Source organism: Amblyomma mixtum, chromosome 5, assembly GCF_055824585.1.
Source record: "Amblyomma mixtum isolate Tamu chromosome 5, ASM5582458v1, whole genome shotgun sequence".
Taxonomy (NCBI): Eukaryota; Metazoa; Arthropoda; class Arachnida; order Ixodida; family Ixodidae; genus Amblyomma; species Amblyomma mixtum.
Window position 1 is genome coordinate 171,640,352 of NC_143016.1, and position 72,089 is coordinate 171,712,440.

A 72,089-nucleotide genomic window follows, 5' to 3' on the forward strand; every position below is an offset into this window, starting at 1 on the left:
AGTGATACATGCATTCGAAGAGACAGAAGTAGTGCGTGCACGAGAAGAGGAAGAAGTTAGTTCGCTCTCGCTAGCGCGCTTGACCACTGAGGGACCGCCGCAGTTTTGTCGTCTCAGCTCCGGTGTTCTATTTCACGTTGCACGCTACAATATGAACACTTTCAAGGTTATGTCACTTGTAAACATAAATACCCCCGAATGCAGAAGATCTGACAGCCGTCGCAATAGCTCAGTTGGTAGAGCACCGGACGTGTAATTCGGAGGTCGTGGGTTCAGTTTCCACCGGCAGCATGTGGTTGTTTTCTTCTGATTTTCTAATCAGTTATCTCTAAGCCATAAGACATTCAGTAATATTCTCCACTGATCAAAACTACAACATAAATAAAAGTAAAAGAATCCCCTGTGTTTGGTTTATGTGGCTGTTGGCTTTTATCATATGTATAACGAGCCCCTCATTCCCCTTCCCTTGTCTGCTACACCACCTTGCCAGAAGTGTTACGAGGACTTCCAATGAGCTCTCAATGCAAATTATCGAATGACGAATTCCGTATTTACGCGCACTTTCCCTTAACCGCTATCCGAACAAGTTCTACCCGTGAACAATGGATTCAAACGTTGCAACCAAAGTGAAAACCGATGTGCACCTTGTTGGCGTTGTCTCAACTTCCAAATCGACTGCCAATTTTTTTTTCTTTACGAAGCGATGCTTTAGCAGAACCGTTCTAGACCGTTCGTAGGTCATGTCAGCAGCTGACGGTAAGATGTAATCTATCGCTCCACGCAAGTGCACCACGGCGCGGCGAATTAAAGAACCGAGGCATCCAAGCTAGTTTCATAACGAACGTTTGTTCAACAAAATATAAAAGGATTTCTCCCCCCTCGGATCTTGTCATAACGGCAAAAAAGGTGGCTTCACGCTCTGGTAATGATTTTTACCGTTAAGAACCTCTTTTTGAATCTTAGACAGTTAATTCTTCCCCTGTAGCGTGGCGCGTTGCGTCTGCGGTGACATTGAGAGACCATCTAGATTTTTCGGGATTAAAAACTCTGGCGAGCTTGTTACTAGAATACTTTCAAATGCATGCGAGGCAGGGAAGATTGGATATTGTGGAAATATTAGAAGTGCTATCGGCAGATATAGGAAGTGTGGTAGAAGTCTTAATTAATAGCTGAAATGTTGACATCTTCCGAAATAGTCCCTCCGCAGACAAGCTCCGGCAGGTTTGAAGCATTCTTCAAGAAGTTGTCCGTTCTGCAGCCTTGTTCAGCATTTCACTAATTCCAATTCAATGTAATAATGACACTTAATGTGTATAGTCAGTGGCCTCGCTTATTTCACTATGCGGAGTGCGCCCAGCCAGTCTCCTATTCCTTGCTGTCATATATTAATGCACTTTAAAGGAATGATTACATGAAATGCATCGGTCGCTTAGTGCAGCTGCACGCTTTACTGCGGTTCTCTCTGTAGCATTAAATTATTCCACGGTGTTAACCGGAATTATAAGCCAAATACATATTTTCCCTGGGAGTTGATGACAAAGACGGGTGGCTTGCGCACCTTTCACTGTCAATGCACGAAGCCGTAGTAGATTGCTCCCACACAAGGGCTGTGATCGTGTTATGAGATCTATGTAGGGTCCACGTCCTATCAAGCAAGAGTTCACTCTCATACCTGGCGGAATGTGATGCGACTTTGACAGCTAAGCGCAGTGACACGAGACTTCACAATCCGACAGCATTTACTTCACGCACCTTCCGGTCTGGCTTACACAGAACACGCCGTAGCCCCATGTGGGTAGGTGCCTGTAGTCATGCGCTGAATTTGACGCACTGGCAAGTTAATATGGATGACCATGTAGCCTATTCAAAGCATTACTAACATATCAGACGCTACCGCTATCGACCACTATTTGGGCTACACTTTTGCCTTCTTAAAGATATCCGTGGTGTTTATGCTCTGGCGCCAGTGTTTATCAATTTCGTTTACTTGTTATTGAAGATGGAGAACCGTTTCCTATTTGCCTGAATGTCCCAAGTTCTGTTGCGAAGGATGCGTTGCACCTGGAATTCCCTACTTTAAACTTGGGCATATTAAATAGAGTCACATCTTTAAAATTTTATGATTTGCCGTTCCATACATACATCGCCGCAGTTCGTCCTGCGATGTATGTTCTTGCCTCCAAATTTAGTTTCTATATACTATACAGGGCGTCCAAAGCACTATATTTTAAGCGATGGTATTCCTGGCATCAAAGTTCGAGTGGTAAATGAACTTTAGAACAGGCTTCTTTCATCGCTTCTAGTAGTTGCGAAATATCCAGCCGCCGGCAGGCATTTCCAGTACACATCAAGTATTGACTGCACTCACTGTGATTTTGAGCACTGGCCTGCGTATGCCCCAATTCGGTGTTCGTACCGACAGCTATCTTGGTTTCAGTTGGACCAATGTTATATAAACATATAAGACATTAATAAATAACTCTCGAATCTAGGCAGCTGTTACTGAAAATTAGACAAATATCGAGGGAAGGCCGTGTCAATTCCGAAAATATGACCGCTAATACAAGGGGTGGAGCCACTTATTTCACGACCAATGTAGCGTCGTCACTGATGTTTGCCTCGCAAGGAAATCAATTTTGAAGGAACTTTCGCAATAAACCACAAAACTGGAGCAAAACGTTTGAAGCGAAAAGCTTCACTACGCGGGTCAGAGCCGAGCTTCGCGAGAGCCGGACTGGTGAGTTATGCGCATGCGCGAAATCGAGGGACGTCACGCACCGCGCAGGTGGTCGCTCCTCGCCGCTGCCGCAGCCGTCGCCGCCGCCGACTGCGTCGCCTGACCTTGCGGCGCAGCCGCGCGCTACTGCGTATGTGCGTCGCCTCCTCGCTGCCGCTAAAACTGTGCGCTCCAACTCCTCGCCCACCTTTTTGTATCGTGCTGGGTCATGCCGGCATATGGCACGTGATGCGCACCGTGTTGCGCGTCAACCGAGAGCGGCCTATATAAGCGCTCACAATAAACCCAGCGGCAGCATTGCCGCTCCCGGATGATTCGTAGTCGATTGTCAGTCCCTTATCAGCCTGTCTGGGGCTGATACATGGTGTCAGAAGTGGCACACATGGTGGGAGCAGCTACGACGCTTCGTTCGTCCCGGCAAGCATGCAACTACTGAAGCCACCGGACCATCTTCGTCTCACGGGAAATGTTCAGAAGAACTGGGAGCTTTTCAAGCAAAAGTTCGAACTGTACGTACAAGCAACACAGTCAGCAACGCCACTGGCAGAAGCTGCTAAAACCGCCAGGCTCCTGACTGCTGCCGGTGACGACGCACTGGAAGTCTTCAACAACTTTACGTTCGCCGAAGGTGAAAACAAGCAAGACTACAAGACTGTGGTAAAAAAATTTGAAGAGTACTGCGGAGAACAGTAAAACGAAGTCTACGAAAGATACGTCTTCAGAACAAGGACTTAAGATGAAGGTGAACCAGTGGAGCAGTTCATACGAGACCTGCGCAAGCAAGCAAGGTACTGTGACTTCGGACTGCTTTCCGATTCAATGATTCGCGACCAAATCGTGTTTGGTACCTGCAGCAGTAAACTAAGGGAAAAAATGCTGAGAGAGAAGAATTTGACGCTCCAAAAAGCAGAACAAATATGCAAGGCCGCAGAAGTGGCGAGCAAACAAAACGAAGCATGGCAAAGTAACGAGTCAAAAGTGGACGCTGCCGAAAAAGGCTATCCACGTCGCAGCCAAGGGCTGAAAAATGCGTTCCAGTGCTCCAAGTGTAACAGAAGACACGAGCCAAGGAAATGTCCCGCCTTTGGCAAAATCTGCCGCGCTTGTGCAGGCAGAAATCATTTCGCGGTTTGCTACAGAAAGCATGAGGTTGCCGGAGTGCAACATGAAAATGGTGATTTCGAAATACTGGACGTCACCGTATGCGGAATCCAGAAAATGGACTGGATTGTTAATGCCCAAGTTGGAGAACAGCAGGTTGCATTCAAAGTGGACACTGGCTCCCAAGCCAATCTATTACCACTTTCTGTGTACAACAGATTCCGAACGAAGCCACGCCTGAGGCCAAGTAATTCCGTCTTGCGGTCCTATAGCGGGAATGCAATTATGCACTGCGGAGTGACAACTCAAGTAGTCACGATCAACGATCGTCGGTGCCTAGCAGATTTCTTCGTTGTGAAGCGGGGCCAGCCCATCTTAGGTCTGGGACTGGCTGAATACCTTACACTACTATCCCATGCTGTGGATTCCGTGACCGCAGACAAGGTTGCTCCAGCAGTACAGCAATTTCCCCACCTTTTCGAAGGCACTGGTTGCGCGAAGCGAGAATAACGGATGGTGCTTCGTGACGATGCAGTTCCGGTGATCCACGCAGCGCGTCGCGTCCCCTTGGCGTTACGGGAACCCCTGCGGAAAGAACTCTCGCGCATGGAAAAGGCAAACATTATCTGCAAAGTGGACGAGCCCACTCATTGGGTAAGTCCTCTTGTTATTGTGAGGAAAGAAGATGGTAGCCTCAGGGTGTGCATGGATCCAAGAAATGTAAACGCATGCTTGAAACGGGAGCACTACCAGATGCCACAACGCGAAGATATTGAGGCGGAGCTATCCGGCGCAAAATTTTTCAGTCGCCTCGACGCTAACGCGGGGTTCCACCAGATTCCTCTCGACGAGGCCACTTCAAAGATATGCACGTTCGCCATGCCGTTTGGTCGCTACCGCTTCCTTATTCTCCCATTTGGAATCGCGTCCGCACCCGAAGTCTTCCAGAAAACGCTTAGCGAGATTTTTGACCCTTTACCAGGGGTAAAGGTGTACATAGATGACATTTTGGTGTGGCGATCTTCTAAGCAGGAGCATGACGATCGCCTGAAAGCCGCTCTATCTGCAGCACAACAAGCAGGGCTAACATTTAACTTGGCCAAGTGCAACTTCGGAGTAGAGGAAATAGCTTTCTTGGGCGATGTGCTCAGTCAACCGGGAATTCGTCCAAACCCAGCATTGTTAGACGCTGTAAGCAAAATGCCCGTGCCAAACGATAAACTTGCAATTCAGCGCATGCTCGGCGTAATCAACTATTTCGGCATATATCTGCCAACACTAGCTGAGAAAACAAAGCTTCTTAGAAGCCTCATACGGAAGGACACAGTGTTTAATTGGACAGAAAAGCACGCACAAGAATGGGAAACAATCTGCAACGCACTGCGCACTGCCCCGCTGCTGGCGATATTCGACCCCGAGAAAGAAACGAAGATAACGTCAGATGCTTCTAAAGATGGCCTAGGCGCTGCTCTGCTTCAGCGACACACAAGTGGCTGGCGTCCTGTCGCCTACGCGTCGCGAGCGATGACCGAAGTAGAAAAACGCTATTCCCAGATCGAGAAAGAGGCCATGGGAATTGCATACGCCTGTCACAAGTTCCACCAGTTTGTGTACGGCAGGAAAATCGTAATAGATACCGACCACAAACTATTGATCGCCATTGAGTGCAAAGACATTGGCAGCATGCCCCCCAGGCTTCAACGGTTTTTTCTTCGCCTGTTAATATACGAGTATGCTCTACACTTTGTGCCAGGAAAAGACTTGACACTTGCTGACATGCTGTCAAGGACCACACCGGCAGAATGTGGAGACACTAGCGATTTCGGCGACATTCAAGTTCACGCAGTTGCTGTTCTGTCGTCCTTGGTAAGCGAAAGAACAAACGGCTTTTGGCACAGGAGACCTATAACGACCCGGAGCTGCGTGCAGCAGCAGAGAACCTGTCTTCAAACAAAGCCGTCGAAGGGACACTCAAACCATTTGCGTCGGAGCTTTCAGTGATTGACGGAATTCTGCTGAAGGGCAGCAAAGTAGTTATTCCAAAGAGGATGCGTCCAGAAACGCTCAGGCGCATTCACGAGGGCCATCTGGGTCTAAATAAGAGCAAAGCGAAGGCAAGGCGTTTAGTCTTCTGGCCCGGTTTGAACTCCGACATTGCAGACATTGTACGGAAATGTGCGGTTTGTAAAACCTATGCATACAAACAGCCGAACGAGCCTCTCATGGTACGACCCCCTCCGGATCACCCCTGGTACCGAGTCGGCGTAGATCTCTTCTACTATGCTGGATCCATGCATCTTGCAGTTTTTGACGCATATTCAAATTTTCGAGAGGTCGAAAAACTCGGAGACACGTCTGCAACTGCGGTCATCGACAAGTTGGCATCCATCTTTGCAAGATACGCAATCCCGGTGGAAGTCTGCATCGACAACGGCCCCCAGTTTTCAAGCCACCAATTCACCGCCTTCGCGAGACGGTACGATTTCAAACACATCACTTCGAGCCCCGAGTTTCCACGTTCCAACGGGCTTGCGGAAAAGGGTGTTCAGATCATCAAGCGGCTTCTTAAGAAGACCGGGAACGCACATGAAGATTTTTGGTTAGGTTTACTCGCATACCGCTCTGCTCCATTGCAGGATGGTCGGTCACCAGCGGAACTTCTGCAGGGCAGGCCCTTACGCACCAGACTACCAGACTTCAGGAAGGAGCCCAAACCACCCGTAAAGAAGCGCCAGCAGCAGTCGCAGGGGAGGCCGCTGCACCAACTGCAACCAGGACAGATTGTTCGCGTGAGAGGCCAGGCCTGGACACAAAAAGCGAAAGTATTGGAAAAAGTAGCACCTAGATCCTACAACATTGCAACAGAAGAGGGCAGAACGCTGCGACGTAACCGTCAGCATCTTCTGGCCACCCCGGAGGCATTCAGGCACTCCAGCTACAGCGACGACAGTGACAGTGACGTGGGAGACGCCGATGCCGAAGAGCCTCCGCATCGGTCTTCACCTCGTGCGACTACGCCGGCACCTAGAAGATCGTCAAGGACTACGGCTGAATCACGACGTTTAGCATACGGTTCCAACTTTCAACAAATCTCTTAGTGTCGCTTATCTCTGTAGCGTTTGTTGTGTCAATATTTTATTGCTTGTCGCATTGTTCTTTCTTTGCTGTTCTGTCAAAAAAAAAAAGATGGGAAGATGTATCGTGCTGGGTCATGCCGGCATATGGCACGTGATGCGCACCGTGTTGCGCGTCATCCGAGAGCGGCCTATATAAGCGCTCACAATAAACCCAGCGGCAGCATTGCCGCTCCCGGATGATTCGTAGTCGATTGTCAGTCCCTTATCAGCCTGTCTGGGGCTGATACACTTTTGACCTTTCGTTGCAGCCGCGTGTTGCCCGCGCCGCAGCCGGCAACCCTCCTCTCCGCATTCCTGCGGGCAGTTTTAACCGCGCCGATTGCCGTCTCCTCCTCCGCCTCTGTACAGACAGTGTGTGGACGGCCGAACGCCTCCACTGTAATCGTGGTGCTCCCAGTGCATTGTGCGCGAACTGCGAAAGCCATGACGCCCCACCAAGCATAACTGAAGCTTTTCGCTTGTATATCCAGGCTTAATCCACCACCGCCGCCCTGTATTTGTTAAAGTTGTTTCAACGCATGAATAACTGCCTTAACGTAGCTGTTGTGGCCTTGTTTCTCCTCCTGTGTTCTGTACGCCAGCGACCGCCATCAACAGCCGCAGTCCGCCTCGCACTACATTTGTTGTTAGGTGGGGCGCGTGCTGAAATGAGCACGCGTGGCCGCAGCGTGCACGCGGGCTTTGCTTCGAGCCTCGTGGAGCCTCCGCCGACATCTAATGGGGCAGGCGATCGTAAGACGCCACGCAATCCTCCAAATACCTCTCTGAAATACATCTGCGAACTGAGCAGCTCCTAACTCGCATGTTTCAATCATGGTACACCAGTCGTTCTTTCTGTGGTCATCAGCGTCAACGTCATGAAGCTCTAGAAATTCATAGTCTCCCTAGCATTTCACTATTTCACAGGACGTACTACCTAGATATACTGCCCGCAAACGCAGGGCCCTATAAGATTCACCAGGGTCTCCCTACACATTTTATCTGAGATACTAATGTAGTCGCATTGCGCACAGCTTTTACTGTGAATCAGTGATACTGCACCGCCCACGTCCACTAAACAGAAGCTACGCGAAGGAAAAAAAAACCAAGCGTAGTGGTTTGTCTTAAAATTCCCTTATTGTATGGCTATTGAATTTATGACACGTAATGCATTTAGCTGCCCCCATTTATTCTGGACACGCGGTCCCGCTTCAAAAACAAGCACTAAAACTGCAAATGGTTCCAGAGAAGCAGCAAGCGCTCGAAGTGGACTGTAGTCAGCGAGTGTGTTGCAGAACGGGGGAACTGCAGTTTACCACATCGAATCACTATAGAAGTGTTGGGCACCGCTGCCAAGTGGCACGCTTAAATCCAAATAGCCAGTGTTGGAAATAAAGGTTGATTATCTCTCGTTGTGGAAAACTTTTACGTAAAAAGCCAGATATTAAATACATCGGCTTCTCTGTAATCTGCCAAGGAAAGCAGATAGTCCTTTTGTTATAGGAAGATTTTTTTACATCAGTAAAGCAGTATTGATTTCTAGCTACAATGAGTGAGCCGCACATCGCTTTCAGTAGAGGATGCGGGCCATGCGCATCGAGCTATGCAAGGTGCCTATCTTGGCTGGCGACGGTTACCCCCCCCCCCCCCCCCCCTAATTTAAAAAGCGGTTCACGCCAGTTACTCGTCGTCATAAAAACCGCCACTGCATGCTGCAAAACACACCAGAAAAAAAATTAATTCTATCAAGGTTTACACGTGTTCAAAATGTTTCCAAGCCCAGTTTTTTTTTCATTTCAGAAACTGATTGAGGGATATTTTGTTGAGAGTTTGAAAAAAGACAATTGATTGTTTCGGTCTCTAGGTTATCTATCGTGGTTTCAGACCAGTTACGATAAGGATCCGCTGGTGGTAGTGGTGAAAACATTTTTTAGGAAGGGACAGGAGGCATGTTTCGAACCGCCCTTAAGGGGCCGAGTTAAGTTTTTTGTAAACGTCGGATGGCCAGTTTGGGTCGGTCGGATGTTCGTCGCAAGTGACGATAACGATGGCACCTTGGTCGATGATCGAATACACTGCGGTTAGCAGTACGAAGAGCCCTTCGCCTCTTCGTCTACTCGCCCGGCGACATGTTGCCGGTTGGGGCAGTAACTCCAACATCTTCACAAACAAAACTGATTTATTAAAGACAGGGCCAAAATACAAGCAGTAGCAAACAAAGGAGTTTTGAAAGAAAGGCTGTTTAAAAGCGGCAGAGATTAAGACTTCGTGCGCTCCTCCCAACTCTTTGTTTGAGGCTGGTTTTAAATCCTTCGATAATTGGGTGGAGATTCACTAAATCTGCTCTGCGCAACGCCACTATACATACAAGTGGGCGAAGCCCAGGGCTCATGAGAGCCCGACTCAGCGGACCAGGCACTTCCTGGAACATACAGGGTGCGCGGTTTCGCGTATGCATCTCGCTGCACCTGCAGCCCGTCGAGGCGTCCCCGCTTCGGCTTTACTGTCACTGCCGCCAGTAAACAGACTCTCATCGCTTCGCTGGACAGTCGGGTGGTTTGAGAGGTCGTCAACCCTAATCACCCCCCCCCCCTCCCGAACCTGAGAACTCATCCCTCCTCAACGGAAAAAGGTCGTCGGCCCTTTGCGACCCTAACAAGGTCGTTCGCGGTGTCACTCCCCATTTCCCACGGCCTTGGACACCCTACGAAGCGCTCGATGCGCTGTCATTATTCCTATCCCCTCTAGACTTCCCACGCACACGGCAGTTACCGGCGAAAGGGGGAAAGGAGCCACCGGTGCCATAGGCTTCTAGCTTAACACCTCCCCGCCGAGAATGTTGGGGGACGCTTGTGAACGCAACATGCCAATGCGCGCAAAAGCACAAGAGATCCGGTTCTCAACAGCATTAAAAAAAACGCAACAGCACAATCGTTAGCTTGCACATTTCATTAGAGGCAGACAAACAAATGGAACCCTCAGGTAAGCTCATTAGAAAAATCATAGGTACATGCAACAACACGGCAGTATATACGGAATGCCGAGAAAATATGCCTGCACAGTTTACATGAAGTTGCATATATATCACAACATGATCCCGACGAGGGCAACAATGACATTATAACACGATGGTCTTCGGTGATCTTAATGACATTATAGCATGGTGCTTTTTGTCAGACGCGAATGATATGTCATCACAAAGAAAACACTTCACACAAGACAAAATAAGCACACATGCATGGCTCTGTACATGCATTTTCAGAGTCTCTGAGCTGTGAACTGTTCACGTTCCCCCACTCTCACCCTCTGCCCCATCCTGTGCTGTAGCTTCAGCGTATTTTTATGCTTATCGCGACCTGATAGTGGCAGAGTGGGTTAAGGCTGTGGACACTGGGCATTTGTCACTGTCTGCCAGGATCGTACGCGCCGTCTGGTCGCGTACATTTGAACATTCCGTGTTTTTTGCGGCCACAATTCTCTCCTTCGTCCCATTTTCCGGTTGTGTCGCTCATCTTCTGCCTCTGTGAAACCGCCGACTGTTTGCGCATATGGGTCGCAAGCCTCCGCGAAAGGCTCTAAACGCCCTTTCCCAGAGGGCCCCCTGGAATGTGGAATGGTCAGCAGAACCAATTCCTCATCAGCGACCTCTATGATTGCGGTCCACCTGTTGGGCAGACCCGCAAGGAGATCGCAGCATGGAACCGCGGTTCACCCCTACCATCGGCAGTGTAACTTAGCTTCTCTGAGCACAAGGGGCGAATTCGACATCGGCACTGCTCAGAATCTGCTCATTTTTCACTCAGCTTATCGCGGCGTTACACGAGTTAGGGGTTTCGGCTCGGAACGGCCTCGCTTACCATGCTGTGCTGCTGACCTCTGTGACGCCGCTCTCAGTGCTGCGCAAGCTGTTTTAAAGCACATTCCACTTTCTCCAAACCCTAATTGGCATACTGGCGCTTCAGTTGGCAACGAAAGGTCGCACTCGGCACCTCGGCCGGCCGAGCATTTTTTGTCGTGGCGCTTATCAGTGCCATTAGAATCGCTAATGACATGCTCACCTGCCTGACAGCACTCGACCTGCACAGTCGATCATAGGTCGACTTTTTTGCAGGCACAGCCCTGGAGCTCATCTAAACCATGGGAATTAAGGACTGCTGGTCTGTGTGAACATTACTGGCGGACTCCACAACTTGCGGCTCCTCGACTCTAACGATAGCTGCACTATTTGCAGGAACCTGTGATGCCTCTTGTCTGTCTCAATAAAAACTGACTGAATTCCGCAGCTTTTATCCTCTTTATTCGCCACCACGGCTCCTGCAGTACACACGCAGCTCTCCGAGAGCGTTACTCCCCAGTTATCTTCCTCTCCTGCCGTAGGTTCTCTTTGGCTGTTGCTTATTGTGGTTTCAAGACTCGAATGTACGCCTTGCTTCTCTCCTTTTTTTTCTGGCTCGCTCGGCCGATGACATTTGCACTCGCTTCTAGCCATGCCGATATCCACAGCCACCCTCACTCCGACAACTGAATGTAGCCACTTGCCTTGGATTTTTCTGACGTTGCGGCAATTCATGGCACTTGCGGCGCAGCAGCGGCAGGTTGCGTCCTTAGGCGCAGACGTGTGGTCGGCACAGAGCTCGCAGCAGGCCCATCACGCCATCCCGGCCCAACCGCAGGTGCTGCCGAAGTCGCACGCTTCGGGCCAGTCGGCCAAGTTTCGCTCACTCCTCGGCGCTGTCGTGGGTTCTTGGCTCCGAGGGCTCTGACAAGGATATCGTCTCATTTGGACCTTGGTCCGTCGGGGCTTCCCACCAGGATGCTGCCGCGTCAGTCTCTCGCAAAGTACTGCCTCCAACCGCTCTGCATAAAGCCGCCCAGACGATCCTGATCACGGCACCGGTTAAGTGTTTCTTAAACTTCGGATGGCCAGTTTGGGATGGTCGGATGCTCGTCCCAAGCGAGGAATAACGATGGCACGATGGTCCATGATCGTATGCACGGCGGTTAGCAGCACGAAAAGCACTTCGCGTCTTCGTCCACTCGTCCGGCGGCGCGTTGCCGGTTGGGGCAGCAACGCCAACTTCTTGACAAACAAAACTAATTTATTAATGACGGGACCAAAATACAAGCATTAAGAGAAAAATCGGTTTAAAACGAAGCCGGTTGAAAAGCGGCCGAGGCTGAGACTCGGCGCGCTCCTCTCAACTCTTTGTTTGCAGCTGATTTTACACCCTTAGATAATTGAGCGGAGAATTACTAAATCTGCCCTCGCCCAATTTCTACCAGTAACAGTGCAGTGGCTCTATACATACAAGTGGGCGGAGCCCAAGGCTCGCCAGAGCCTTGCTCAGTGGACCCGGCACTTCCTGGAACATGAAGGGTGCGCGGTTTCGCATATGCATCTCTATACACCTGCAACCCGTCGAGTCGCCACCACATCGGCTTTACTGTCACTGCTGCCAGTAAACATAACCCCACCGCTTAGCTGGACATATCGGGTGGTTTGAGAAGTTGCCGACCTTCATGATTTTCCCACTTAAGAGCTCATCCCACCTAAACGAAAGAAGGTCGTTGGCCCTTGCGACTCTGACAAGGTCGTTCGCGGTCTCACTCGCCATTTCCCACGGCCTTGGAAAGCGTCCAAGTGCGCGGCGCGCTGTCATTATTCTTAACCCCTCTAGACTTCTCATTGACACGGCAGTTACCGGCGAAAGGTGGAAAAGAGCCACCGGCGCTGTAAGATTCTAGCTTAACAGATCGATCCTTATATGCACTAGGTGGAGGTCCCGAGTTTGGGACACCAGTTCCGGTGGCCGCCGCCCTTGTGCGCCCGTCTAAGGCTTGTTGGGCCTGTAAGTCGTGGCCGCCGAGCAGGGTCGCCTCCCAGTCCTCCCGGGTTGCGTTGGGGATGAGAGGAATAGCAGGGTTGGATCGGCAGGCCCACACGATGTGATAGGTGTCCGAAGACACCCCTCTAAAGTGCGGGCAGCTGCCGTTAAAGGAGCGGTCAAAATGTTTTAGTGCTGCCAGGCACAGCAATGTATTGATGAAAAGGCGGAGAAGGAGCCGCTCATCCGCCTTCTTGAAGCCTTGACATGGGCCAGGGTAAAGGCGATGACTATCTTCATAGTAGATTGTAGCACCTTAGAAGGTATAGACAGGATTAAAATCGGGTTCCTGATCGGGTGGGGAGGAGAAAACAGCCCGGTAAGAGAGCGCGCGGGCGGCTGTATCTGCTGCCTCGTTTCTTGCCTACCCATCTTTCGTCTTCATCAACCACGAAGAAACCCTCACAGCTTCCATGCAAGATGAAAACAATAACGCAATCCGTATCTTGATTCACCTCAGAGAAAACGAGTACAACAACAGATTACCAAATATTACAAAAGCAACCCGAAATATGTCCCTCAAGGCGTGCGAACCATCCAAACATGTCTCAGTGGGCTCGGCAGCACATCTACGATGGGCATCACTAACCTGCCTCGCTTCTTCGCTGTGCAGTGCCTTGGCATCTGGTGGCTTCAGTCCCTGGGCTCCTTCGGCGGGCAGGTCTCCGGTCCTGCCCTTGTGACCGGTGCGCTACCAACCGTCCCGCCTGGCCCGTGGTCGATGCCCCATTGCGTCGCTCGTTCCGAGCCTGCGGACTACAACTTCAACTTCACGCCCAAGCCATCAATGTACCCGGAGAAACTGCGTCTCTCGGAAGCCGATGCATCATTTGACGGCTGCGCATCCCAGTCTGCGCAACCCCACCTCCCTTCTCTGGATCAAAGGCCGTGGCTATCTTCTCATCTGGTCACAGGAACTTCAGTCATGCTATCGCCATCACGGACAGCCAATATATTCCCTTCGCACATCGGCGCACCCTTCAGTGGGCTCGGCAGCACATCTACGATGGGCATCACTAACCTGCCTCGCTTCTTCGCTGTGCAGGTAACGAATTGTTATTGCCTCTATGCTAAGCGTACTAGCAACCGTTGTTTATCCGTGCTGCCGGGCCCACGCAGCTCATGTCTCATTATGTACGACTGTGCCTGCATGCTATTGAAGTTACTGTTATTAGCTGGTGATGTAGAGACTAATCCTGGACCTCCTCATGATGATTTTGCGCAACTGCTAGAAGGGATACGTGAAATAAAGTCAGGGCAGGCAGCTATGCTTGAAGAATTGAAAACCATTCGCTCCACTTTAACCGAACATGAATTAACTTTTAATGAACTGAAAACGCGACTGACGAAAATTGAAACCGATTGCGCGTGCTTCTCTGATGTCAAAAATGAAGTAGAAAGCATCAGGGCCACGACTAAGGAGTGTAAGGATTTCGTCTTGACATTGTCTGCCCGGATTGACGAAGCGGAAAACAGGTCACGTCGATGTAATTTGATATTTTACGGTCTGGAAGACAAAGGCAAGGAATCATGGGATGTTTCCCAGAAACATGTCATCGACCTTTGTGCGGAGCAGCTGGAAGAATCTGTTGAACCACGAGATATTGAGCGCGCTCATCGGTTAGGCGGCTTTCAAAACGGCAAGACTAGGCCAATAATTGTTAAGTTTGCTCATTTCAAGGATAAGCAGCGCATAATCTCTGCAAGTGGCAAGCTGAAAAACAGTAGATTCAGTATTGCTGAGGATTTCTCGCCCCGAACACGACTTGCTCGTAAACGCCTCGTCGAATTCGGCCTCAGTCTAAATCTCAACACAAAATTTAAACTGCGATACGACAGGCTGCTCGTGGGAAACAAGATTTACGTGTTTGACCATGATTCCGACAAAGTTATTGAACTAACAAAATAGCAACCAGTCACAACAAAGCGCAAAACCAGCCATCATGACCCATATCCTCTATCATTTTTGTTAGCCAATATTCGAAGTGTCATCCCTAAACGAGATCGCTTATGCAGCCTAATTTCTTCGTCTTCTTCCATTATCGCTTTACTAACAGAAACGTGGCTTAGTTCAAACATTCGTGACTATGAGATTCTGCCTTCACTATCAGGTTTTGACGTTTTTCGCAAAGACAGAGATGACAGCATGCGCGGTGGTGGTGTCCTTATAGCCACGAAATCGGAACTGCGTTGTTCCCGCTTAGATATCTCATCCCCGCTTGAAATGATTTGGCTCATTTGCACTGAAATTTTTCCAAACGTCATCGTTGGTGTCTGCTACCGCCCGCCCAGTTATGATAGTTCCTTTGTATCTCTCTTCCATGACGCGCTGAGCACCATCACCACCACACACCAAAACACTCCTATCATGCTCTTTGGCGATTTCAACTTTCCGTCAATAAACTGGTCTGATACAGCGTCCATGCTAACCAAATGTACACTACCAAGCGAATTCCTAAACACGTGCCTTACGTTCGGTTTAACACAGTTAGTTACCACTCCTACGCGTGTAACAGATCACTCCGCCAACATTTTGGACCTTGTTCTAACGACTCATCCAGAGAATTTTTCCTCCAAAACTTGTATGCATGGCCTGAGTGATCATTTGGCAGTTCACACTACCTTCTCTTGCAGCATGAACAATCACAAAAGAATTAAAAAGACAATTACACTTTATGATAAAGGCAATTACGTAAGCATAAATCGCGACTTAACAACCTTCTTAGATAAGTTTACACCTGGGTTTCCTTCTCGCTCCATCGAATCAAACTGGATACTTCTCAAATCGGAATTTCAGCGTCTCTTAAAGCTATAAATACCAACCATAGAAATAACCGAGCGGGCTGGTTCCCCATGGTTTAACGTATCGTTAAAATGACTAAATAACAAGAAAAAACGCTTATTTCGAAAGGCTAAGCTCACTAACTCTCCCCTAGCATGGACGAAGTATTACAGCGCCGAAAAACACTACAACACGCAAACAGCGCAAGCAAAACGTACCTTCTTCTCCAACACTTTACCATCAATGCTACAAAATAACCCCAAGCGATTTTGGAAAACCATTATGCCTCATGAACCTTCTGTCATTACGCTCTGTGATAATTCCGGATTTCCGATTAATGATTCTGATGTGGCGAGTGTCCTTAACTCTGCGTTTTCTTCTGTGTTCACCAATTAACCTGCCGATAACCTTCCCGATATCCCATTTTTGGATCATCCAGTCATGGAAAACATGTCATTTGAACTTCAAGGCATTGCAAAAATTATTGACTCGCTAACCAATACTTCGTCCTCAGGTATCGACGCCATAAATTCAAAAGTTCTGAAGAATACTAAAGATATTAGCAGTGTGATCTTGTCGCTCATTTTTCAGCAATCGCTATCATCAGGATCTTTACCACGTGACTGGCGTATGGGCAAAATCATTCTAGTGTTCAAAAAAGGTAACCCTTCATCCCCGTTAAATTATCGCCCGCTTTCACTCACCTGCGTTTGCTGCAAAATCATGGAGCATATTTTGTACTCGCATGTTGCTGCCTTTTTAACTTCTGTAAATTTCTTCCATCCTAATCAACATGGATTCCTTAAAGGCCGCTCATGTGAGGCACAGCTTGCCCTTTTCCTACACAATTTACACTCGTACTTAGACCGTAATATTCATTGTGACGCTGTGTTCCTTGATTTCGAAAAGGCGTTCGATAAAGTTTCTCATGGTCGCTTAATACACAAACTCTCCAGTCTGAATCTGCACCCCTTCATCGTTAATTGGATTCGTGCCTTTTTAACTGACCGTCATCAGTTCGTCTATGCTAATAGTAACTCATCATCTCTTTCACCTGTGAAGTCTGGCGTCCCACAGGGAAGTGTACTAGGTCCCCTTCTTTTCCTAATATATATTAATGATCTTCCACTTAGTCTTTCTTCCAACGTCCGACTGTTTGCTGATGATTGTGTCATATATCGCCCCATAACAAATTCTTCAGATATCGTCGCTCTTCAAGAAGACCTTTCACAAGTGCAACATTGGTGTAACACGTGGCTCATGTCTCTTAATATTTCAAAGACCTCACTGATTTCTTTTCACCGTCGCCCCAACTTCATCGCGCCAGTGTACACTATTAATAACTGCCCAATTTCTTCGGTCAATCATTACAAATACTTAGGCGTCCTTATCTCTCGTGATCTAACTTGGACTCTCCATATCACCAACATAACTAACTCCGCAAACAGTGTCCTTGGGTATCTTCGGCGCAAGCTTGCTCTAGCACCAAGTTCTCTCAAATCGCTCGCTTACAAGACTTTCGTCAGACCTAAACTTGAATATGCTAACTCTGTCTGGGATCCCCATCAGACTAACCTAATAAATACCATTGAGTCTGTTCAGAATCGTGCCGCGAGGTTCATCTCATCTGACTACTCCTATCATACCAGCATCTCAGGTCTGAAATAACGATTGCAATTGCCTACGCTAGTTACCCGTCGGAACACAGCACGTCTCTGCTTATTTCACAAATTCTTCCACAACTTTACAGAAGCCAACCAATTAATTCCACGTGTCCATCGCATTTCCCGCCATAACCACCCGAACGCTGTTTACCCTGAACGTGCCCATACACCCACATTCCAGCAATCATTTTTTTAAACACTGCCCGTGACTGGAATAACCTCCCTGCTGAAGTGGCCACCATCATGATTCACCGACTTTTCAAACCCACCATCGAGGAAGCCCATTCATCAATGTAATTTTTGTCCATTTTCTTATTAATGTATAATTTTTTTGTGCCGTGTTATCCCCACCCCTCATGTAATGTCCCGAAAGGGACCTTTGAGGAATAATAAATAAATATATAAATAAATAAATAAAACTGGCAATTCGCCATTACCATCACTATACTCGCCTGAAATCACTATACTCGCCTGAAAGACGACGGCTAAAGAAATGATCATCTCTATCACAGCTTTCCGCAGAAAAACAGGGAATGCTCTATGGGATTACCACTGCCCCAATATGACTCGAAGACGCTAACGTGCTCTTGCATTTCTTACCCCTCATGCGATTATAGAGGTCTCATTAGGAAGACCATGAAATTTCATTAAGTGCCCAACATCTTATAATTTCAGCATCAATATACAAGGTGTCGCAGCTAACTTGAACCAAGGTGTATAAAAAAACTAAGCGTTCTTCAGAACATAAATCGCGTGTATGTTGTTAGGGTTTATCTAAAGTTAAAATAACATTTTTTCGCTCCCTGTATTTGATTAATTTGTAGAGACAAATAAATTAACTTTTTAAATATAGTATGAAACGTTCAGGCGTCAATAGGAAAATTGTGGAGCTCCACAAATATTTTCCAAGACAGGAACTTCCAACGAGATCGACTTAGCGTGGACGTTTTTATTCGGAAAAAACGAAAGCCCGCGGAGTTTAAAAAATACCACGTGAAAGGACTCTCCGTGCGCCCCAATGCGCCGCGATTACATGCCCAAGACTGGGCTTCGCGTTGTGCTTGGTTCTAAGATAAGCGCCAGTGGGTTCGGGGGCAGTTGAAAGAAAGTGCGGCTTCCGTTTTTCATCGTGATTCACACGACGTAATGAAGCTTGTTATATACATCTTTGCTTGTTGGAATCTTGCTCCCAAATTCGAACGCATGAGATTGTCATAGTTGTTGCCGCATTCATTCTGCTAACGTGACAGCGCAGTTATCTCTGCAGAAACGGGAGCCGCGCTTTCTTATAAACTGCCGTCCGTGCCCACTGGCGCTTATCTTAGAACCAAGCTCAATGCAAAGCTCTGTCTTGCGCAGCACGAAAGGCGCGAAGCGAATGAGGCTTTTTAGAAAGCACAGGTGAGGCGCTGTAATCGCGGCGAATTCGGGCAAGCGGAGAGTGCTTTCACGTGGTACTTTTTAAACTCCGCGTGCTTTCGTTCTTCCCGAATAAAAACGGCCACGCTAAGTCTACTTCGCTGTGATGCCTGGGTTGGACAATATTTTAGGACCTCCACAACTTTCCTCTTGACGCCTGAACATTTCAAGCTATTTTGAAAAAGTTAATTTACTTATTTCGACTAATTAATCAAATAAGAGGACCGAAAAATGGTACTCTAACTTTATATAAACCCTAAAAACACCCAGGTGATTTCAGTTCTGAAGAACGCATAGTTCTTTTTATAAACCTTGGCTTATGTCAGCTGGGACAACCTGTATAACTAACGACGAGAGTGAAAGTAAGCGCATCAAGCCTCATTAATAACTATATTTGTCCATAGCAGGGCAGAAACACTTATTCAAGTTTTCCCACTGCATCGAGCTAAAACAGTGAATTTGGACGCATTTTTCTGTTTGATACAAAAGTATAGTCAATGAAATAATGAATTCCAAAAAGCAGCTAGCTTGAATTCAAGGTGGCAAATATTTGTTGATAAGTATTTATGAAATGTTGATAATACTAATCAGGCTTTTTGGTGCACAACGAATTATTTAGTAAACGTTCCACTCGTTGATGTTTGATACATGTAGCTAAGCACTTATCTCATGAGGTACTTTCATTACCTCGCAAGAAATGTGTGTGTGCTTAAATACGCCCTTAATTTTTCTGATGACCATGGCAGAATGAAACTGACCTTCTTGCTCAAATATTCGCAATCGAAAAAAAATATTCCCGTCTAATACGTGCGACACCTAGATTACACCGCTGCAGGGGTGCATGCGTGATTTATCTCGTTTTGGTATCATGTGTGCACAGTCGGTAGAGCTAAGCAAACCTTTATACACTCGTCTGGTCACTCCAGTACCAAAGACTCACATGCAAAAAACGGGGACCTAGCTGTTTCGTCACACCTGCTTAAAGCCCACTCCTGTTCTCGGCGCGACCGTTTGTTTTTATTTTCACTTTCTTTCCGGTGGTGTAAGTAACGCGCACCTTTATGAGGGGCTATAAGGAACGAGAACCCTAGCTTTGGCGCAAGCGCCGATAATTTAATTCAGGCGACATATTGAGAGAGAGTAGGCCGGATTTGCACCACCACGCGGCTGCTCGAGATAGCGCCATTGTAATGCGGCTGAGCTTAACAGCCGCCTGGATTTGACGTGAACCCCGCCGCGCGCCCTATCTAGGCGGCCATGCTGAGGTTTGCCTGTGGCGGTTTTTCTGAGAAAAAAAAGGACTAAGAAACTCTGCTTAGGTCCAGTTTGAAATAATTCAGCGCACCTGGCGACTGGAGGTGAACTGATGCTTGTAACTGAATTATTCCATCCCACGCTCAAACCGTGGTAAGGCTGTGGCCGTGGTCGAAATGTCTGTTTGACCGGGACAGGGATGCGCTCTATTTTCCATAGTGGTGGTTCGAATCACGCTCGGGGATGAAGTTTGTTTCTGCTGGATACCGCTGTCATGACAGCGATACGACGTCCCGATTCTCTTCCCTCCGGCCTCTATGGGAGGAAGGTTCTGTGGAGGCCAGTGTTGAGGTCGCCCAGGAGGCGACCACGGCCACGTTTATTTGAGGCTGCCTTAGAAGTAGCGACAGAGCAGCGGCGGCAGCGTCTGGCCAGGCCGAAGTCCAGAGCGTTCTCTTCTGCGCGAGCCGCGTTCTCCTGCACGTGCCCACCGCTTCGTCGTCTTCCCCTTGCCGAAGCGGTGGCGCTACAGAGGCCCCCACCCAGCACGAACGTCCGGTTTGTGCGAAAGGAACAGAAAACACGAGAGGAGAGGGTGGAACAAAAGAAAAATATAAACTGGGAACGAAAGACCGGTGAGGTCAGGTCGGTAGTCCGGGAAGGCAGTCAGGCTGGAGAACAAAGCTCAGGCGGTCGAGCCTGGCTGCTTCGCAATGGGCGAGGGAGGCAGAAAGCGGAAGGCGAGGACAGGGGCAGCAGACATGAAAAGTCACCCAGTAAGCGTCGACGAGATGGTCGTAAAGCAGTCTTCAGAGAAACTAGTACTGGTGGCAGTGGGCTCGAGGATGGCCTGAACATCAACCAACGTACAGATGTCCGAGCGTGTGAAGTGCGTCGCCCCAGCCGGCGGAGTAGTAGGTGCCGCCTGATACAGCAGCAGTGGTAGAAGCGGAGGCGATGGCGCAGTCGCTCGTGGCGGCGCAGCAACGGCATGGCAGGCGAAGGCGGAGTGAGCAACGGGCGGCTGCCATCTGATTGGAAAGCCAGGGCTGCTTGGGTAGTGGCAGCGGTGGATGCAGGAGTAGGGCGCAAATCCGGCACGTGAGCGTCGGAAGAAACGGGATGCGCTGGTGCTGCTACGACAGGCGGTGCTGGAGGGGGCCCGCTGAGGCGCGTCCATGTCGCATGCATGCCACCTCCGGTGACTGTCTCGTTTGGCGCAGAGGCAGAGTCACGTGCGAAGCCGCCAGATGACCAGGGAGCCGTGGGAAGCAGTGCGGGTTGCGCATTAGCAGCGACAGGGTCCTGGTGTGGCGTGCATGCGTGCCCCGCGACAGGAAGGACAGATGGGCTCACCGGAGAGAGGCATGAGGGGACAGGCGAACATGTGACGAGGAGCGGGGCTGCGGCGCAGGTCGGGTTACTTTCCGAAGAGGTGGGGCACGTGGCGAGAGAGACCTCTTCTGGTGGTGGTCCCAAGGCAGGCACCACAGCTGGCAAGCAGGGCTGAGCAGGAGCCGTCGGACGTGTGCTCGCACGTGGATCGTCGTCTAGAGCCGAAGCTTGTTGTACCGTGTGGGATGCAGGGCGGAGAAGGTTTGCGCCGAAAAACTTGAAGAAGGCGTCCTTCAAGTCATCGTAAGGGTGTTCACCCGGCGGTGAAATGTCAAGCTGGGTAAAGAGATCGGCGGGCAACTCCCTTTTCACGAGGAGGTACCGCCAGATCTGTGATCGGACGCCGTTCACGTATAGCTGAGCGTCCACTTGCAGAAACCAAACTACAGGGCTGTGCGGGCGGAACGGCCACAGCTGCAGACGTGAAGGGTCGAGAAGCTCGGGTGGCTGCCACTCGTCTTGAGCCAGGTCCTTGTCGAGAGGGCAGGAGTTCGAGGGTGCGGTCGTAGTTGAAGCAACCGGGCCGGAGACGCTGGACTGGGGCGGAAGAGTACTGGCCAGTGACGGTTGCGGCGTGCTGTTTCTCGAGGATGCAGCCGAAGACGAGTGCGATGCTGGTGCGGGCGCAGGCGCTGGCGGTGGCGAAAGCGAGTCCGCCTCGTCATGGAGCAGCAGCGGGTAGTATGATGCGCCGTAGTAGACGAGGACGGCAGCGCGCAACTCGTCGTAGGGCCGGCATCCCGAGGCAGGGCAGGCAAGTCGGCAGAGGAGGTCAGGCGGGAGAATGTCGCAAAGGACTGCGTGTTTAAACGGCTGGATGGTAATGCCGTTCAAGTACATCGCAGCCTCCAGTTGGGCGAACCACCCGCCGACGCCTGCAGGCCGGAACGCTGGAAGCGGGGGGTTGAAATCCAGGTCTTGCCAGCCTGCCATGCTGGGACGCCGCTGGGATAGAAGGCGCGGTTCTCCGGGTCACCACGATGTGGAGGCCAGTGTTGAGGTCGCCCAGGAGGCGACCACGGCCACGTTTATTTGAGGCTGCCTTAGAAGTAGCGACAGAGCAGCGGCGGCAGCGTCTGGCCAGGCCGAAGTCCAGAGCGTTCTCTTCTGCGCGAGCCGCGTTCTCCTGCACGTGCCCACCGCTTCGTCGTCTTCCCCTTGCCGAAGCGGTGGCGCTACAGTTCCTACCCTTGGTCAAACCGCGCTGAAGGAGCTTCAAAGCGTGTGGCGGCGAAGTGTGTCGGCGGGGGCACTCAGCCGCAACGCCGTGATGGCAGAATCGGCAGTCGGGATATATTTCTGCTGTTTGGAAGTCACACGTCTCATTTTTCCCACAAGTCCATTGCGTATTCATCAAGTAAATAACCTGCCGTCTTTGTCAAAAGTAACCAGGCTGCATGGTATGCTTCTAGCTTGTAAAGTGGAGCCCTTGTGGCTTTCCTAAAGATCGAAAGTTTTTGGAAAGTAAGAAGACCCCCAGTCCTCACCTTTAACGACCAATTAAGCTTCAGAGAAGCTGTAAGGGCTCCACTGTACGATCTAGAAGCAAACCGTGCAGCCTGGTTACTTTTCACAAAGGCTGTACCTGTGCTTATGTTTTGTGGGCTGTTTGAATGCGAAAGGGTTTCCGCACTGTCAGTGGCGGTTTTCGCTACAGCGCCGACACATTTCCACGCTGAAAGAACGCCGATAATGTCCCCAAATAGTAATCAATGCATCTCGCGTACCACCTTCTCCTCACATGGACATCAAGAGGGCATGTGACAACACCGCCCACACAGCCATCCTTAACGACCTTATTCCTACCAATTGCAGCATCCGCATTTATCAGTACATCATCTCCTTCCTTTTCAACCACACCGCCACAATAGGCATCGGCCCCATGCGGTCCCCGTCCTTCTACACTCCTAATATGGACACTCCGAAAGGATCTTCCCACTCCACCCTTCTTTTTAATATTAATATTAATTGGCCTACCGACTAACTGCAGCAGAGTACATCGGCTACACCTTACCTTGTATGCAGGCGATATTACCTTATGGTCTACTCGTGGCTCCCTCGGGGCTAAGCAAAGGCTCTTCAATAAACCATTCTAACCGTCCAAGATTTCGTCACCAGATGCGGCATGCAATGCGCCCCGGTAAAAAAATCAAGTCATTTGAATACACGGAACCCGCAACAACTCACGTAGCACTATCTGTCTCCGAATATATGACCGGCATATGAAGGAAATCCTGCGTATCCCAGTCCTCAGCCTCTAGATTCAACGCGACGCAAACCTACACACATTCTCCAGATCCTCCGCACCCCCGTTGCCCTCATCACCACACTTGATATCCGTCATAGCGGGGCACAGAAAGAGCGGGCGCGAAGAGGACACTCTTCGACTCGTCAAAGGTCTGGCTATCAGCCGCATTCAGTACAGCCTTCCCTACCTCCACCTCACTAGGACCAAGCAATACAAGGCTGAAGTCCTGATTCGTACTCCTTTCCAAACCACCCTAGGACTCCCCATATACACGGCAACGTCTCGATTAGTGACTCCGGGCATCCATAACACCTTCGGTGAAATACGAGATCTGGTGCTCTCCTGCACACGCACGCGCTTACACACTACCTCCGCGTGACGGGCCAGTGGCCATTAAATAATCTTTTGTTCATCGTTCATCACACCGCATTGCTCGGATGGCCGCCAAGTAACATTTGGTGGAGCTTGCAGGATGCCACCGAACTCACGTCCTCCTGGTCATGGTTCTTCAGAGCCCTGTGTCTGCATCCTTCTTTTCGCTTCGTCCGGCTGTGCTTTAGCCTGTCAGACCCGAACCGACCTCGCTGTTGCTTCCCCATCCCGTCCCCTACCTCGACCACCCGACTCGACGAACTGGAACCGACGCCATCACCAACCTGGCTTACCGAGCCTCCCTATCCGAGACGCCGCTCATATGTAGACGCCATCCCTCTGTCCATGACGTTCGGCGCGTTCAAGGGCCTAGGCCGTCAGCTCCTGGCAACCAGCGGCTCCGAAGCTGCTTGGACCTGTACTCATTCGCTCGTCTCTTTCGTCGTGGCGGAGAGCCGTACACCACCTGTTGTATTGTCATCTCAAGCCTATCATCTCACGCGCATCTTCGTCATTGTCTTCCAATCACGATCGGGGCTATCGCACAGGGGTAGAAGTCATCAATCTCTTGTGCATCGTTCATCGCACGTCATTTGTCGGCTGGACGGCACATAACAATATTGAGGCGAAAGCCTTTTATGGCTCTAGATTGGCGTGGACAGGTTGTGTCACGCTTTCACCAATCCATAGCCAATCCACAAGTCAATCTATAGGCAATCGACAATGAAATCCATATTCCAAGCCAAAGCATAACCCACAATCAATATACACAGTCGCATAGCCTTTTAGTACTGAGTCACAACACCACTGCATGCAATCGAAATCTGCAAGAGCTCTCAGCGCTTCTCTCAACACTATCAACATGACCACTTCAAGCTTGAGTCCCATGTCACTACAGCTATCATCACATAAGCAGCTGCATCTTGCACAGTTCCAGGTTAAAAAAACACTTTCCCGTCCCCGTCATTCCTATCCCACTTAGCACACGCACAGATCATCTTTTAGGTTTTGTTAAGCAACCTCCGATGCAGCATTACTAGGCGCCGCCTGAGACGTGACTACATGAAGAGCTCGCCAACCAAAGCCCCACATGACACCGCGCACACTGTAAAAAAAAATGCTCCTCAGTACAGAAAAACCCGCTGGTAATGCGTTGCCGGAGGGTTTTCCGCAACATGAATACAGCGACTCCGTCCGACGGTTGTCACATTCTTGGTAACGGAAAGTTACGCTATGCTATGAACGAGAATGAAATCGTTTCTTTGCAACGAATGCTTCTGTTGTGTTCTTATTAAAGGTCCCGTAATGTGTATGCATACTTTCTCCGTTCACTTGGAAGTCATCTGATCTAGAACGGAAATAATCTGCATTGTAATTATGTACTATCGAGAGCAAAAATAATAGACCCCTGCCAGCGCGTGCCGATCCGCGCCAAACTGCATGCGAGCACCGCCTGACGAAGCGCTCCTAGTGCCGAGACCAGCGCAGTGGCGTGCGCCCATCTCGAGGGGCGCTACGCATTGCGTGCCACTGCGCTCGTCTCAGCATCTGGAGTGCTTCGTCAAGCGGCGCTTGCATGTAGTTTGCCACAGATCGGCACGCGCTGGCAGGGGTCTGTTATTTTTGCTCTCGATAATACTTTCAGTAGTACATGCACATGCATCTGTGTATAGCTTCTGCCCAGAACATTCACTGCAGATATAGCAGTCCAGAGGCCGAGGAAATAAGTATTATGTACAAGACTTTCATGCATTTTATGTATTGCACACGTACAAAGAATGCGACTTAGAATGAAAGAGTGGCAAGTGTTTGGTTGAGTACAAGTACATACGTTTTATTTTCATGACAAATTGCACACATTGTACCTCTAAAAATTGCTTTCGGATCCATCTGAAAAGATAAAAAAATCCTCATTTAGTAGCCACACAACACCTATTATAAATTTCACAAATACATTTGAACCATCCGCTATTGAGCAATCGGCTTTCGTAGAAGCTTGTAAAAGCCATTTACTGAGAACCAAACCAACATGATTCATTGCCTAAAATTTATTTCTCATAACAGTAAACAGCAAAAACCACAGGGCCAGGAAGAAGCAGACAAAATGCGCTTACTTGGACACCACTGTGTGCATGAAAGTCTTTACAGTTGTCTACAATTTTGTGCAAATATAAAGTAGCTAAGGATGGGTGCCAAATACATTTCAATGCAGATGCCTTTCATTACATAGTACTCAATGCACAACTTAGTGAGCAAGGAACATTGGTAACATCTGAAAAAGGCCAGACACTTGCCCACAAGCATGATGATGATTGATTTTTGATGGCGCGAGGGAATCTGAGGACAAAGAGCACCATGGTACAAGGTATTTTCTTCATCTCAAGGTGGGGCAACGAACCATTTGGCAGGCATTTCACCCTAAAGAAGACGAGCACCAGGTGAGGAGAAAGCTTGTACCCATTGGATTGGTGGTTACCCAGCACTTGCCCACAAGCAATCAGGAAGCATACTTCCCCGAAACCTTATGCTTTCAGTCATAGTTTCCATTATCTCAGCATCTGCACGAAAATGTACTAATCTCTGATGTCAGTGAAAATGCAGCCACAGGTGCTGGTTGCAGCTCACTAAGGTATTCAAATATCTCTGCAGTGCGCCTCACGAGGAACAGATGCTTAAGTTTCCACAAAGGGCTCCTTGCAGAAATTTAACCGAAGGCCGCTGCCATGTTAACCTTTTCAAAATGATGGCCCAGAAAGACAAAGTGTAGTCATGTGTCTGATGTAGAAAAAGGATGAAGGCATGAATCTTTCAGCTTCTTCAACAGCTGTGATGTGTTTGTAACTGGTATCGCTTGGTTTGGTTATTAGGGTTTAACGTCCCAAAGCAACTCAGGCTATGAGGGACGCCGTGTTGAAGGGCTCCGGAAATTTTGACCACCTGGGGTTTTTTAACGTGCACTGACATCGCACAGCACACGGGCCTCTAGAATTTCTCCTCCATCGAAACTTGGCTGCCGCGGCCGGGATCGAACCCACGTCTTTCGGGTCAGCAGCCGGGCGCCGTAACCACTGAGCCACCGCGGCAGGGCTGTTGCTGGTATTGCTTCGCACAGCTTCAGTCTTCCCTTTGACATTTCGTGAAATCATTCCATATCTGTGAAAGATCTCGCTCGCAAACATTTTGGTTCTAATGAAGGAGCAAAAAAGACCCATGTCCTAGGCCTTTTTTTGTGACACTAAAGGAAGGCTCGCTTTTAGGGTCATTATTACGAACAGGTCCATGTGGCAACAAACTTTGAAACAATTTCTGCAAGGGCTGAGTGTTCTGAAGCCTAAGAATTTCTCATGAGGCGCCCTGTAGATTGAGTGCTCTGAAGCCTAAGAATCTCTCATGAGGTGCCCTGTAGATGCATCAGAACACCTCAGTAAGCTGTTACTGGGTCCTGTAAGTGCTATGTCATTTGACATTAAGGGTATGTACTTTTCCTCGACACATGCAGTGATGATGTATATGTCGAGTGAAAGCATAAAAGACTTCGAAGAGTTGCGCTTCCAGATTGCTTGCGGAGGAAAGCACAAGAGTCTGGCCATGCTCAGCTGTTACCTTTGCTTCTTTTTTGTTGAGTTCTGCAGTGAGTACTACGTAATGACAGAAGGTATCTGCATCGACTCATGTTTAACATCTGTCTGTGCGACCTCCATCTTGCACGACACGACAGGCAACTCCATAATGCCCTTCATGCACCGAGTGTCAGTGTGTTCTGTCAGCTTCCTGGTCCTGTATTTTCTGTTCTTAAAGTTATTACTGCCTTCATTCTCCACTCCATGAAGCCTGAATGTGCTACACTGGGTTGCTCCACGCGTCATGCAGTAACCTGGCCATTTTTTTCATACATCAGAGGCACTCAGGTCGCAAGCCATGCTTACTATATTCAGCAGATAAGTGTACATGTGAGACATATCATTTATAACCAATTTTGACAGTGGTATTTCGTGCAAGAATATCTAAATGCTACTCAATTTTTGCTCAATTTTTCAGATACACACTCTTATTCAGATTAAAAACATAATTTGACTACTGTGCTCTCGTGATGCCACGTCTTGAGTTTGCATCAGTAGCTTAGAATAGTGCCTCTGTTACCTCTGGCGATGAAATCGAAAATGTTCAGCAGAAGATTGTATGCATCCTTTGTGATAGATATATTGAGCGCTGTCGTTTCTAAGACCACGACTTTCTTCTAGCAGACCTTGGTATGTCTACTCTTTATGACATGGATTTTCTACATAAAGTTGTGCTCGGCTCTATTGACTGTGAGCCGTTATTGATGTCACTGCGATTTCGTGTGCCTCAGGGAAAAACCACCAAATGCTATGATAGATTTTATCCTGACATGCATGCCATTTCACCAATGACTCGTTTGCAAATAACACAATTCAACTTTTTATGACACAGAAATATTTGCCTAATTTGCTGTTTTCATTGTTTATTCATTATGCTTGTTTTTCTTTACTATTATTATCATCGTATTTGTGACCATTTTTCTGTATTATGTCTGTTCACGTCATGGTGTTTGTATTGACTTAGTGTGCACTAGTTTAGGCCAATTGGCTGTTCAGGCACATTTAAAATAAAATATCTACCTATCTATTTAAGCAGAAGCACAGCACCAAGGTACTCACCAACTGTTTGAAGCACTGTGCGCAAGTTCTCGTGCCGACATGAATACAGGTACTTTGGAATGCACATTGTCCAAGTCTTCATCATGCCATGCCGCTCCGACTCTCTGGTAGCAAAATTTTCCACTAAAAAAAAGAGCAATTTTGTTTATGTTAGACTAGTAATATTAAATTTTACTATATACTAGGTACTTCTCATCATTCTACCCTAGACTAAACCATACACCAGTGATCATCATGTTTTAATTTTGTTGTATATGATCACAAAATGTGGTATAATTAACATGTTAGAAATTTTGGTCAAAATAAATCTGACAAAGTATTGTTTAAAAAAATCTGGGCACAAGGAAGAAGAAAGCTAGCCAGATAGCCTGTACGAATGTTTTCAGTTTCATGCAAGCATCAGTACCCTTGCACACAAAATGTACAATTTAGTGGGTTTACCCTTCCAGAATGGAATTTCATGCTGCAACCATCTAGCAATGCGAAAAAAATTTTTAACTTCCATTCCAGACAAAGGAAAGAAAATTCCTCTGGTTTTTCTTCACAAGCCTCTGCAAGTATACAATTCAGTGAATCTACTCTGCAAGTACGTGAACCTACCAGCACGAGACAATGACAAGAAAGGAGACAAAGCAGGCGCTGACTAGCAATTGAAGTTTATTGAAGTAAACAGGGAGTACATAGAAAAGCCAAACAACACCACAAACCACACAGTTACAGATATGCTATACCACAACATGAGTAAAAGATCGCTCTTAACTTTCCTCTCATCTAGATAGTCCAACTCGTTGCATATGAACACGATGGACAGCACACTCACAGATTTGTCACCGAGTCATAAGATGTGTCTAGCCTCGATAATTTTCCGGTTAATCTGCTCCGAATGTATCGCCAAAATGAGTGTTGCCAAAAGGAATGACTAGCAGCCTTCACATTCCTTGCGATGTACAGATAAGTTAGAACCCCTACCAATATCCAAATATCTCTTGTGCTCCCGTAGTCTTACATTCACACACCTTCGAGTTTGACCAACATAAACCCAACCCCAAGATAACAGTATCCGATACACCACATACATTTTACAAGGCACATATGCTTTTCCCGGACCAAATTCATAAAATTATTCTTAACAATTTTACAGTTTGTAGACAACTTATTAGGGGCCAAAAGCACCATTTCTGCGTCATACATTCTGACCACATTTTTCAAATTGTGCGACAATCTACGTATGTACAGTAACACAGTCGATCTTTTGGTATCTCGATGGCTGGCCCTGGCCGTATCCTGCCAATCCCTGTGAAGGGGTTTTAGCTTTAACATGCTAAAGAGAAGAATGGCGCAGCATCAAGTAATAAGGACAGCAGGACAACAAGCACACGCACAAGTGCCAACCTTGGAGTGTATACAGAATCCAAGAGCACGTGCTTGACAATCAGCACTGGCAGTCAAGGAAATGAGAAAACACTGATTTGAACATTCAAGATTGAATGAGCCCGACCCTTGACTGCCAACGCTGAATGTCAAGCACATGCTCTTGGATTCTGTATCTGCTCCAAGGTTGGCACTAATGCGTGTGTGCTCTCCTGCTGTCCTCGTTACATGATGCTATGCCATTCTTACCTTTAGCATGTCTGACCAACTTGATCAATCTTATAAGCTCAGCTTTAACAATTTATCACACACTCCTGCAATAGCATGGTTGGGGAATAATGCTTTCGTAAGCCTTAAAATCTGCTCATGGAGACCACTTGTCATGCTGTGAAAGCATCACTTCATCAATACCGAGCCTAGCCTAGATGACGCAATGCTATCTTTCACTAGCTTAGAATAGTTCGGCCAATAGTCAAGTAGCTGCTTGACACTCCTGGGTGAATATCGGCAGCATACATGGCATGTGCAGAACATCAAGGTGAAGCCCAGAAACCGCACCTCTTTTTGATGGGACATTTCCTCTAAGGAAATGCTAAGTTAAAGAAAGGCCTTGCTCCTTAAACAACTTGACAATATGCACAGGTCCCACACTATCGCAACCTTTTGTAAAAGACCAGAAAATCAGACGCAGTGAAAGATTTTCCCCCAGCCCATGCAAGTTCTTGGCAATCACTCCATCCACCCTGCTTAAGAGAATATTACTTAGCACAGAGGCATTCAATCGATACATATACTAGACTTTTGAACATATGCCGCACAGCCATACTCCAGAAACATGCTCTTCAAATAAAAGGAAGTAAGTCCAAAAAAAGACTACTACGCACCTGTTCCTAAACACAAGCTCATCATTGTGCTCCGATATACACATTCACAAGCTTTTCATAAGGTCCTCATACGGGATGGAATAAAATAGTTCTACATCGACACTAACCACCAGACAATCTGCTGGATTGCCATTCTTCAGATACTCAACCACGCTGCGAATTGAGTACAAGAAACCGATCTTCAAGATGCGAAGTAGACAAATGCTTTTGCAAATAACCAGACAAAATTTTGCAAGAACCCTTTTCTGAAATTCATCTGAAGAGCATGCTAGTGAATAGCATTTATTTTAAGAGCATGGCTGTAGAGTACTGCAGTGTGGTATGTGTTCAAAAATCTGGTATATGTAGTGGTTCGAAGATGGGCCTTGTGCTAAGAGATATTTTAAGTAGGGTGTATAGAATGATTGTCAAGGACTTGCATGGACTGGGGGAAAAAATCTTTTGCTATGTTGATGATTTTCTGGTCTTTTACAAATGTTCTGATAATTTGGGATGTGAACATATTCTCAATCTGTTTAAGGAGCAAGGCCTTTGTCTTAGGTTTACCTTGAAGCAAATGTCGCCACAAAAGGAGCTGCGGTTTCTGGACCTTACCTTGATAAGTTGATCTGCACACACCATGTGTGCTGGTGATATTCACCCAGGAGTGTTAAGCTGCTACTTGGACACAGGTTGGCTATTACAAGCTAGTGAAAGATAGCATTGGTCTGTCAAGCCTGGGCTCAGAATTGATGAAGTCATGCTTTCTTAGCATGACGACTAGATTCCAAGAGTACATTTTAGGTTAATGAACGCAGGATTTCCTAACCATGTTATTTGCAAGAGCATACAATAAATTGTTAAGGAAGCCGAAAGCTTTTCACGGCGACCGGCGCAATCAGGCCGGGGCCAGCCAACGAGATGCCAAAAGACCGGTTGTGTTACCGTACATACATAGATTGTCGCACAAATTGAAAAATGCGGCCAGAAGGTATGATGGAAAAGCGATTTTCTTGGCCCCTAATAAGTTGTTTAAAATATGTAAAATTGTTAAGAATAATTCTGTGAATGTGGCTAGAGAAAAGTACACATGTGGAGTGAAATGTATATGTACCTTGTAAAATGAACATGGTATCAGACCCTGTATCTTGTGGTCGGGTCTATATAGGTCAAACTGGAAGGTGTATCAATGAAAGATTACAGGAGCACAAGAGGGTAGGGGTTCTAACTTTTCTGTATATTGCAAGGGATGTGAAGGCTGCTACCCTTTCCTTTTGGCAGCACACATTTTGGCAGTAAATTCAGAGAAAATTAAATGGTAGATTATTGAGGCTAGACACACCTTACGACTCGGTGACTAATGTGCAAGTGTGTTGTCTATCGCACTAACACGCAATGAATTGGACTATCTCGATCAGGGGAATGTTCAGGGGCATTGACTCATGTTGTCATGTATGCTTATTTGTAATTGTGTGGTTTGTGGTGTTGCTTGGCTTCTTCATGTATTCCCTATTCACTTCAATAAACTATGGCCGCGACTCAGCGACTGTCTTGTCTCTTGTCTAGTCTTTCGCACTGGTAGATTCACCATGATGTCTCACCTGTGCAGAAATCCAACACGACATTTTCCTCTTCACACTTGAGGTTCAGTGCATAATAAGGCCAACGCCAGTCATCCGCAAGAAAAGTTCATGGCTCCATTAACACCGCCTCCTGCTTACAAGACACAGTGCGGCATTCATTGTAGATTCTACCTGCAACACAGAACGCAAAGTTTTAGTTTGAGTGGACTAAACTAGGAAAGCAGCACAAAATATCGACAGCCAAACGGCCGAGCTGAAAGAAATAGAGGGTAGCGTAATAGTGAATATACTGATATAGTTTTGTGTAACATCATCTATTCATATAAAATGTACACTTTTTTTTCTTATGCTGACGCCTGGGTACACTATTTTGTGCACTTAATGCATGGGCCCGAACTAGCAGCTTGCTAAGGGCCCAGATGCTTTTATCACCCTGTTTGTATAACCTTCATCCAAAGTGAATAAACTGATACTGATATTGCATGCAAGATATATGCATGATATATTGTGATATTCAACACTGCTACCATTGGCTTAGCCAACTATTTATGCATAACAAAAAATGCAGTATCACATAAATACTGATACAGTACTATTAGCGTTAATATTAGCAGTGCAGGTTCAATGAAAAAAAAGGGGGCCTAGTGCTAGCTGCCATTCCCACAGCAGGCTTATGACCAATCGCCAGTTTAAAGGAAAAAGGAATGACTGAAAAGGGAGAGAGCCAGTAGGAAGGAAGACGGGCATAAAAGGACTTAGGATACAATAGGCAGGCAAAGTTATTTAGACAGCAACCACAAAAGAAACATTAACACCCAAGTAAAGATGTACAAGACCAACCATACCATTGTGCACAGTGGATAACTTGTTAACCTCATTTAGCCCAAAATATATTTTCATATATACTTGTCCTATAAAGTGATTACATTCATTAATAGCATAATTAACCTCATTTAGCCCAAAATATATTTTCATATATACTTGTCCTATAAAGTGATTACATTCATTAATAGCATAACTGACCGACTGAAACCAAAACAGGGGTGAAGGGCGGTGAATGAGCCCTAGGCGTGATGCTTTTGCCTTCCTAGTGGGACACAGAAGGATCATTCAGTTGAACATCGGGTCTTTGAGATTAATATGTAGTTTAATATTAGCAGAAAAATAGAACAACAAAGCAAGCAATGTAGCTGATCATTGTTCCATGCACATGAGAAAAAAAAGCATTATGAATAACCAAGTATGCAATGTTTGTAGCTGCACATTTCTTCACACACGTGTCTAAAACATATGCGCATGATTTGCCACAAGAGAGTGTCTCGTTTAGATAGGGTACCTGCTATGGCAGTAGTGCACAATCAGGCTGGAATGAAATGCAAACAGCGCCTATGAACAAGACAAAATATTTCACCTGTGTGATTTCAGCTTGAGTACGCAGCTAGCCTGATTCCTGTTTCTGGTTAAGAGATCTACCTAATACACATATATGAACCCTTTCTAAATGTATACCTCGCTGCAAAGTAGAAAAGTACTGCACATGTATGTTCGCATTTCGTTCCGGCCTAACTGTAAATGCATAATGTGTGTCTAATGCTCATCATTATCAATCAAGGCTGTCACTTCCAACACCAAGCAGATACATGAAACCTGCAAAAACTCCTTGAAGGCAAGAGTCTGAAGACAAGCTTCTAGACCCACTCTGAAGGATGTAGATTTGGTGTTTAGTGTGGCATATAATTACTTCTGCATTAATAGCGAGCATGTAAGGCCAATACAAGGGTGCTTCTGAATTTGGTCGCCTAAAATTTGCTTGGGAGAACGCAAAATAATGCTAAAGAGCAATCTATAGACACAATATTGCATGCTGAATAAACAACAAGAAAAAAAGAAGGCAATGCTCTGGAAGCACCTTCAGTCATTCAAGACAAAAATGATGAGGCATGCTGATGCTGCTACTTGAACAATAGAAAAAAGCGACTACTGCTTACTTACAATAAACGCTTTCTCTGAGCAAGCAATGAAAGAGAACTGTAACTCATGAAACCTCACGTCATTCTTTTTACAAAAAAAAGAATTTAAAAGGTTGCAATGCAAGAATCCCTGCCATAATAGTATTCTCCTCACACTTGGGTTACACAAGCCAAGGCTTTTAACAGCATGGGTTTTTGCATGTGTTCATTCTGAAGCATTACCCGGTTGAAGCGACACAAAATATTTACTTCCCCATGAACCTGTGCGTGTAGCATAATCACAGAAAATATTTTTTACACTGGACAGAAATACAACAGCATAGTGGCGTAACTGACACACAACAGGCTTCGGGGACAGTGCAAGACAATGATCTGAAATCCTACACAACAGACCTGCGACATTACAATGGCTAAATCCTTGATAGTAGTATTTAACAGCCATCTAAATGCTCATGCGCAACCGGTGGGAGCACTATACTGCGAAGCAACAGTAAACCTTTGCACTAGTCTAAACAAAAGTGCGCCTCATTGCGACTTCCACTAAACTTTTTTGCTCCCAGTGCAACAAAGCAAGTACACAGGGGGCTCGAATGGCAACGATACGATGTGTTAGGCTATCATGTCATCATCTTAACATAAACAATGCATGTGGTCTCTGTTCCGGACTGCCAATCAGCCTCGAGAAGACAAAGATGCTTATAAAAAAAGAACAAAGCAACAAGCTCTCAAACCTCACAGTGAACATAGAAGTAGCAGAACCATGTAACCTAGCCAATAGTTCGAAGCTAAAGCCGCAGAAGAAAATATGTTAAGGCCAGGACTGAGCAAACAGAAAATCATGGAGGGAACCTAAAAGCAGCAACAAGCAATGAGAGTGGAGTTGCCTTGATGTTCATTGTCAATACCTACTGCTCAAAGTAAAGGAAACCAGGGTATAAGAAATACAGGATTTCATATTATGCTTTGAGCAAATGCAGTGAGAATGAAACAGGGTAGTGATTTGTCTTACAACATTTTCACTCTTTACTTTGCACCTGAGGAAAATAAATTTGTGTGCAGTTCACCTACTGCTTGGCACTGTCCTAGAAGGAATGAATCCAGGTCTCGAAAAGTCTACAGAGAGAATACTGATGCTGCATGTGCATTTCTCTCTAGACTCCCTCGTTTATTCCTTCCCTTAGGTTCAGGAGTCCACCGAGAGAAGTGAGACAGTTACTGCCCCATTTTCTTTCCTCAAAAACCAATTTTCATTTCATTTCTCTGAACTGTCCTGAAATGTGTATAAGTTACCAATTTTTTTAGTGCCCAATTACATACTGTAATTTTTGCAAGAAATATGAGGTTGATGAACAGAAAAAAAAAAATGTCTGGAATGGTACCTTTGGTAACTTGACACCTGGACAAACAGCTGACCCACTGGGCGTCCCCAGGGGCTCTGCTGCGAGGCGTCCCTTGCAACAGTAGCCGGTAGTCCAGATCCAAAAGAACCATGCGAATGATTACCGAAAAGTTTAAGGACAGCAGATGCACGAACACAAAACAGCTTTTCAGCACTGTTGCAGTGGGATGAACGGTTCCAAATCTCTAGACTATACCTGGTAATAAATAAATTACCAGAAGACCATCTCGAGCGCAGAATGATCTCAAATAGAGTTCAGTAAAGCAGAAAGTTGGGCTAGTTGGTATCGATCCATCTAAAAACGGAGCACAGAAAAACACGCAGAACACAGGGAGAGCGGACAGGACAAGCACATTCAACACGCACTACCAACATGGACAGCTTGTGCTTAATTGAATCGAAAAGTTTACGCTGACCGACCAATGTTACTCCAAATAGAGACAGAAAGCGCATGCACGTTGTGCTGATGTTACCGTGAACATAACATGCGACGAGACACAGGGTTACAATACAAACAAAAAACCGCTTTCAAAATTTGAGAACAAATTGCTCACCTTCTCACAAGTTCACCAAACCGGAGACGATGCCGTGTGGCTGCCGCCAGTCACTCGTGATGCCCAGAAACAGTAAAAATGCAATGCAGCTGACTTTCCTTGAGCAATTTTCAGTCGATTAAACTTCTAACTGTTCGCACCGACCACCGTTCACCTCACCAAGCATGTGTGCACGGAGGAAGTAAAATTCATGCGGGCAAGTCAGCCGCGCAAAACTCCGAGCACGATGCCATTTGCAGAGCTATGGTGTCTAGCAGAGCTGCACGGGAAATTCATAGCCCCATTCGCGTATTTGCGTCCGCAAAAGCGCACCACCTTGAAAACATATCAAATGTATTTAATTTTACCATAGCTTTTTTAGCTGACAACTTGAATGGTTTTACATATTAAAATTTTCTTTTCGTTTCATGAGCGTTGTTACCACAAGAGCGCAGGGCATGCAGCTTGGCCATGACGAGTCGAAGCGCTAGCAAAGCCCGCAGTCGGAACCATGCGCGGAATTGCGAATATGTGTGGTGTTGAGTGAATAGGTGCTTTAGAACGGTATTTGTTCTTCCGTGTTCGCTGCGTGCGTCCTGCGCGCTGTATTGTCGTTACGGTGTGTGTATGTGTGCGGCCCGGTGTTGAGTGAACAGGTGCTTTAGAACGGTTTTTGTTCTTCCGTGTTCGCTGCGTGCGTCCTGCGCGCTGTATTGTCGTTACGGTGTGTGTATGTGTGCGGCCCGTACGCCGCATTGGAGTGTACGACCGCTTGCTGTCCCATGCGGCATCGATGCATAGTAAAATGACCGTGCAGAATGTGCGTCACAATGACAGTGGCCCTGCACTAAAGAGGAGACGAAGCCGGCGGAAAAGCTGCTCACCCTCGTGGGACTGCAAGAATCTGGCGAGGAACGGTCGACACGCGTTTCGGTGGATGATTTCGTTTATCAAGCTAAAAAATTCAGCACTGGCCAATAGCACTGATGAGCTGCTGCTGCGTCATGATAAACACCTGTCTAATGTTTATTACAAGCTTGTTGGATGTGAACGTGGCCATGAGTGGTATTCGTCGAGCAGCGGCCCTCAGGAGGTGGAACCAGTCGATACCTGAAGACGATTACTGTTTGCCCGCGCCCTGGCGCCTCGCTTCCAACCGCATGCGTTGGCGTTATTTATATCTGATTTTCACACGTAGTGGAACTGTCGCAAACATTACAGCCGCATCTTTCAAACGTGCCGTGTGAAGAGGACCATTTTTCATATTTTTTTGAGGGAGGGGGTGGGGGGAATGAGCGGCTGCTCAAATGTCATTCATTATTTTGAGCTTATTTTCCATATATGTGCCAGGTTGTCCCATTCTTGCCTCTTGGTTGCATGTAAGCAGTGCATTTATTGGGCATAAATTTCTTTGCTGTTGTATTTGCACAGGGTTAATGATTCTCATTGTATTGTGGTGACACTTCATTGTATACACTCCTTGCAGAATGTCTAAGGGGGTAATAAATTACTGAGCAGAGAGTATGCCCTGTGATAAATGCGAGGAACATTACTGATTTACTTCACACTTGGCATGTTCTGTTGTCGTTAGTGGTTATGTATGCCTTGCCTGCTGCTTTCCAGTGTAGGGGCGAGAGGCATGTCAAGCTCCACTTAGCAGCTTTTTTCCGTCCACTCTTTACTGGTAAACATGGTAAAATAAACTGAACATAATGCATGCTTGCTGAGACTTAGCTTAGACTACAATTCATTTATTTACTCTCAGGGCCTATCAGCGCCAGATAGAGGAGTGGGTGGCTAACAAAAATACATGTGTAATAGGCAGATTAGTTAAGGTGATTATACACAGCATACTTGAAGGCGTCGGATGCAGTGATGGACATGACGAAGGCAGAGAAGACGTGACAGTTGGAAACGTAGAAAAGTAGAGATCTGCGTGAGCTTACACATGACTTAAGGTGAACACTAGCAAAAAATTAAGAAGGTGCAGAAGACTGAGGCCAGAGTTAAAGCTAGTTTAACAAAGAAAAGAACCTCTCAGCAAGCCAAAATGAGCACATGCAAGCAGTTACGTAAACATGGAACATAAAACTTTTTGGATGGAAGAAAAGCCAAGGCACATTGCTCATTGTGACGTTGCTTAAAAAGTGGGTGTCTAGTTGTTCACCTTCATATCTGGTCCTTCCACACCTAGCAACTGAAATGCCATCAATGAGGAGCATCTCCAATCACTCTAATTGCATGGGAGGTACACATCTCCAGATGTCAGAGGCTTGGTGTCTCATTTTAGTCTAGATAGTTTGGTAGATATAAACACTGCCACATCTAAGAGGCATGTGGTAGCCTTGTAGGGGGTGTATTTTGTAAGTCTTGCAGCATGTTGTGCAATGCTGGCATGTTTCATTATTTACATTGCAGTAATATGTTAGCACAGGCGAGAAAGTTTGTAACTGAGCAGAAAAAAACAATATTCATGCCATGTCTTAGCCGCATTCTTAGTACCATATAAAACATAGTGCGTGTAAGGAACTCCTCATTTTTTTATAATTTTTCTTTCTGAGCACTGGTTTTTTTGCAAGTTAGCAGGGTTCGACAGTCTTCTGTGGCTGTCGACTGGCCCGCATGTTTGTCAAAGCTACAGAGTTCATGATGGGTCGTGTCAGTGCAAGCTAAATAAAGGTGGATAGGAAATTCATGCTTCCAGAGTACATTCCAGAAAAAACAGCTATTATTTCCTACTCGGGATGAGGGAGCAGCACCGACGGTGCACATCCTCCTTGTCACTACAGCAATTATGGCTGCTCACTGCTTTTTTGCAGCGTTTCATTTATCCGCAGGAAGACCAGGCATGAATGGCCGGCTATAGGTACCTAATAAATTGAACATTGCAATTAGCAATATTTTGTTGTGCCTGTGCTTTTGTTATCCGTGAAGGAGTTAGCGTTTTTGATTGATGGTTGTGTAGCAAAGATGTGACTGCTACATTGCACTGCATTCACAAATTTGTTTGCCCATGCTTTTGGCTTTCTCAGTGGTTCGTTTCCTTATCAAACGGCAGACGGAAATTCGGCTTTCACCTTGTGCACTTTCATCATGTTTGTAATGTATTTTCAGCTGGTGTTCAGTTTCAATTTAGAGAAGTTGTCTAACCATTGTCTGTGTCTAAATTTTTTTTTATCTCTTGACCTCATTAAGCTGCATTTCTAAATTATTTATTAATTGCATTTATTAATTGTTACCCGGTCATGTGGTTAGCAACATGGTGAAAATATTTTTTTATGAAGTCAACGTTCTCCTTTTAAAGTTATAGCAAAGTAAGTCCTTTGTTATTTAATGTTGCTTACAATTTGTAGCAATCCCTCAAGTTGAAACAACATTATGCGTCACTTGGGTCTCATTTGATTATCACCCCCCCTCGGATCTTCACCTTTGCACATGGGGTTAATCTCATTTTCGCCATGCTAGTTTGTGGACATTGTTGAACAAGAGTAAACCACACAGATCGGAAATGGGACGTCATGTGGTGCCTGGTCCGGGGGCCAACAGTTACGGCGAGTAATACGTTTCAGAAAATGCATAATACGGCCAGCCACCTTCACGAATGTGTTACGGATGGACCCTCCATTTCAGATGCAACAGAGCAAGCGTTCGTTCTGTTATGGAGAGTTTGTACGTAACATTCACGGAATTTTTTTGCAGTGCAGCCCAGGAGGTACACTGCACAGTACAAGACCACCGGCTCCTTCTGACCCCAGTCGGGGCTCGCGCGTGCATTACCCGCCAGCCGTCGGTGACGGACGGCGAGCCCTGCTTCCGCAACGGCCAGAACGAGGCGACGATGGTGGTACCTGCGGAAACATGCGTCCCAGGATTCATATCGATATGGCGGCAGCAGAACGAGGTAGTTTGACATGCTTTCACATCAAACTGCAATGTATTGCACGAATGCACCGGCTTTTTTCTTCCACAAATTTTCGCCCCTCCTTGCTAAGAATGAATAACGTCTATAGCAATCGCGCAATCTGGAAACAAAATATGTTTTCTCTGAGCTGCAGACAAGTCTTGTTTCTTGATGCTGCACAAAAAGCTATCCCTCTGGGCCTAAACAAAGCAGGAAAAAATTATCGCCTAGTGGAGACGACCATCCAGCAGTTTGGCCGACCGTGTAAAGTCTTCGAAAAAAAACTGTTCGCTTGGTTGAATTGCGCCCGCAAAGATATGAAAAACACGCCTACGGTTATAGCATCAAACATTCTCGACGGCCGTCAAAGTACAGTATCTCTACGGCTCTCGGCCACGCTGATTTTGGAGCTAGAATGATGCTTCGAAATAAGACGCAAAAGTCACGACGAGAATCTCAAACAAAGTAGAAGCCCTTGGGCGTGGCTTTGATCATTCCAGACAAATCTGGCCGCTTCTTGCATCAAAAACAAAATGGAAAAGCGTCCTGCCCATCGGCTTTGAGCAAAAACAAATATTAAAACCTTTAGTGACCATACCCCACTCTCTAACAAGCATCGACACGATGCTTTGTAATGAAAGTAAAAGTGTACAAAAATAAACTCTGTGAATACAAGAGCTGAACATACGTAAACGCCCTCAAAATAACTTTATATGCACGACATCTAGCACTTCTTGTGGCCAGCGTCACTGGTATCCTGTCACCCCATCAGGAACAACTTCGTGGTCTAGTTTCCTACCCTGCGAATGATGTTCTATAGGACAAAATCGCGGAGTAAAAGTTTCTCGCTCAGACCATGGCAGTGGACGGGTGTCAAAACCAAAACCCTGGCCGGTCACCTGGCTTGCATGCTGCGTGGCATCGACGCAGATTGTAGCTTCGTGTGCCGGTGTGCTGTGCTGGGGGCAGACGGTTACGTCGAGGTTGTCCTCGTCGGTGACGACCGGCAACATTGCTTGGAGTGTTGCCGTGCCCTTTCCTTCTCCATAAAACAATCGGTGGCGCCCAGAGGCTCTCCGACAGATGGATCACGTCGTAGCGCAACATTTCGTCCGCTTGATCCCCGATGGCTTGGCATTCTGGCGGCGACACGCGGTAGGGGCTTCGGCGGAAAGGTCAGGAGTGTTTGTCGGGTACAATGCGATGTTTCTTAATTGGCGCTTGTGGGACCATTGACGACGACAAAAAGCGTTCGCTGTAACATTGATTAAGACTTCGTGCCTGGTCTTGTCTGTTAAGGGGCAGGGTTGGGGTGGTGTCAAAGGCGGGCCAGTTCTCTTGGTTGGGGCAATCTCCGGGAGATCTGTCGGACATGGCGAAGGCGTCTGGTACGTTGGATAGATCGTCTAATAAAGCAAATTTTCGTGCCTGATGAGGTGTCGGTATTTTTCGGCTGTTTGTCAACACCACTTCAGCTTGTGCATCTTAGAAACAGACGATGCCTCTAGCGATAGCCATATTGTTCTATGACCAACTGCATATTTATATCGAGGACGCCCTCAGTTTTCTCTGCAATCCCGGGAAGTGACGTTTTGCCCGCCTGGAATGTTCACTTCTCAATGAGTAGACTAAATGCGAAGCGATGCTTTGTTGTTTTCTTCGAAGTCAGGGCTTCGTCCATCGAAACGAGATAGACTTTATTGAAAGACGATGGCTGCTTGATGATCAGTCCAAAGCTACATGCCTAAGACCACGTCACGGGAACTGTGCTAGAAGAATATATGAAGGCGGCAGGGTGCGTACGTTCTCCGATTGTTATAGTGACTCTCCCTGAGAAATTGGCTGCGGTCTTTGGTGGGTTTCGGACCACCTCGGCGAAAAGGTTTTGTTTGATGTCCCGCATGACGGGGCACACCTTCTTCTCCTCGGTCATTGTCACAGAAGTGGCGGCAGCCTGTAAATTACTTTTGTTTGTATATAACTGATGCGTTCGCGTTTCTTTGTATGTGGCTCGGGAAGAGCAAGAATGCATGCACGCTTTTTTCAGTTATGTAGACAACCCCTCGCATTGCGAAAGCGGAGGCTGCTCAAACTCGTCCTCTATACTGCCGGTCTAGAGCTGACCATTAGCGGGAAAGAAGTTGCGGCCTACGTGACTGGCTTTTTGGTTGTGTTTTACTTTTTTGCGTTTCCAAGGTCACCGAATCGAGAGTCGAAGCCTGGGGCTTCTTTTTAGTTGTGCGTTAATTTTTTCCTCCTCCAAGATGGCGGCCATGCAGAGTCAAAGTGTAGGTGCCTACGTGCTCTCGTTGCGCTTATTGGTGTTTTGTTTTTTCGACGCCGACGCTGTGGCGCCGCGAGTGCTCGCTCGCTAGCGCCCGAGGGCTTTAAAAGGGGGCCGTATGGAAACGAACTTCAGTCCGCTCGTCGGTGGAAACGCTGCCGCCGCGAACTCCCGGGTCTCCGAGCCGCCGCACCGCATCCTCAAAACCGCAAGCTGCCCTGGACGGACGTCGCCTTCGGGGGCCGCACTGACTGCGTGTTTGGGATGGACTGCAGCCGCGCTTCCCGGTTTACTGTATGTTTGTTCACCTGCTGATTTTTGATCGACTTTATCTAATTGGCCTCTCACTTGTGTTCTGACCTGTGTAGAAATATTCAATGTATAACTTAATTCAGTGTGTTTACTGCTATGTGCTTTCCGCAATTGTTTTGTAGAATGTAAATTATGTATCTGTGAAAACTTCCGCATTGTTCAATCGAAGCTATAAACGTTGTTTTGTTGTTGTTACCTCTAAACACGACTCGGTCTCAGTCACTGCGTTTGCTTACCGGCTACGCCGGGCATCAAACGGCCCCCCCCCCCTTATTGTCCGGACTCGGTGATGATGTCGACTACTCGCCGAACCCGTGACAGTCATGTTAAGAGTCTTTTCGAGAGAATACATGCTACAGCTCTCCACCGTAAGAAACGGGGCCCTCATTTGCCAGTTAGATGCGCGTCTGGAGCAGCGAATGAAATTTTTCCGGGCAGACGATCTTCGTGAATGATTTCAGGACTCCGTTCTTAAATGAGTTCCAATATTTCGCGGAAGCCTCCTGATACTCGTATCAGGTACTTGCTTGGCCACTTAGAAAGAAAGAACGCTTAGCGTAGTTTTTCTTGGTCGTCCTATCGGTTGAAGGCCGCCACATGCTTTTACTGCCCAGACCATTCTTGGCGTCTTCCTGGGGCAGTCCAGAGAACACAAGAGAATCACGTGGCTTTTGAAGAACCATCGCCGATGACGCAACGTCACCCTCCATTTTCTGAGCATCGCAGGTTCGCGGTGCACCATATCCAGCAGATGCCACGTATTGGAAAAGGTGGTCAAATTTTTTGCACACAATGGAAGGTTCTAAATCTAAAGCCTTTATTTGGCTGATTTTGCCCAAAAATAGCCGAAAAAATCGGCGAAAGCAATAGAATCAAACATACTGGACGGTCGTCGAAGAGCGAAATCTCCACTGCTCTCTGCCGCGCTGAATTTAAAGCAGGAAAATAACCTTCCAGAGAACACTAAAAAATTACGCCAGTCACGAACAATGTAAAGCGCTTGCGCACGCCTGTGATCCTTCGAGTTAAGTATGGTGCCCTCTATTGCCCAATGTGAAAAGACGCATGCCAGTGGCTTTGAGGAAAAACCAACGAAATTCTTCAAAGAATATACTTGGCGGCAATATTTTACTCGTGAATTCAGCTGTAAACAAAATTTGGCGCCCCGGTTGCTCCCGATGAGATAAATCGCTATACTTTTATCTGTAAGCCGACACTGCTCTTTAGAATTCTTCAGCCTTACGCAGGGCCGCACTCTCTAAGGAGATATATCCACCCCTACCTTAGTCGCTGAACACTATTTATGTAAGCTCGCCAATGATGTGCTACAGAAATGGTCATCTCTGTTATAAGTTCGATACCGAATCTTTCCGAGAAGTGTGTGGAGAAGAGTATTAAAGCCTGTAAGAGTTTTTTTTTTTACTTTGGGCTTTGTGACCTTCGTATAGTAGTCGAAATACGACGTCTAAGATTAGGTTTTTTAATTTTACTGGCGGCACATCGCTTTGAGACGCGCATTTGAAGAGTGGAAGAACGACTTCACAAAAAATTTTAGTACCGCTAACAGGACACTGAATGTGAATGCTGACTAAAATCCAAGCAGCGGCTTCTGTCACGCAGCCCGGCAACTGCACTCCTTCAAGAGAATTCTTCACCGTCCCTATTGGTTTGTCATTTTAACGCCCACTGCAGTTTCTGCTGAAAAGAACCATGCAGTGCCCAAACAGCGTGGATACAGGGCTCTGTGAGACTGCGAGTGGTCTTAAGATACGTGGATAGGAATCGTCGCTGGCTTCGCGTGGTGTGAAACATGGCCTCAGGCAAGCTGTCGTGCACAGCAACTTCATCAGCTCAAGCTATGAAAGCAGAAAGTCAGTAATAAGCCTTCATAACTATGAGACAGTTATGACACCGATGGGCCGGTCTTCACAGGCGAGAAGTGAGCTGGCGAATTCATTCTGTTAACACAGCAGTTTCCAAAGGTTCTCACAGAAACAAAAATATGTGCTGCCTGCGATGAGAGCTCTAAAACGTCTTTAGGCTATTGTGTGAGCCGTTTTTGGAAGCCTAGTCTAGAATCCCTATTTTCGTAGTATAGTTTTACATAGCTCGACTTCTGTGTGGGGGTGCCAGTGTGGCACGATATGCATATAATAACAAAATAAACTGTCGTTTAATTCTGAAAAGGTCGTAAAGGCGAGTAAAGCGTTTTTTGTATTCATTATTCTTGATTCGACGAGAAAAGTGCGGGATTCATATGTTATAAACAAGACGCAACATCCTATGCGTTGAGCCTAGAATGAGACCCAAGGCAAGAAAGGAGAATTTAAAAAAAAATTGTATATTTCGCGAATATCTGCCCAACGTAATTTTTTGTTTAGGTTATTATTTGTTCTTATTGTATCTATAAAAATACATGAAAAATGTTAAAAAGCTACAGTGTAATATATTCTTAACGCAAAGCAATGAACTTCACCGCCAAGAAAACTATGCTTACCTATGCGGGTTGAGTGTGTGCATTGCAGTTGCTTGCAACATCGTCAAGTAGTGTTCACCCTGGACGTGGCCCCACTGTGAAGCGACTGCCACTTCATCGTCAGTGCAGACTGAGAGGGCGACGTGCGTTCCTTCATTTGTTTTCTGGTAGCACTGGGAGATGTCAATCTGCAGAATGTAACCCTCTCCGCACAATTTCTCCCACATACGGATCAATACCAGAACCCTTAGAACATCTAGCCGCATACAGTTTGAATAGAAGTTACGCCATTCTTTGCTAAGACACGGACATACTGTGCCACTTTTAATCTGCTGCTCCATTTCTGAGAAAGAGTTAATGCTTTTCAGTGTTCTTATTGTGCTGCGTACTGAGGTGATACTAGACTGGACATAATTTCCCAGCACCATCATGCCAAGGACCCAGGCAGCCGGAGCTAGACCGCGAAAAGAGGAACTGCAATTCAATGATGTAGGTAGGCTACTTTTAAGAAACGTACAGGTGAAAAACAGAAAAAAGCCCAAACTGCTGGGGCTTTGCAGATTGCTGAATAGAAGGCGCCAGCGGATGTTCAAGTACAACGCAAGGAAGAACCCCACTAATATCAGGGATACAGCGAAATAAAGGAGCGCAGTCCAAGAGTCCATGAAGGTGAACCTGTCAGCCCTACGAAGGGACGTGTAAAAGCAAAGCGGAGCAGGAGCATAGTGTGCATATAAAAATAATTCCCCTGTCTGCAGGGCACCGGCTCCAACTGGAGCAACAGTGAAGTCAAAGAGCTTGCTGCTTACATCACGCCAGTCTCCGCCTTTAGTCGCATCAATGGTGTTGTTCAGCGTCCTGTAAGCGTCTACCAATGCCAAAGCTTCTGGCTTTGTCTTGATGTCTCCGTCCGCACCACCAGTAATAGACGCGATTGCTCTGTACTTCTGCCCTTTTTAGAATGTTCCCTCCGATTTCTTGCGGACAAAGATTTGCGACGGGAGGGCCGTTTTTCGAATCCCACATCGCCGAAATCGGTCCTCAGGAACGTTGACGTCATCGTCACCCACACTGACCACTTGGCAGAGTCCACGGGGAAATTCACGCAGCGCGTCTCCATGCGAATCCGCCGAAACAATCAACATGTTGCGCGCTTCGTTTACTACGAAGGTTTCAAACAGAGACTTTGTGGTCACTGGCACCTTAGGCCATGAAGGGGGCACAAATACTATTCTTTTCTCAAGCGCGAATTCCGCTATGTTTTTGCGGTATACACCGCATCTCATTCCGCGTACGAAGCCTCGAAATTCGCACTGTATCTGATAATCAGAAGTACTGACAAATGTCAGTGCAATGGGAGACTGCTTAGCGATTTGGCGAAGCATACTCGTGTCTAGCAATGAGTACATCATTACTGGTCGTAAAGTATACGCTTTTGACGCCGTCATTACGGTTAACAGGGAATCCTGCGTTTTCATGCCCTTCACAAGGGCACTCAAGAGGACATATGTTTGAAATGTTAGGACAATTAGACCGCTTTTGCAGTTCAGATGCATTTCTGGCAAAACTGGTTACAGAGTTTCCATAAACAACAGAGTATACTAATGGAAGGATTGCAGACCATCAAATTTGGGGCCTAGTAGCATTTCAGTTTGACCTAACAAGCCTATGCTGTTTTCCACTGACCGCGTTCTGCAACTGCGCGCCATGATAGAAAGTCGCCTTATTCTTGGCTGCCTCAGAAGTCGCGTTTCTCCTTAATGTTATTATTTCTCGTCTGCTGCCGCCTGTGGGATATTTGCGGCAGGGTATATGACTTCGTTGCGCGCTGTCTTTCGGAGGTTGAGTGTAAGGATGGGGTAATCTGAATCCCAGTCTCCTACTTTTTGTTATTGAAACAAGAAAAAAAATTGTCTAGTGAAAAGCAGAATTTTGTTGCTCCATCCAAACTTGGGCTGCAAAACGACATTTCGTTCTCCTCCTTTAAAAGTAGTTGCTGTGCTCAAACAAGATCTTACCGCTGCCGATACGGCTTAGAGCACTACAAATCGAGAAAAGTTCACCTTGCAGCTGCTTCTTCCGGAAAGAGCGTACGGTTCTCTTAGAAATCACAATTAGGGCACTCCTCACACTTTACAAAAGCTGTTTCTGAAGACTTCTCGATCAAATAATGAAGTCTGAGGGAATGAACTCCACTTGCGGCCAACCGCTCCTGGCTCCCCGAAACGTGCCACTATGTCTGGCCCACTTTTTGCCTGTTCCCCTCAGCAGTCCATTTCTGTTTTCAGCATTGCATATTTCAGAAGATAAGGATTTGTTCTAGCGCTCGCTGTAAGGCACACTCTCCATCAAATTAGCGAAGCAGTGAGCACGATAGCAACGAGGAGCCACTTTGAACACGAACAGAGTGGATCGAAACTGTGGCCTGTTTTCCAGCGTCGTTCGACGCCGCCAGGGAATCAATATCAATACAAAAAGAGTGAAGTGACAAGTGTACCATGGCACCATTTCCACAAATAGTGAGCTTTTGTTCGCAATGTAAAATGAATAAAAATTTTTCCGGCTGGCGAGCACACTTATCACAATCACTTAGCGAATCGCGTCCTTATTACGGAGCAATCGAAATACGAAAACACCAGTGGAAATTTTAGGGCTTATTAAAGAGCCCCAGCTGATCAATAGAGTACCTCCAACACGACCCCATTTTATACGAAAGCGGAGCTTCCCTTAGCCAAAAAAAGCTATGCTAAAAATGCGTTTCGAACATGTAGTATTCATTTCGTATTCACTTTTTATTTTTGTATGTATGTTTAAATTGCAATACGGATGTTTTCTATGTATGCTAGGAGTGATATTTTGAATCTTCTTATGAATACATCAAAAATAGAGCTTTTCCTATTTAGTATAGTTATTATGCATTTAAAACATACTAAAGATATATATTAATCGAATTATTATTCCATTAAAAGTTTACTAAAGATATATTCACTTCGGCTCAAAAAAGATTACTAGTCCCCTTTTTCATGTTGTCAACATGAGGAGGAACTGAAACGACTATAAGCGATAAGCATAAGGAGTCCACCCCTGAGAAAAAGCGGATTAGTCTCATGGCGGAATTTGAATGGGAAAGAAGTCGCCACACAGCAAATGCCGACGGAAAGTGACATCAACAAACAACAATTGCTCTCGCAAATCTAAAACTTGGCTTGCCTTTATATATACTTCCTGAGAGGACAAATTATCTTGCTCGGTGAGGCGTTCTTTGCACAAATGCTGTGGGCCCTCAAATTTTTGCGCGAATGTCGAACTGGTCGCGTTCGAGTCCGGGGCAATCTAGAACCGAACTGCTAGTTGTAACTTGCGTCAGGCATTGGTCAGGAGTCGAACTGTCAACCAAAAAACACATGCCCGTCTATAGAAGCCGGTCGGCCTTGAGTGTCTGGGTCATTTTCGCTGGCATGTTCAGCCCCAGAGGTTCCCAAGGCACCCTTGCCAGGGTAAAGCTACTATGTTATCCACACGTAATGTAAATAAAGGCGATTGACTTCTTGCTAGAACTAACCCTAACCGAGAGCACGACAGAAAAAGGACCGATTTCACTGTTCCCCGATATGTTATTTCGAGCACTAGGTTGTTCCACGGCAGCTTGAAGTGCGCTGCAGCTTTGTTTACGTTATGGGGTCACTCTCGTGCAGCCGGCCGGGAAGGCAAGCTTCCGTGCCAGCTATGCGCGGGCGTTCTCGTGTCCCCAACCCGTGGCGCAAAGTCACAGTCACGGCGGGTTCGGACGAAGTAGGCAACGGACAGAGTACGCCAGGAAAATGTTTATTTACCTAGCGCAAGGCAAAGCACACTGCGGAAGAATGTTCTATCCGATAATAGATGGTTCAGCAGCTTACCAGGTCGTGGTCGACCGGCGATGGATAGTCCGGAGAGGCGCGGGCAGGAGACGGGGTCGGCGGGGCAGAGCGGCAGTAGCACCGCGGCGAGAGGCGAGACTCGAGAGCCTTTGTTCCCGCGTGAGCTCTCCTTAAACCCCTACGACATTGCCTCCCCCTTGAGCAACCGGTTGCAATCAAGAGGGGTCGTTCACCCCGTTCCTAAGACGCCAGAGCGTAGGCGTGACGTCACGTCCGAGCTGAGAGTGAGGAGAGTTGCCGGGTGCCCTCCTCTCCCCATTCCCTGCGGCGTGCGCTCTCGTCTCGTGACTCGGCGCGGGGCGGCGAGGGATATCTGTATATCCCACATCCTCCCCTCCTTAAGAAGCCTCCCGGACAGAGAAGCGGGCGCAACGTTACTTAATCTTCTCCGCCATCCAGGGATCGAAGGTCTTCGGCTCCCGCCGGTACACTTCTTGATGTCCGCGCCACGCCCGCACCGATCAGCTGGTCCGAATTCTTGACCACCCGCGAGATGCCGACGTCGAAAGGTGGCTTGCTATCGGTCGCCGTCTTCCGATTACGCGCGGCTGCGCCGCTCCGGTGAATGTGGTTGACCGCCTCCGTGGCACCGGCTTCGACTGCTTGGAGGCCAGGTTCGTGGCTGCGCCACCCTCAGAGACAGGGTCAGGTGGCTTCAGAGGCGAGGGCCGCGGCGCTTCCAACGTAGATGCCGGGCGGTTGGGCTGCCCTGGCATGCCCGGTTAGCTGGCGAGGGCCCAGGGTCCAGGTGGTAAAGGGGGCCGCGGCTGCTCTTTCTTCGTTTGGCCAGCTTGCTCTCGGGTAGGCGGGTGCGGCGGCGTACAGTCGGCAGGCGTTAGGCAGGCGGTTGGCTCCGATGCGGCGTGGCAGGTAGCAGGGGCTCCTGGCTGCAGCAGGGAGGCGGCTTCAGGTCGCGGGCTGGGCGTAGCGGCGGGCCATGGGCGCGGCGCGTTGCCGAAGCTGGATGGTGGCTTCTAGTTGGTAGACGTGAACGATGTCGTTCTGATGCGCCCTGCTTCTTTTCCATCTGCGCTGAAAAGGTCAACACAGATGCAACTCCCGCAGCGCGTGCTACGTAGCTGTTCGGCCCTCACGAGAGTCATGAGGGCTAACGCAAGTAAGTCTCACGCAATAGTGATCGGCATGAGCGGCCCGTACGTTCATGCATCTAACGAGACTGCGTGTCGGCCTGCGCCCTCGCTCTAGTCCGCGCAGGAAGATTTTATTTCTGCCTACGGCGCAAGTTATAGCGGGACGCGGAGTTCGCCGGCTGATCGCAGCGCTCGTTCTCCGACTGCGGCGCGGGTTGGGCTGTGTCCTGAACCCACTCATCTCGCTGCACGTAGCGTTTCAGGTCGCATACGTGCACCGGTCCGCCTGTCGGTTTCGACCGCAAGTCCTCGAGCCTGTAAACGAGCGAAGAAAGCTTTTCTCGCACGCGAAACGGTCCGATCCATTTCGGCGCCAACGAGGCCGCGAACTGTCTGCTAGCATCGCTCAGAACGTGTTGGCGCCGAAGCACCAGATCGCCCACTTCGTAGTGAACATCCCGGTGCGAGCGGTCGTACTGTGCTTTCTGCTGCGCCCTAGCGGTGCTCAGGTTGCGGCGAGCCTTGCGTAAGGCCTCCGTCATCTTGGCGCGTAGCTGCGTCGCGTATTCAGCTCGTGCTGACGAAGCGACTGGCGTCTTCCTGCTGTCCGTTAGAACCCGGTCCATCGGATTTAGCAGCTCTCTACCCAGATTGAGAGAAGACGGCGCATACCCAGTCGAGCGGTTAACAGTCGAACGCAAAGCGAACGCGATCTCCGGCAGATAGGAGTCCCAATCTTTGTGCCTCTCAGAGTACGCGACAAGCATGTGCTTTATGTTGCGGTTGACTCGTTCCGTGGGGTTCGACTGAGCATGATAGGTGGTCGTTTTCTTGTGCTTAATGCCGAGTGCAGCGCACGAATCTACGAACACCTTCGCAGTGAAGTAGGACGCGTTGTCCGTTATCAGCTGCTCTGGGAAACCGAACCTGGTGAATACGTCCATCAGCTTCTCCATGATCACTCGTGCCGTCAGCTTTCTAAGGGGGAAAAGTTCAACCCACTTGCTGAAGTGATCCGTGACCACCAGCAGGAACTTGTTCCTACTCGGTGTCGTGGGATACGGTCCCATGATGTCACACGCCGCGATTTGCCAGGGAGTCTGGCTGTTAATCGGCTGCATGAGGCCGGGCGGTCGTCCACCCCGGGGCTTCACACTTTGGCACACATGACATGAGCGGGCGTAGCGTGTTACGTCCCTTTTCATGCCAAGCCAGGTAGCAAAGCGACACAACTTAATGTAAGTCTTGGGGCCGCTTACATGCCCAGCGATGCACGAGTCGTGAAAGTAGCGTAACAGTGCCGCTCTCAACGCTCGCGGTATCACCACCTTGAACGCCTCGCTTGTGTCGTTCTCGGAGGGGACATACCTCAGCAGGACGCCGTCGGAATCCAGCAGATAAGAATCCAGCGCGCTCACAGCACTACCAGCTGTTTCCAAGCGCTCCGCACCGACAGAAAAACCAGCTGTTCCCGTGTGCGCGGCGGCCCGGCCGCCGGGCTCCCGGAGCCCTTCGAACACTTTTCGACAAAACGAATCCATCTGCTGAGCTTCGAGCAACTCCTTTCTGCTAAACACGATCCCCACGGAACTCGCGTAGTCCACGTGGTTCACGCTCTCGCCCGGGGTCAACGGTCGGTCTGCGTCCCTTACATCGGCTACGGCTGGGGAGAATCCCTCACTCTCTCTCTCTGTCGGGCGGTCGGTCGCGTGACCTTCCTCGCTCTGGACAGGCGCTCGCGAGAGTGCGTCAGCCACGGTGTTGTTCTTCCCTTTGCGGTAGCGTACGGTGAAGTCGTAACGCTGCAGCAACAGGGCCCAACGCGCCAGGCGGCCGCTCGGCTCGCTGAGTCGTCTCAGCCAGGTGAGCGCCATGTGATCCGTATCGATCACAAATGCCACCCCGTCGACATAGTAGTCGAACTTCCGCAGAGCAAAAACTATCGCGAGACATTCCTTCTCTGTCACCGAGTAGTTTCTCTCTGCCGGCGTCAGTGAACGGCTCGCGAACGCTACCGGTCGGAGGACGCCTTCATGCTCCTGAAGCAACACTGCTCCTAAGCCCAGGTCGCTTGCGTCGGTTTGAATCACAAACTCCCTCTTTAGGTCGGGTAGCTGCAACTCAGCCGTGTCATTTAACAATACTGCAGATTGGGCGAGTTGGTTAACATACATCTTGAAAAATTTAGCGCGACACACAAGGACAGAAAGAAGTAGACGACACGAGCGCTGACTAACAACTGGAAGTTTATTCGAAAACACGTAGAATTATAAAGGAAGAAAATGCGATAAAATCGTTGGTCAAAAACCAAAAGAAGAAAACTAAACACAACAGTCACCGCCAGCTCCTGCTATCAAGACGCAAAGCACTTGTCCAGATAAGCTACCTCTTTTTCCCGTATAGTAACGGACGGTTTGGCCACGCACGTGTTATGAGCCTTGGCGATACTATATGCCTCGTAAATTTCCCTACACAACACGTTGTCATTCTTGTACACAATCGTAGTGTTGTCAAGGTTCGGCGAGCACTTGCTGGTCCCGAGATCCTTGCACTCACGGCAGTGCAAAACAAGGTTCGAAGACACCGGTTTCCTGCAGTCCAGTGAATTCTTGTGCTCCTGCAGCCGCACATTGATGCACCTGCCCGTGTGGCCGTAATACACCTTCCCGCAGGCCAATGGCACCTTGTACACAACCCCCTTTTCGCAGGCGGTGAAATCGCTGGCATGACTGGCAGTACACTCCCGCGGGTATTTTCGAGGCAGTGTCTTGTCTAGCCTGTTCCGAACTGCCGCGCACACTCTCCCGACCTTGTTATCAGCTGAAAAGACCAGCTGCACATCATGCTTAGCTGCGATCTTCCGTAGTCGATGAGACAGCCCGTGTATGTATGGCATACATGCAACCTTCTGGCGTGGCCGGTCCGCTGGTTCCTGAACCGAGGGGAAAGCCTCGCGCTTCAGTTTTAGCAATAGTCGCTCCGTAAGCCGGGCAAGATGCTTTTGAGGGTAACCAGCTTCTTGTAGTCTGGCCACTTGCCTTAAAAAACCTTCCTCAATTCGGTGGGGACACGACTGCCTCAGGGCTGTGGTCATACCGGACATGGCTATGCCGTCCTTGACAAGTCTTGAATGCTGGGACTGGAAGTTTAGAAGGGGCTTACCCGCCTTTGGAGCATACACCCAGCAAACATGCTGATTGGTTAACTTCAACTCCAGGTCCAAAAACCGGATACAACCCTCTCTTGGCACTTCAAAAGTGAAGTTGAGGCCCTGACCTCTATCCTTGAAGATCTTGAGAATATCAGGCGTCGTTCGGATGCTACTGGCCCCTTTGATGAAGACAAGGTAGTCGTCTACATACCTGAAAATTCGTCTTGTGACGTCCTTCAAATCAGCTTCCAGATTCCTGTCTACCTTCGATAGAAAAATATCACTGAGAATTGGAGCAACCCGAGAGCCGATACACACTCCCGAACGTTGAACGTACACCTTGTTTTCCCACATGATGAAGGTCGATTCTAGGTAGGCTGAAAGTAGCTCGAGGAAACTCTCCACCGTCATGCTGCAGGCGTTTCTGAAGGCGATCTCATCATTGTCTTCGACGATGCATTCATGGACGCACTTCATTAAGATCAGCCGTGTCCGCGAGCACCTTGGTGAGGTTGCGCAGTGCAGCCTCTTGCTCGGGACCCCAACTCCAGCGCTCGCCCTTCTTCAAAAGCTTTGTCAAAGGTGCCTGCAGCGCTGCGCAATCTGGGATGAACTGGAGATAAAAGTTCGCCATTCCCAGGAAGCGTCTGAGACCAGCTAGATCTGACGGTGACGGAAACTTAAGCAAAGCCTCGAGTTTATCCTCGCACGGCAGAATGCGGCCTTCGTCGATCGTGAACCCCAACAGTGTTATTCGGGTCGCGGCGATCTGCGCCTTCTTCGGGTTCAAAGTGATTCCCGCGGACCTCAGCCTCTCTAGGATGTCCCTCAAGTGGCGCAGGTGTTCCTCGAACGTTTTCGAGTACACCACGATGTCGTCTAGGTATGCGAGCGCATGGTGCCACTTCGCATCTCCCAGAACACGGTCCATTAGGCGCTGATAAGTAGCGGGTGCTCCTACCAAGCCAAAAGACGTTCTCTTGAATTGGAAAAGACCTCTGTGACAAGTGAAAGCAGTCTTCTCCTCATCACGCTCATCCATTTCAACCTGAAAGTATCCGCGGCTAACATCGAGCGTAGTAAAGTACTTCGCCCCACCTAGGTTGGACACTAGGGAAGAAATGGTTGGTAGAGAGTACGCATCCTTTCTCGTAACCTGGTTCAGTCTGCGGTAGTCCACGCAAAGCCGATAGGTATCGTCTTTCTTTGGAACTAAGACTACCGGGAAGCCCCAAGGGCTGTCAGACCTCTCAACAACGCCAGTGTCGATAAGTTCGTCTAAGGCGCCGTCTAGTGCTTTTCTCTTAGCCAAGCTGATTGGTCTAGGAATACACTTCCAAGGCAGTGCATCACCCGTGTCTATTCTGTGCCTTACTAGTGTAGTGAGGCCAGGCCGGTCTGTGAATGTCGCGTTGAATTCGTAGAGGAGAGATGACAAACGTGCCTTCTCCCTTTCCGATACGCTGTTCACCTCCGACAACAAAGGGTGCATTGCCCTCACTGGCACGGTAGAACAGCTTTCTACCGCGACAACATTCTCTGTGGGCCCTCTCTCAGCGGCGACTGTCCGCCCGCATGCTTTTTTCCGGGCCGGCGGGGGTGATTTTCCACGGTCACTCCCCGCTAGCTCCGCGTTCGGAGCCGTAATTGACTACGAGGCCGCGGGCGCTTTTGCAAAAAGCTTCAAGGCGCCGGCGGTGCGCTCTCGATAGCCTCCGCTGGCTATGTCTATCACAATGCCTGTCTTGGCTAGAAAGTCTCGCCCAAGAATTACAGGAACGGATAAACAGGGAAGATGAACGAGGCGTTGTCGCCGCACGCGTCTTTCCCAGCGAACCACTATCCTAGCTGCACCGCTTGATTGCGCTGTGCCGCTCGCGAGGCGAAAAGTGGTATCGCACTCTCTCAACCGGATTTTGTTCTGGCGGAGATGGTTTAGCACTTCGTCACCGAACAAAGAAGCGCTTGCCCCTGTGTCGAGTAACGCGGTGAATTTCTTTCGAGCTATCGTTAGCTCAATGAACGGCGCTGGCAAGTCAACAGAACTTCCTACGCGACATGCCAAAGGCGCTAATAAACCGGGTTTCTCTGTGTACGCCGCGCGGGATCGAAGGTCGATCACCGGCGGCTGTTCCCGTTTCCCGACCGTGTTTGATCACGGGCGGGGAGGCAGCCACAGTCGCGGGCGAAGTGCCCCGGTTGGTCACACCTGTAGCAGCGGTTGCTCGGGCTCCGACGGGCTAGGCGCTGGTCGCCACGTTCCCGTCGGTGGTTTCGATCTCGATCTCGCGGTGCGGACGGTGGGGGCCGCTAGTGCGGCCGCGTGTCGGCCTCGCGATCTCGGCTACAGGTGTTCCGCTCTGCGGCAGCGTGTGCTGTTCGCAGCGCGTAGCTGAATGGGTCCAAAGCGCGGTCGGACAATTCCCAACCCCTCGGGACACGCTCCTCAGCAAACTGTGCTGTCGCTTCAGCTCTAGACGGACTACGCGCTGAGCTGCCATTCCAAGCGCAGCGCGGCTCAAGTGACTGCGATGCAGGTGGCGGCGGTCGATACGCTCGCGCAGAGAGGATGTCTCCCTGAATGCGCTTCGCCTCAGCTGCTAGCTCGTCCAGGTCTCTAAACCTGCCTCCTCTCAGGTAGGCCGCGAAAGTCGGGTGCGCTTGTCGTGTGACACGCTCAACTTTCTCCGTGTTTGTGGCGCGAGGGTCAGCGAGGCGATACAGTTCGTCCATCGCTCGGACGTACTCTAACAAAGACTCGTCGGGGTGCTGGGTGCGGAGTTCCAGCTCTCTCCTCAAACGCCACTCGTAGTTAGCGGGAAGGAATTCGTCGCGGAAGCTTGCGCTAAACTCCTCCATTGTCCTCGCTCGGTTGCCGGTTATTCGGTACCAGGGGGCCGCTTGCTCCGTCAAAGAAACAGCACAACACGCGCGAGCAGTTCGGCGTCTGCGATTCCTGTCGCTTGCTGATAATGCAGCAGACGGTCGAGGTACTCATTAGCCCCTGTTCTGTCATGGTACCCCGTGTAGGTAGGTACGTCTATCCTAAGACGGGGTGCTTGGGCCGGGGCTTGCAAATTGTTTTGCAACATACCCGCTAAGCTCTGCATAACTTGCACGCGTTCTGCAAGAGCACCTCGGATGACTGCGGACTAACGCCCCCGCAGTTGGGCGCAGCCGCTGATGGCGTCGAACAATGAGGCCTAGGCGCCCCATTGTTCGCACCACGGAGCGGCGAGGTGCCCGATGTGGTGCCCTCCGTACCAGGCCTAAGTCCTGCCGACGCGGCCGGGAATGCAACTCGCCTATTCCGCGTGGAACACTCAAGATTGACGCCTTCCAAAGGCAAGTCAAGTAGGGAGCCCTGGCTCTGTGCCGCTAGCTCTGACAGCATGAACAAAGACTGGAAGTCAGGCCTATCAGCTGCCATCCTTTGTTAGCGCGTCGACAGTCGTTCGCTCCAACAAAGTACACTGCTCAATGCCTAGTTCGCCCCACGTTCGGGCGCCAAGATATGGGGTCACTCGCGTGCAGCCGGCCGGGAAGGCAAACTTCCGTGCCAGCTATGCGCGGGCGTTCTCGTGTCCCCAACCCGTGGCGCAAAGTCACAGCCACGGCGGGTTCGGACGAAGTAGGCAACGAACAGAGTACGCTAGGAAACCGTTTATTTACCTAGCGCAAGGCAAAGCACACTGCGGAAGAATGTTCTATCCGATAATAGATGGTTCAGCAGCTTACCAGGTCGTGGTCGACCGGCGATGGATAGTCCGGAGAGGCGCGGGCAGGAGACGGGGTCGGCGGGGCAGAGCGGCAGTAGCACCGCGGCGAGAGGCGAGACTCGAGAGCCTTTGTTCCCGCGTGAGCTCTCCTTAAACCCCTACGACATTGCCTCCCCCTTGAGCAACCGGTTGCAATCAAGAGGGGTCGTTCACCCCGTTCCTAAGACGCCAGAGCGTAGGCGTGACGTCACGTCCGAGCTGAGAGTGAGGAGAGTTGCCGGGTGCCCTCCTCTCCCCATTCCCTGCGGCGTGCGCTCTCGTCTCGTGACTCGGCGCGGGGCGGCGAGGGATATCTGTATATCCCACAACGTGGACTGCCGATTAGTTAGAATAGACCCTTTACAAAAGTTAGCGCCATCTAGTGAGAAAAACATGAACAGCGCACGGCGGCCATGTTTGGTTCAGTCCGTCCGCGCCGCCCGGAGTACTCGGAGGACAGTTCACTGTACCGGGAGAGTATACGCGCCAACGTGAGCCCTCGTGGAACTCGTGCACGCACAGCGAGCTTCATTGGAATTCCCGCAAGTGATTGCGTCATTTGTTGGCATCAAAACAGTCGGTGCTAGCACCAAGCTCCATTCGGAATGCCAGCATGTTGCTGCGTGCCTGTCTGCAGCCAGCGCAGCGTCGTAGACGCGCACGGAAACAAGGTGTGTATACGACCGTTCGTTTGCATTCTTGATAGGCTTTACAAGTGTCACTTGCAGCATGTCAGGCATTACGGCATGTACTTCTGACTGGGAGATAGCTCATAGAACGCGATCTCGATCACCTGAAACAGCGAGGTTGTTTTGCGTGCAATGGAGCCTTGTAAACTTCACGAAAGCTTGTGCTGAGATGGAAAATGACACTTGAGAATTAGCAATACATGTGTAACGAACGCTAAAGCTCGAATAGATCCGTTGGAGCCTTTTGTACGTGGATTGCATTCGCCATTCTCTATTTGACTTATTACAAGGGCATGATTACCGAAGCTAGTTTTCAAACCATTGTGTGAAATGGCTGTGCATTGTGCAGATGGCAAAATGGTTGCCTAGGGCGCCCAAGCTGCCTGTTTCACGCTACAAAAGCGCCTACCAAAGCCGCGGCGTCCTGTAAAGCAGGAAAAGATGAGGCATCACACGTGTAGCGTCATGCTCACATCCAGCCCGTTTGAAAAGGTGTTATCGCCTGATGACGCGTGCGAAGTCCGGTACGCGTCCAGAGCGCGCAGCTCAGGTTTGTAGTCTGTGTCTATCAATACTTGCCAGCGCGATCCACAAAATAACGAAGCTTGCGTTTCACTCTAGTGAGTTTTCTCGAATCCCATGATGGTTTGTTAGTTGACAGCCACCCGAAAAGTCAGTTGGTTTTGTAAAGATGACGATTTCTTGTTTATTTCCTCTTTTAGTAGACATTTCAAGCTTTAACCTCATATGCAAGAGCTGAAATGGGCGGCCTCGGGAAAAGGGAACTGTGCTGAAATGATAAGGAATTTTAAAAATCAGCTATCACCGCGCCATGCCTGCTTCGCGCAAGAGTTCGAGTGATCAGATTTTCCAGTATTGCTATAAAGTATAGCATCCACAGCTATAATGTGGTGCTTGTTGACAAAACCTGTTTATTATTTGTGCAGGTCTCCTTCCATGGTTTCCCAAGCAACCCGGCTTTGAGAAAGAAGTGGATTATTGCAATACGCAGAGATGTAGGGAAAGACTTCACTATAACGCATCACACTACGCCTCGGCTCTCAAAATATGCCTCTAGCCGTCGCTGGCAGAAACCGTCAGGGACAAAAGAGAGGTCCCTAGACCAGGAAAGGACTTCGCTTGACATTGAAAATCCGTTCCACGCACAGTACACTTGGCGACAACGTTACAAGCACGGACACAACGGCGGGCACTGACGGACGGACACGGAGCGGACGGACGAAGCGACCCAAAGATGGCCGCCACCGCGGGGTCAGGCGAGGTCAGCGTGCCTGTCACTGTTGCCAGACCTACTTTTGTAAACCCTCTATTGGAGCATACTGCCACAAAATTCGGCGTATATTCGAAAAACTGGCGGCACGAGAAGCAATCTCACCGGCGCGCATCGTTAAAACAGTGGAGAAGGAACGCCGGAGAGTGCCTAGCCTTGTGTGTGTTGCTGGTCCCTCCACCTAGGTGCAGGCACCTAGGTGCCGGCACCTAGTCAGGGGAATTCTGTCAGCACGTGCCGTGGATTGTTCCAGAATGCTGGAGTAATTTGTGCTCATTGCTGATGGAAAGTGCGTAGCCTGGAGTGTGCTAAGTGATGCTCTCTCCCGTTCAATCGTGCGCTGGTGACGGCGCAACGCAAGAAGGATCTGGAAGTTTCTGGAAGCCAGTCTCCGCGCCTGACCAATGGGTACGCGCTCCCGGCGTAAGAGGGAGAAAGAAGTTGTGCAGCTGATACTGCGTATACGTTCGTGCCTGCTTTGGCGCGAAGAACGAGTAGACGCGGGGCGTGCCTACAAATGGTGTTGACCATTGCCAATCAGTCCGAGCCGCCGTTGAAGATTCAGAGAAGCGTGCCGGCTCGATTCCACGGAGAACACCACTCGCCCATCCATGGACGAGCGAGCCAGTGTGCGGCAGCCAGCGGGACGGCTTCTTCGTGAACCTCTAGTCATCGGACTGTCGCAGTGACAGGTGAACAAATTGTTGTTGGTTTGTTTGCCTCTCTCTTGCGTCAGTGCACTTTCTGGGCAATATTTCTTCTTTATTGTAATCCCTCTCGAGTGTTACATTCCACGAGTTGCATTGTATTGTAAATAACTTTGTATGTACTCGCTCGAGTGATTGTGAATCCTCTGTATAAGCTCTTTGCTGTATAAACTTTGATTCGTTGTGAACATTTGCTTCGACCCATTCTCTGGCTTGTGACCAGCGAAAGCTGGACACAAAACGACCCAGCACCTTGTCACTTGGTGGCTGGTCTCTGCTCGAGCTTGCCACGCTGAATCGAAGGAATCTGCTTTGTGGCCGAGACCGCTACCCCAGCACGCTCTAAGGATGTTTGGGAACGCACGCTTAAGTGCGCGAAGTGGTGACATATTCTTTGGAAGAATTAATCTCGTATTTATAAAAGTACACTTCAAATCATTACCAACATGAAAATGCGGTTTTCCGAAACGCGATTTCGAGCACTAGATTGTTCAATGGCAGCTTGAAGTCTCCTGCAAATATGTTCACGCGGGCTGCACATTTGTTACAATTGAAGTATACTTTGTTTGACATCATGTCACATCTACGAACGTGCGCTTTAAATATATCACCAACATACAAATGCTATTTTTTGAAACGTGATTTCGAGCGCTGGATTGTTCTAGGGAATCTAGAAAAGTGCTGCAATTATGTTTAAGAGGACTGCCCTTTTGTTAGATTTGAAGTATTCTTCGGACGTATAAATTTTATATTTACAAAAGTGCACTTTCAATACATTGGAAGATGCAACAACCATATACATATTTTTCACTTATTTGAAACGTGCTCCAGTTTTGCAGAATGGCAGATTTTGAAAATGTATTTCAAATACCGAGCATGAAATTTCAAGAACCTATTTCCTGCATTTTTTAGTGCATTCGTGAATATGAAGTGTGTTTAAAATACAATATGCCTTCAGGACGGCTTTGTCGGGAACCTCTGCTCATCGGAGTGATGCAGTGCCCGGTGAACAAACTGTGTTTTATTTGCTTGTCTCTATATTGTGTAAGCGACCTCTCATTAGCACGTGATCCCTTCGTCGCCATCCATAGCCGAAATACGGATGATGTCATGACGCTGGTGTATGCTGTCACAACACATGTAAGCTAGCATGTAAACTCATGTATGAAGAAACGAAACATATTATCACCTATGAGAGTCAATACTCCTAGTCATAGTCTTTTTGCAACACATCCTAAATCAGCACTTTATAAGTAATATAATTCAAGGTGTTGAGAGTTTCAACAAATCTATGTAGTCATGATGCGTTGTCACAGAGATGATTCATGACTCATCAGCCTGCAACGTAGCATATTACTAAGCACTTACTTCTGCAAGGTAGAATGACTCAGCACTTTACAAGCATCCTAATGGAAGGTGCACAGAGTTTGTACAAAGTATGCATAGTCATGCTTTGTTGTCATACTCATGACCCACATCGATTCTTCAATGCAGCATAGCTCAGCACTTGTTTTCGCTTTCTGAGATGTAAGCAGTCTCCGGAAAAAAAAATTGCCATACTTATGTCCTACAGCAGCGTTTGGACCCTCGGTGGGCGGCCAGATATTTTCGCTTCCTGCTTCTTCTGACCACTTGGCCATGGCACTGATTTTTTTTCGCGCGCAAAATCCCCCCTTAATTGAAAGTTCCAATCGTAACAGATCTAACTACCGTGCTGCAGAATAAAGTCGTGTCATACCCCCCTCCCCCTCCCACTTCATCGCCATCAAAAGCAACAAAATTCGAAGTGATACACGCATGCAACAAGATAGCGTAACCTGCTTGCAATTTCTTCCTACACAGCTTACACACGCCGCACCAAACCGCACTGTTCGTGGAAAACAGACTTCGATGTTCGTGGTGATTTCGCTAGTCGATCCGGACACGAAGAAATCACTAGGCACAACACACTTATCTTCAAGAGGATAAAAATGAGATCACTGCGGCGACCCGCATTGGGAGAAAGCGAAAGCATTGACGCCTCCTCGCCACTCGTCGCCTCTCTTTGTTATTTTCTGTTTTGATTTTTTAATTAATTTAACTACTGAATACGAGTAATTATCGGATTCTTTAGTTAAATATCGTTTTATTTACTCTGATTATACTTCAATCAACCATTTTGTTTTCTTTTTTTCATATATGGGGCCTTGGTTGTTTTCCCTTCCACTTACTATATCCCCGCCCTACTTAAGCGGTGCGCGGCACTGGCCTCCCATGGCACGACGTAGGAGGTGGCGTGCGCCAGGCCCGGTCAACAAATTTTCACAAAAATTTGTTGACCGTAATCTTAATCTCTATTTAGGATCTGAGAAGATAGAAATAACAAAGGAAGTGAAAACGCTCGGTGTCACCTTTCACGAGAACTTGATCTGGGATATCCATGTAGGCTGTGTGATTAAATGTCTGGCCAGGGCTTGCGGGATACTTTGCCGATTTAGACAAGTTCTTCCACTCAAAATAAAGCTGCTACTTTATAATGCTATTTTCAATCCTCCCCTAAACTATTGTAATCTTGTATGGGGAACTACATCACTAACGAACATCAACAAACTCCTTCTTTTACAAAAAAGAGCTCTCCGTCACATAGCAGATGTTCCATACGACGCTCACACAAGTGACCTGTTCCCCTTACTTGGTGTTGTTCCTGTGACACATATGTACGAGCTGAATGCCCTATTAAAATACAAATATTCCCTGAAATTTAATCGGATGCCTTTTCTACGATTATGCAATTTAATAAAACCACCCGAGGTGCCGTACAATATAAGAACAAGAGAAGTATGGTTGGTGCCGTTTTCCCGCACGAATCATGGTCACAACAGACTACAATACATTATGCCTACTTTACTTAACAACTATCATAATTCAAACACGGACATCCACACACTATCGAAACAACACCTTAAGTGTTTGTTCACTCACAATTTAGGGAGGTAACGTCAATGTTTTGAAATCTTGTTTTATTATTGCAGCCTTTTGTGCACGTATTTTTAATGGTGGCTGCATTACACTGTCTGTGGTAAAACTGTGGTCTGTGCTTCTATGCCTGCAAATGTAGCAGGAAATGTTTTTAGTCCTGTATAGCCATATATCAATTTCGCCGTTAGATGTTCTTCAGTGTGCAAAATATTGGTGATTAAGTATTAGTATTCGTCTTATTGAATCCATGTCTATCAGTTACATTGAACCAGTATTATTACTTTTTACTAATATGCAGCATTTTTGTTTGGAATTACTATGTATATTATGTATTTTGTGTTTACTATATATTTTGTGTTTACAGTTTCTATGTATACTACATGCTCTTATCTTCGTACAATTTTAATCGCAGCTTTGTATTATTTCTGCTGTTATCCGTTGCCAAGAGAAAACAAGGGGTAACAACCGTTGTCAAGCTGCTCGAGAAGCAGCTTTTTGTTCTTATCCTTGCATTTATTTCTGTATTGAAAGAAATGCTAAATAAATTGATTTGATTTGATTTGATTTGAATCACTCTGCCTTTTCAGGATTCGAGCGGGTGCATCCCAGTACAGCACCACAGCGCATGTTCGATAATTTCTTCATCAATGCGGTGAGCATGCGTGCGATCTGGCCAGGGACTGAATAAAGGCCGAGCGAGCAATGTGCGAAGAAGTTGAGCGCGGGAGCACGGCCCATGCACTTAGTGGTTTCGGCGGCGCGGACCAGTGGCCGGACCGACGTTCGCGGTTCGCTTCGGCGGAAACGCCGTCCTTCCCGGCTACTTTACCGCGGGCCACTACCGGCAGCGTGACAGCAGTACTTAGCGTGAGTGGCTGCGACACCGGCGGCGATTTCATATGTCTAGCGTAGAGACTTGACTGTCGTCGCTCAGTTTGAGCGTCTTGGTTCTCCCGAGCGCAGATTTTAGAGCCGGCCCTCGGTTGTGGACCTCGGGGGCTGCTGAGTTGGTCATGTAGTGTAAACAGGGCTCCTTTCCTTGCACCTCGCTGCGAGTGAATTTGGTTTCTTATTCATCTGCGTGTTTTTCCGTTAACAGTTTTCTCTGTGCTTGTGGTGCGTCACTCATCGGGCGATACCTTGGCTCGCATCCCCTCGCTATAGGGGACGTTCGGTCAGCGCCGTTGTAATATGTCCTAGAACAAACCATCGTGCTGCAGAATACGACGATATTCAATGGTATTGTGATCGGAGCCACAGCCGATGGTGACAGACGAGCCAGGTAGGTGTCATGGAGCTACCTTGACCAAAGGTGATGTTTTTCGGAGAGGGCGGAAGAAACGCTGGCCGGTGGCGGTTTCTGGCGCCGGCGTCGCCGTGAGTAAAGGCACCTAATCCTCTTCGCCGGTGATGCGGAATGCGGCGCTTCTCCCGCACTGCGCTTTCTCGTGGATCGGGGGAGGAGACACCGAGTGGCGGCGACGGCGGCGCACCCACCGCCCCCTTGACCCTGTGCGGCTCGAGAAAGCGAGGGTGGACATGGCTAATTCGTCCTTCCCTTCTGAAGAGTTCACTGGTGCCATCATACCTCAAGTCTCCTACCGTCAGGATCACCGCATAGAGGCCAACTACCCTTTGGCATGATCGGCCGGAGGAAGGCCGCAGTTCGCGACTGCAGGGCGCCAAGGTTCTTCCTTGCCTGTGTGTGTGTTTATGTGGTATGTGCGTGGTCACGTGGTGAGGGCGGCAGCTATCAAAGGGCTAGAGGATCATTGGACGGTCGACCAACAATGGGATAGCTCGGTGCCGGTGGACTGTCAACGGTATTTAAGCCGCAATCTGGCGTGTTCTAGCGCGCTTCAATTCTGACTTTTGGTCTCCTTGTTATTTTGTACATGTATAGAATACACCTTTAAATTCACTGATTCCCCTAAAGGCTTCCCTTCGTAGTCTGCCCACTTCATCCTCATGCGATGAAGTTGTTGGTCCCCATCCACGATCATATCGGTAGTGTAAGGTGAAATTACCAGCGCCCATTCACCGTCCGTGGAATTTCCTTAGCGTGGAGCCATGCCTTCACAGGTAGCGTCGATGTGTGCAATTTAACAAATAACGTTTCTGCAGGAGACTGAATAGGCATCGGCATAACACACCTTAAATCTCCGCATTCAAAAATCCCTGATATAAGGCTATCCATTCAGATGTTTTGGGGAACAACGACCCAGTAAGAACCTGACTTTCTGCTTTCCGGAGAGGCTATAGAGATAGTCGAAAAAAAGTGCAAAGTGAGGAAATTGAAAAGTCAGCCACTTTCTTAAAAAAACGCCATAAATTCCCCTCACAAGCCTGTCAAATCGATGCGAATAGGTAAGGCATGTAATCAATATGACGCCAAAGAAGCACAGCTACTTAAAGAGTGGTTTCTCAATTTGAAAAAGCAAAAAGTCGAAACAAACTGCTCCATTTCCAAGCTCACAAGGCTTACACCACAAGACTCGAAAGGAAGAAACAAATTTTCACGACGCACGGGCTCCCATTGAGAGCACCACGCGAAGATTGCGGATCATCATGCATTACGCTACACCTTTTTTGTTGCACACTTGAGGAATAGCAGGGAGCTGGCAAGATTTTCAACCAAGAAGATGTTGCACACTTCTCCTCGGACAAACGCAGAGTTCCTGGCAAATACAAGTCTGGGTTTGTCTTTTCATAGATTAAGTTTGTGCACCCCTGTGGGCCCTACGGTTTCTAGCCTAGTGCAAAGGAACCCCTATACACTGAAGTGCGCCACAGCCTCAACTTATGCGATGAAGTGCAATGGTCTCATACACCTGTGACCCATCCAAAAACATTTGGAATCATCTCAATTAACAGCCGCATCTGCTACCTCATGAAACTGTTTAGTCGAACATCAAGCTTCCCGTAAGTTCTTTTTGTCAGAACAAAACAGGGCGGTGTCATCAGCGCAGGCTAAAATCTTGATTTCACAATGAGCCAGGGGGAAACCATGAATATCTATGCTGTTAGTAATACCAGAGTCTTTCAGTACCGCTTTATGATCATAAAACTTCTCCGCAACTCTATAAGACAGCTTACTGCGCAGCCTAAAGCGGCCGCATGGTGGCGCTGGCGTCGGTAGAGGAGCCCAGATTTCCACTCCTCTACAAAAGAAAGTACTCGAATAAGTGTCCGGGATTGTAGTGATAGTCATGGTGCAGTAGGTTTACAGAATACTAATGGCATGCTTATCTATGGTTAACTTCATTCAGTTACTTGCCATGTATCTGAGGTGTAGTTAAGCGATGGGGAATAATGCCGGCTAATAATACCAAAAGAAGTAATGTTCACCAATTCATGCCTAGCACCGTGTCTTATTCAGACATTTTTTTCAGAATGTGACAAAATAATCCATGCCAGTTCTAGGGAAATTGACGTTAAAGAAGAGTTTTGATTTGTCGAAGATGTTTTTGTTCTTGTGGACTATGACAAGGAATATTTTTTCTCCTGGTATAAGCAAGCGAAGTTAAACGTTTTTAAAGTGTCTTGAAGCATTCGAACTCACACATGGAGCGCCGGAAAACGATTTCGTAAGGTTTTAGATATAAGAATACATTTTTCAACCGGACACGTCTCTTGGATCCTTGAGCCCAGAGGGAATAAATTTTTGCTTCCTTTGCACACTGCGCATGCCAAGCTGGTCGAGCGAGCAATGCTGCAACAGTGCTTTACGAGTGCTCTAAAAAATCCTGCCCAGATAAGATATGATGAGATAAGATAAGATACAGCTCATCCAAGTAGGTGCGGCGTCAGTCCAGCGCAGTATGCCAGCATGCCCTGTTGACTTCTGCTGCAGAAAGCACGTAAAAGCGCTGAACGTAGCAACAGGTCAGCTGAATGAGACTGACAAAGAAACTATACAGAAAGTTGCTGTTATCTTGTATTACCGCAGTGTTCCAAACAACCTGAAGGAAATCGGCAAAAGGAACGTTAATGTTCTTTTTTTTGCACCAGACAAGCTCTCCAGAATGTGCACGAGGATCAACTCTGAGGCCACGATCATCACCTGCTCTAAACGACACCAGCACGGCTTTGTAGCCTGCAACGAAGAAGTCATTTACTCTGCTCGGTTGGATTGCTGTAAACGGTGCATAGACCATAGAGGGAGGCGCCTTGATGAGGCGCTAAGGGAACATGCCAGAGACGTGGAAAGGAAAGCCGGGCGCAAAATCATCGAGCATTTCATCATCATAGGCAGTTTGCGATGTCGTTCACCATCTCTGCAAGGGTGCGCGTTGAGTCTAGTTCAGTATCCCAGCAGACCACCAGGAACGACACCGCAACGTCGCCAACACATAAACAAATTGTAAATAGGCTACGCGGGCACTTCTTGACGTCAAAGAAGCGGTTGCTTGGATCATTTTCTCTTATTACTTGCAAAAGCTTTAAATTTTACAAGATTTAAAAAGAACATTACAACTTTTGCGGAAGGACGGGTGGGCGGAGCTAGGAGTAGCAACAACAAATTTATTTCTAGTTTTGAATGCAACTAACTGAAGTTATGAGCAAGAAACGCCTGCATTTCTCGCGCAGTGAAAATAGCTGCCGAGATAACAATTTTTCTGTCAAATTTATTCTTAGCAGCCCTTTAAAAACCTCGCTCATGCTTAAACGAAGGAAGGTGATGTAATGCGAAGTTAAAATGGCAAATGTCACTCAGGAAAACACTTTGCTTACCTGTGAGGGTTTAGAGCATGCACTGCAGAAGCTTGCACCATCGTCAAGCGGGGCTCACCCGGGACGAGGCCCCACTGCGCAGCGACGGCCACTTCGTCGTCAGTGGAGACTGAGAGGGCCACGTGCGTTCCATCGCTAGTTCCCTGGTAACACTGGAGCAGGTCAATCGCAAATAGGGCCGCCTTGCCACAGTGTTTCTCCCTAACATGTATCATGACAAACTCGCTTAAAACGCCGCGCAAGAAAATATTTTAAGTATGCTGCGCCACTCCTTGCTAACGCAGGGACACACTCTACCCTTACTAACCTGCTGATTCATTTCTGAGAAAGGATTAATGTTTTTGAAGGTTGTTGTGGTGCTGCGGACAGCGGTGACACTAGACTGAATGTAATTTGCCAGCGCCATCGTGCCAAGGACCCACGCCGCCGTGGCCAGACCGCGAAAAGGTGGTCTGCCTGCCACCGACGGGGGTAGGCCCTTCCCACAAAAAGTGGAGGCGAAAAATAGGAAAAGGCGAGTACTGTTGGGGCGCTGCAATTTCCTCGATAGAAGGTGCCACTGGACATAAAAATACAATGCAAGCATTAACCCGACAACAATTAGGGAAACTGCGAAACAGAGCAGCGAACTCCAGGAGCCGATGAAGGTGAGCTCGTCAGCATTATGAAGCGCTGTGTAAAAGCAGAGCGGAGCAGGAGCATAGAGAGCGTGTGCATAACAGTCTCCTGTCTGCAGGATAGCGGCTCCGACCGGAACAACCATAAAATCCACACGCTTGCTCTTTACATCATCCCAGTCACCGCCTTCAATCGTATCAATTGTGTAGTTGAGTGTCTTGTAAGCGTCTATCAGGGCCAAAGCTTCTGGCTTTGTCTTAATGTCTAGTTTGTAGCCACCGGTTGTTGACACCACTGCAGTGTACTTGTGCCCACTTGGTAATTTTCTCACGGATTTTTGGTGGACAAATCGCTCTGACGCAGCAACCGTTTTGCGAATCGCGCATCGCCGAAAGCGGTCCACAGGAGCGTTGATGTCATCGGCGCTGGCAGTGACCACTTGGCAGAATCTATTTGGAAACTCACGCAGAGCAACTTCGTGTGACGTAGAAGAAGCGAACAATAGGTTGCGCGCCCGGGTTGCCACTGCACTTTCAAACAGAGATCTCGCGGGACCTAAAAATTGACGCCAAGAAGAGAGCAAAAACACTGCTCTTTTTTCGAGCCAGAATGAATGCCCATAATTGTGTGGGGACAATCCTGCAGCTCTTTCCTGGTGCGTAGCCTAAGAATTCACACCTTATTTGATAATCTCAGGCACTGACAAATTTGAGCGCAATTTGAAACTGCTTGACGCTTTTGGGAAGGAGTCGCCATTATGTCCGGCATGATATCCTGTGTTTTCACTTCTTTGACCAGGTATCCGCCGAGGAATGCGAATATTTTAATTACTGCCCATGATCGCCATGTTTTGCTCATCACGTGCATTGTTCGTGAGAGTGTGGATACGTGAACAATAAACACCCTGTACATTTCGCGATCCACCAAAGAACCGCCAAGATGAGGCCTGGGTCGCTATGCCGGAAGGCCCGAGTTTGCTGAAACTCGGAATCTTCCCGAGCTCTGGCGACACCCTCTGATGAGTGAACTAATGGTAGCAAGACGAAATCCCACCCTCGTCACGCCTCCAACTTCATTGGGTTATCTGCATATATTCCGTGCTTTATCATCACATCGGCGCCACCTCATGGGCTTCTTGGGCAGTCTACAAATAACGGGTCACGTGAGTCAACCGCCGGTACACTTTTCATTTGTGTGTCGCTCCACCAAGTGCATTGCGTGCGGAATTATACTAACGAGGATTGTTCAATTTTATAATGCACTTAGTACACTTTTATAATCATTTTATAGTGTGCAAGATTTGGATTTAAAGCGCTTCAGAGTGATTCACGCATTATTAAATTTTGCTTTGTGCCGCGAGGGAACGCTACCAACGCTACGGTCCCGTCATCACCTGACTGCCAATGGCGACGAAGTACATGTGCAACGCTGTGAAGGCTACGGAAGTAGTCCGAAAAAAGAAAGTAAAGAGAGCTGTATCACTCCGCGCAGTTCTGTGGCCGAGTTTTTTTTTTTTCGCCTAACGCGTCGCCCCGGAGAGCCGACAGGCAATGGGATGCGTGGGTTCAAATCCCATATGGTGAAACTTTTTTTCGCACTTTTTTTTTTCATCGCAAGTTGAATTTCGCGTGACTTGAATCAGAAAGCTCATTTTGTTCCGAATTACTTGATTATGCCGCGTTATGAAATGAACTGCATGCATCTGTTCATTTGATGCATACTGCGTTAATGTGAGCAGTTCGAAATTCGTTGTCAATGAGCTCGCGCCGGCTTTTGGTCAGCACTGGCGGTTTTATTCCCGGTTCTGCAGCATTGTGACTATACTTTTTCGATGCAAGCGCGAAGTTTGTCCGGAAGATGACGTTCATTCGTCGGGTTTAATTAATTAGCACAGTGGTGAGTGCTCAGCAGTGGCCCTATTAACAAGTGGCCGTCTGCGACTTTCGATTTCGCCGTTGCCGAGGAGCCCTCTTTTTTGTGGGCCTCTCTTAAGGTACCTGGCATGTTATGAATTGTTCTGTGCAGCCGGTTAGCGGCTGATCCAGTCTTCGCCATGAGAGTCTGGGACCGACATTGGCAGTGTGCTGTAGAGTTGCCCAAGGACTTGGCGAGAACAATTCTTTTTTACTGATCGCAAAGTTCAGAAGCAAGATGTCTATTAATTTAGAATGCTGGTTTATCATCCAGGAACGCAGAAAACATATTGTAGACTTCTTAATCGCCTATTTTCTGACTGTATATGTGTCACATTCTTGTGCATATCTGCAATTCTTTTGTTTTTGTTAAGATGTCTTTTGTTCTTAAGCAAAGCGTGTTTTCCTTTGTCATTGAAGAGAGCTCTATAACTTGGCTATTATATGCGGCAAAAGAGCAGTATTTTTAAACTGATGGGTCAAGTTACTTTTACACACACCACCTCGATATGGCCTGTTTTCCCGTGTTAAGTGTTAAATTTAGAACATAGTGTTGATTCACACAGTGACAGAAAATAGTACTGCCTCAAGTGTTACAGATTTGTTGTGCACAAATGTATATGAAGCCAACACAGAGGCAAGTGAGCTTGTCTCGGTTTTCCTGCTCTGCTAGAAGAGCAGAAGCTGCTCAGGCAGGATTTTCATGCAGCCAGGTAAAAAGAGTTCCAAGCTGTGGGAGCATCAAGTAAGAATGCAGAAAAAGTTGTACAACGCTATGAAAAAATATTTTTAAAGAGCAAACAATAAATCAGACAGGACAATAAAGAATGCTGACCCCGCAGTGTTTCCGAGAAATGGTTTATTCTGAAAACAGTCAGTGGCATGGATCAGAGTGCATACAAATTAAAGGAGGCGTGCGTACACCAACACGCAATCAGTTCAGTGCTCTAAAATTGAAAAAAAAATGTGCAGCTATCGAAGAACACTATTTGATAAAACGAAAACCTGACCAATGGACTATCAAAGACATGACACGAAACAAACAAAAAAACTCAACTGAGCAAGATTCAGGTTGAAATCATTCACATCTCCGAAAAATTAAGGACAAAACATACAGTACTGGCTACCTCAACACTGGCACTGCATAACATGTCAAAACGACCGGAGATTGACAAGAATGCAAGACAACATCAAACCAGTAGTCCCTTTTCAGGACATGAAGGTCAGACACCCATACAAACCATTTCCAACCCTCACACACAAAATGAGGCCCATTCCTATAGGTTTGTGAATGTTCGAACTTTTTGGACAGCACACTGAATAAATTTCTGTTCAGTTAGTCAAACGCATCAACAGTACATGTTCAAAATTATTTTAAAAGAATCCAATTTGCTCTCAAATTTTCAGATACTTTTCGAATAATTGACACTACGCTTGATTAAGCTCCACTGTATTTTTCTGCAATGAATCTTTCAAAAACTGCACACTGACGACGTGTACCAGTATTAATTATCTAATTGGAAAAAGTACTATTTGCGCCCCCTTACAAATTCTACTTTCCATACAGACACTATTAACACGACCACCTCCCCACCTACACTACAAGTTACTGCCCGATACAATTTGATGCAATTATTTGATGGAAATGTTACAATTTTTCATGGAAATGTTACAATTTCCTTCGTAGACTGATCAACACACACACCCACATGCACACATTTCACATTTCCACCCACACACGCACAAAGGTGGTCACACGATGCCGATGAGTCCTCTCTCTTTCCTCGGTAGCATGTGTATTACACATCATTTCGATGTCAGAAAAGTTCCTCGACGCCACTTAAATCTTCATCACTGGAATCAGTGCTCGACTCATCAGAAGAGGAGTTGCACGAGTCAGAAATGCTGAAAACAA

The 72,089-nt window shown here is 47.9% G+C and overlaps 1 long non-coding RNA gene across 3 annotated transcripts; it reads right to left on the reverse strand.

The window, feature by feature from the left end:
* Window positions 1–25,781: 25,781 nt before the first annotated feature.
* On the reverse strand, window positions 25,782–36,435 carry LOC149344688 (uncharacterized). 3 transcript variants are annotated; one of them, XR_016282782.1, is made up of 4 exons: window positions 36,393–36,435; window positions 32,488–32,640; window positions 28,653–28,775; window positions 25,782–25,863 (listed from the first exon to the last, which is right to left on the reverse strand). It is a non-coding gene; the product is annotated as an uncharacterized LOC149344688 (long non-coding RNA). The 3 variants fall into 3 exon arrangements; XR_016282781.1 differs by lacking the exon at window positions 36,393–36,435 and adding an exon at window positions 35,819–35,838; XR_016282780.1 differs by lacking the exon at window positions 36,393–36,435 and having other exon boundaries at window positions 32,488–32,687.
* Between the last annotated feature and the right edge of the window lie 35,654 nt (window positions 36,436–72,089).